Genomic DNA, 71,558 nt, shown 5'->3' with positions numbered 1-71,558 from the left:
TATAAATTTTTTTAGATTTAGAAATAAGGCGAAAAGCACATTTTAGTCCCTACATTTTCAGGCGATTCTCATTTTAGTCCCTACATTTTATTTTTACCACTTTTAGTCCCTATCCTGAAAAATGCTTCCCGTTTTGGTCCTTGTTGTTACATTAGAGACGGAAAATGCACACGTGGCAAACGGCAGAATTAAAAAATATTAAAAATATTTTATTTTATTTTAAAATAAAATAAAATTTTAGTTATCAATAATTTTAAAATAAAAATATTAAAAATTTTAGTTAAAAATATTTGTTCTTCATGTTCTTCCCCAAGAACATGATTGCCCAGAAATTCAAGATTTTCTTCCCTTTTATTTCATTTTCTTAGCATCCAAACAAGCAAAAACATATACAAAACCATGATCAAACTCAGATACTCTGACACAATCAACTAACAACGATCCAAAAAAAAGAAAAGAAAAAAAAGAACAACTGATAACGCCATCAGCCAAATGCATATCAATATTGCTCAACGAAAAAAAAAAATTTAGCTTCCAAAATCCACACCATAAACTCCCAAATCACTTCACACTAAACCATAAACACAAAAAATTCCATAAACCCAATCCATTTGAATGACACAAGCCTCCTTCTATATCACCCACCCACCAAACTCAAAAACCGATCCACTTCAACCATGAACATCCAAATCCAAATGGTACTTGGGCCAAATTCAGACACAAACCCATCCCGATTCACCAAACCCACACCCAGTTCAACTATCTGTTACGTTGGCGGCCAGATCTGAAACATCACACCAAGATAGCTCGATCTGGGTTCATTCACCGATGACAGACAAAAATGAGGAGCTGCTTGTGGGTTCATTCACTGTCACAAAGCGTTTTCACCTTCGGATCTAAATCACCCTCGCCGGATCTAAAGCGGATCTGAATCGCCCTTGCCTGATCGCAAAGCGTTTTCACCTTCGCCTCCTGCAACGGCTTGCACTCCATCAGAAGCTCGATCCGACGGTCCAGATCATCCGCATGCAACGGCATCATTTCGTGTCTTTTTCAGTCACTCACTCACTCTCCCTCTCTCTGCGATCAGATCTACACCACCGAGATCGCCGATTTCTCATAATTGTGTTTTGGTGTATTTTATTGCCTTGCGCTCCATCATCACCATCGTTGCTCTAGTCCTCACCGATGTCTGTCTCAATGTCCTCATTTCGCTAACGGGTGGATAATAATATGTGGGACTGCTTAAGTGTTTTGGGTTTTGTTAGTTGATTGTGTCATAGCATCTGAGTTTGATCTGGTTTTGTATATGTTTTTGCTTGTTTGGATGCTAATAAAATGAAATAAAAGAGAAGAAAATCTTGAATTTCTGGGCAATCATGTTCTTGGGGGAAGAACAAATATTTTTAACTAAAATTTTTAATATTTTTATTTTAAAATTATTGATAACTAAAATTTTATTTTATTTTAAAATAAAATAAAATATTTTTTAATTCTGCTGTTTGCCACGTGTGCATTTTCGGTCTTTTATGTAACAGCAGGGACCAAAACGGGAAGCGTTTTTCAAGATAGGGACTAAAAGCGGTAAAAATAAAATGTAGAGACTAAAATGGGAATTGCCTGAAAATGTAGTGACTAAAATGTGTTTTTCACCTAGAAATAAATATGGAATGCATTAAATAAGGGATAATAAATGAGATCAATTAGAATATTAGCATTAATGATGGTCTTTTTTTTATGCTAATATTCTAATTGATCTCATTTATTATTGCTTATTTAATACATTCCATACTTTTTTCTAAACCCAAAAAAATTTTATACAGCTAACTCTTTCTCTCTCCACTGCATGTCTCTCTTTTTTTCTCTTTGCACGTTTCTCACTCTATCTCCTCCTCGGCTAGGTCGCCAGCAAAATTTAAAATAAAAAGTTTAAAAATAAAAAAATAAAAAAATTTAAAAAATAAAAAAAATAAAAACGGTTGGCAATGCCTAATTAGCCCATTCTAATTCCTGAGAACTCATGTTGGATGATTCAAGTAAAGGAACTATGGAAGCCCTTTGAGAAAATGAAGTTCCATGATTTTTCAAAGATAGTTTTGACAGCTAATTGGTTCTCATCTATAACAACAAAACAAGCAATAAAACGGCATAGCAAAACCATGTGTTAAGAATTAAATCGGAGGAAACATAAAAGAAATTGTGAGCCCCAGTTCAAGAAAGAAAGCCTCCTCCTTTCGTCATGAGTCATTCTTTGTTATTGTTAGCTAAAATGTATTAGATGCTTCTAAGAATCTTGCAATGACCCACCACTTCAATGTTCTCTTTATATTAATATTCTCCTCTACCAGTCCACCTAAATAAATTTCCCTCCCCTTTTTTTTCTCCATTTCTATTTTTTTCTTACATCCTTTGTCAAAACCCAAAACCATATATGTCCATTTTCATTTTGATCTTCCAGTTCTAGATCTAATCTTCATTTTCATTTTTATTGTATTGGTAGCGCCATGGGTAACTTGCTGGTTAGATTTCAAATCCACCAAACTAAGAAAAATAAATAAATAAACAGACTAAAAAAAACTAATATTAACAGTGTCCAAAATTTCAAAACCCAATATTCTGAACCTACTCGCTTCTTTGACTATACACGAATTTTAACTTGTTTTTAACAAAAATGGACACATATAAGGAGAGAGAAAAAAAAATTAAAAGGTAATACCACCGTATCGGTATGGGAGGAGTGGGGAAGATGATTGATTAGCCTGAGGCATTAAATGTGAGGAATTTAAGTAGCTAATTTGGGAAATTAATGCTCTACATGAATGACATGAGAGGATGTTTTTCTCAACCTTAGATTTAGTAAGAATCTACGGTGTATAAAAGGTGTAATTCTTGTGGAATTACACCAGGTGTAACTTGAACCTACCTCTCTCTCTCTCTCTCTCTCTCTCTCTCTCTCTCTCTCTCTCTCTCTCTCTCTATATATATATATATATATATGAGATAGGTCTAGAGAGTTACACATTTTTTAAACCATTGGATTTAAGTAGATCCAATGGTCAAAAAAATATCCTCATTAATGCTAATATTCTAATTGATCTCATTTATTATCCTTTATTTAATACATTCCATACTTATTTCTAAACCCAAAAAAAAAAAAAAAAAAAAAACAATTGTGCCATTATGAATGTAGAAAGAACTAAAGTAATGATTATTACTGAGATTTTATTATTCTTTTCATTGTTTAATATGTTCTCCTTGAATCCCCCGTAATTGTCATAGAAAGATGGCCCTTGAATTTTTTCAAAGAACTTAACATTAGCTTATAAAATAAAATAAAAAACTATTAATCACATCAAAGTTATTACAGTCTATAACTATAAAAGTTAGACCCTTTTATAATTGTACTCTGGTTATGTAATATATTATAAACTCGGTTTAAAACACTATTATTACTATTTTCGTATATGTTCTAATAAGTATTACTGTTTACTCAAAAAAAAAAAAAGTTATTGCAGTCTCCAAATGAAAATTTTGTTACATTTCTCATATATAAGATTCAGGACAATTGAGTTCAAAATCAACACACACCCGTTCATCAAAAAAAAAAAAACAGCACATAACCTATGGTTTGTGCGATTAAAGTGTGAACCCATCTCATATGAGATTACCCCAGATGAGATTAAAGCGTAGTTAAGATTAAAGAGTAGTCGAGTTTAATTTACATATATTAAAAAAAATCACACAACTAGATGAGATTAAAGCAACTAATACTTGTTTGTAGTGGGTTCTTGTTGAAAAACAACCTTCATGATCATGAGACAAGATCTGGAGTGTTCATGTTGATGAGGCAAGGAGCATGGTGGTGAGATTGGAATTTTGAGGCTGGATGGTTATATGTATGTGGATTGTTCTTGTGTCAAAGTAGGTTATCATGTTCTCATGACAATGTAACCTCTTTAAAGCTTGCAGTCATGCTCTGAAAGCTTGCAGTCATGCTCTGAATTGACTTCATATTATTCTAGAGACATGTCAGAAAGTTTCTTATGACATTTTTTTTTTTTTTTTGGTAAGAGACCTGTCACTATTTAAGACTGGTTTAAATAGCTGGTTAACATAGAATTTTTTTTTCCTTATTTAACATAAATTTTACAATAATAGATGATCAATTAAGATTGGGTAGGTATGTTAAATACAAAAAAGAAGTGTGTAACGTAAAATGATCCATGTAACTGATACTTGTATTGTACTTGATAAACTATGGTATACACTTCAATATATATATATATATATATATATATAAAAGTAGAGATCTCATGTAAAAGTGCATGAACTCCTGTCATATGGTGCTCTAATATTGTATGTAGCCTTTTTAACCTCTTTTCATTAAGTTGTTTTTACCATTACCCAAAAAATCACATTAACTACTTTTTACTTTTATCTAAAAGATGAGTTGTTGTTGAAAATTAAACCAAACCTTATGAAAAACCCAAACTCACTTATTCCTTACATATTATGACATAAGCATGATCCTTTCCCATGTGTAGATGAAAGGCCAGACCCTAACCCACTTACAAACTCTCTTTCTCCTCCCCATGTGTAGATGAAAACTTGAAAGCTAAGAAGCTAACTCACTTAGAAGCTCTCTTCCTCTGTACAAGCTTCCCTTCAGACTACATTCACTCTTCAACTTCTTTACAAACAATGATTTGTAGTTCGGATTCACTAATCCTATCTGACCAAACCAACGTTCCTACTCATTTTTCAAGTCTTAATTCAACCTTTCTATGTAAACAAATGGATATGTATGGTCATGGAAGATATACAGTCACTCTAAAAAATAAAAAAATAAAAAAGGAAATCTACAATCTAATCTCAACAATCCCACCACTCTATTCTCTCTCTCTCTCTCTCTCTCTCTCTCTCTCTCTCTCTCTCTCTCTCTCTCTCTCTTACCACTACACATTGGAAAGATTGTCTACTAAGATAACAAGTACTTCTCTTGCTGTGTTACAAGAGTAATTCTTAGATACTCCCAGAGCATGCTAAATAATGCTCTCTTATCTCATATTTATGGCAGGGTCTACTCATTAAATTCATGGTGGGGTCCATTATGAATGTGAGAGAAGAGAGTATCATTTTGCTATACTCTGAGAGTACCTAAGAATTTTCCGTGTTAAAGAAAAAGCCAAATGCTATGTGATATGACATAGTCACCAATAGTCATATTGCATTCAACTATATTCATATTAAATTTTGAGTCATCTATGATGCTATGGTACCAATTTGTTAACGACTTTTGACATGCTCCTACAACCGATTAAGAAATTCATAACAAGTTGGATCAAACTATTTGTGTTCCTTCGAATTATAGGGTTTTTTTTCCCCCCCTTTTACACAAATGCATGAAAGTGGTAGGTCCATCATAAGCATAAAGATGATCATAAGTACAAATATTAACAAACAATTGAGATACTGTGGTAATAGATTCTAATAGCATTTGTCCTTTTTGAAAATCTAAACAATTTATAGGATTCTAGCCACAAATATTTGGCATAAAATCTATGATGCAAAAATAATTTTGGTATTCCATACTAGAAACTAGAGATGACAACAGAAACTTTTAGTTAGATGCACACCAAGTTTTTTTTTTAAGTCTTCTTGTAGTATTTATTGTTTCAGTTTGAGACCAATATAATTTAATTATACTTTTTATGCAAAGCTTGAATCTAACATACTTTTAGGTAAAGTTTTCCTGTGTATCGCACGGGTTTTTGACTAGTTTTTTTTTTAAATGTAAAAGGACAATCATGAATAGTGTGTAACTTAGATTACATAACTCATTTGTACTAAGGTTTTATCAGGAATACTCTCAAAAGAATTTACACTCAATTCTTTCTTGGCTTCATATTGAGATCATTTCAGAATCTGTTGAAGCTTCTCTATTGATCAATGCAAGTTTCTGCTTTCTATTTGCATTTACTTGCTTTCTTTCTCTTTTAGTTTCATGTATTTTTCCCTTAAATTTAATTGTCTTTACCTAAAGATGTGTTGTATTGGTTAATACAGCCACATGATTGAACATAGTTGCGACTTGGGAAACCTTATGATACAATACCCAAGGAATTGTTCCCAAGTTTTTGCCTATATTTTCTGATGTTGAAATTCATCTGGCTATAATTACGCACATACATTTGCAAGTTTTTCTATTTGTACCATTGTTTTTATGATATCATTATTGACATAAACTCTACTTGAAGTGCTTGTGGGCTTTATTTGGTTCCCCATGTTTGCTTCCAGTTCTAGAAACGATTTTTTTTTTTTTTATATACAAGATAGAAATTCTACTCTAGAATAATCTAAGTGTATGTATGTGTGAAGCTCCCTCCTAGAGACTTGAACCCCGAACCTTACCCTCCACACTCCACAAGCACTTATACTTATGGAAAGATCATCGCACCAAGGGTGTGCGGTGGTGTTCCAAAAAGCAATTGATTGGAGCAATTTATGGAAATATATCAATAATAATCCTTATATAACGGCAAATTTTATATAGGAATGAGAGAGGCCAAAAAAAAGAAAATCAATAAAGATTGTTAAATAGGGATATTTTATTCTTACTATATATAGTATGTTTACCTTTTTTTTTTTTTTTTTTGCTAAACATATAGTATGTCTACCTAAATTCCAAAAACTGTTACCAATTGGTTGATGTAATAATTAGGGATAGGTAAAAAAAAAAAATTAATATAAAAAATGCATTTATATTCTTTTTTTATATAGGTAAAATAAAATTAAGAAAAAAATATACTATTAATCCCTAAATTTTACATGTTCAATACAATTAATCCCTCAAATTTCAAGCAACTATTGGTCCTCAATTTTAAAAATGAGTGCAATAAGTCTATACATTAACTAATATAATGGCAATGCCTATGTGTGTAACAGAGCATGAAGTGATTTGCAATGTAGCCATTTACCACAGAGCAGAAGGGGAAAAAAACCAAAAACTAAAAACAAAAACAAAATAGTAATGTGGCCATTTTTTATTAAAAAATTACAAAACACATCTAACACGTCAGAAACCCATGGGAAAGGATCACCTCCAATTTTAATACCTCCAATTTTCTCCCATTTTAAAATAAATGAGTGACACATGTATGTAAAATGATCCAACGGTTTGGAAAGAAAAACCCAACAGTTTCTCATCTTTCTCTTACCTCTCTTTTCACCATCTCTAGAGCCAAACTAATCTACCAAACATACCACCGTTCAACTCAAGACTATTGCTACCTTCACCACCTCCACAAGGCCTCTTCCCCATTGCATCGCTGCTATTAAAAGCCACAGTCGTCACACCATCAATTCGAGCCTCCCTTGAGATCTGTTAGTTTTTCTCCATCCTTTCGCAAAACCGACATTGCAAATCTCTTCTTTGGCCTCCGATTTGCAAATCCCAAGAGTTCAATCTCCATTATCGGAGAGACACGCTGCCACACGCAGTGGCCGTTAACCCATGCGCCATCATAGATTCCTCGTCAACTGGTGGTTCACAAAACCAACACCACAGATCTCTTCTTTAGCCTCCGATGTGTAAAACCCAAGAAGTCGGCGTCCATCTTCAACCTCACACGCCTCCATGTGCGGCCTGAAGTTTTGCCGTCAACCCAAATGCTATTGAAGACCGCCATTAACTGTGTTGCTCCAATTCCAAAGAACCCATGCCTTCTTCCTGCACTTTTATCTCAAAAAAAGGTTTGCTTTTGCTTCTATTTTTGAAAACACAAATTTTTAAGTTCCTAACCATTGGTTCATTCTTTTTACACATGTCATTCATCTACTTTAAAATGGGAGGAAACTGGAGGTGATCCTTTCCCGAAACTCATCAACTCGTTTACTTGACCCACTCTGTTTAATTGGTAAATTCCTTTTGTCTGGATTCCAATCCTACCTATAAAAAATACTAAGAGCATTCACATCAAGAATGTTAAAATTTTTAGCATTTAATGACTCAAAACACTACTTTATCTATTTTAACACCTTGTTTTAAAACACACTCAACATCAAAAGTTTTATTTTTTTACCACTCTATTAAAATATTTATTATTTATTATTTATTATTTTTAATTATCTTTTATTCTTAGCACCCACTCAACGTCACCACCTAAGCCACCACAAACCCACAACCAACGCCTCAACCCACCGGCACAACTATTAGAAACAAAGTAAAAGAGAGAGATTGAAAAACTGAAGTTACTCTTTGATTGAAGAAAATGAAAGTGATTACAAAATAATTATCACCTATGCTTTATATACACGAAAACAGGGGCTAACAGAGGCTAACAAATTTTCCCTCCAAAAATAACTAACTAACTAATTATCGATACATCCAATTACAATTTGACATCTGTCACTTCTATTTGCTTCTTCTTGTTTCTCTGACACATGGACTCCACTATAGTCTTTCCTTCTTTCTTCTTGACTCTGCTTGTTCCACCGTGTTGACCTTCTTCAATTTTAATACTCCCCCTCAAGTTCTGAACTGGAAGATCATGGACTTGAAGATGAGTTTCAGTCTGTAACTCCTTTGGCAACTGCTTTGGCATGAAAATATCTTGCAAACCCAACTTCTGTGTCAATCTTGTGAAAGAATTGAAGCCTAAAGCTTTGGTAAACACATTAGCTACCTGAGCATTTGAATTCACATGAAAAGTTTTAATCATTCCCTCCAGAATTTTGTCTCAAACCAGATGACAATCTACCTCAATATGCTTAGTCCTCCCATGGAAGACTGGATTAGCAGCTATATACAAGGTTGCTTGATTATCACAGAAGAGCATAGCTGGTTTGGGGTGCTCAATTTTTAAATCCTTAAGTAATTGAAGTACCCAGGTTATTTCACATGCTACACTGGCCATTGCCCTATACTCAGCCTCTGCTGATAATCTTGAAACTACTCCTTGTTTCTTTGATCTCCATGCTATCAAACACTCTCCTAAATACACTGCATACCCTGTCAGTGACCTCCTTGTATCAGGGCATCCAGCCCAATCAGCATCGCAGAAGGACTTAATGTGTAAATCAGAGGTGCTTGAGAAGAAAAGTCCCATACTTGGGGATCCTTTAATATATTGAAGGATTCTATGAGCAGCAAGTAAGTGAGGCTCTCTAGGTTTTAAGACAAACTGACTCAACTTATGCACAACATAAGTAATTTCAGGCCGTGTCAAAGTTAAGTATAGTAGTCTCCCAATTAACCTTCTATACATTCCAGGGTCTGCTAACAACCTCCTTTCATATTTTGAAAGCCTTAGATTCTGCTCCATAGGAAATCTAACTGGCTTTGATCCAAGAAAACCAATATCCTTCAAAATTTCAAGTGCATACTTTCTTTATGTCAAGCTGATGCCTGCATTAGTCCTTGCCACCTCAAGACCTAAAAAATACCTCAAAGAACCAAGGTCTTTTAAGCCAAATCTATCATCTAGTAACTTCTTCAAACTGTTGACACAATTAGGATTGTTTCCAGTAAGCAAAATGTCATCAACATACTCCAAAAGCATTGTAAAAGAAGTCTCTTGGGTGTGAGTAATTAGATTTGGATTGAACAAATCCCATTTGAAGAATGGTTTTGGAAAATTTGTCAAACCATTGTCTTGAAGCCTGTTTAAAACCATAAAGACTCTTGTTTAATTTGCATACAACATTCTCCCCCTTGCTGTGAAAACCAAGTGGCAAACACATGTACACATCTTCATTCAAATCACCATGCAAGAATGCATTGTTAACATCCATTTGGTGTAGAAACCACCCTTTCACAACAGCCAAAGTGAGTACAATCCTAACTGACACAGACTTAGCCACTGGTGAAAAAGTCTCAAAATAGTCCAAGCCAAACTTTTGTGTAAAACCCTTAGCAACCAACCTAGCCTTATATCTTTCAATGGAGCCATCAGGGAGATGTTTAACCCTATAAACCCATTTACAACCTATAGGGATCTTACCAGGAGGCAAAGGCACCAAACTCCAAGTTTTAGTGACCTCTAAAGTCTCTATTCCCTTATCCATGGCAGCCTTCCATTCAGGATATTGTACTGCCTGATGGAAAGAGGCAGGTTCTGAAGGAGTGGAATTAACTGCCATAACAAAAGATTTGAAGGTAGGGCCAAGGTGAGAATAGTCCAAATAGGTTGAAACATCATATGGTAGACTAGAGTGAGGCTTAGTGCTGACAGACTTACAAGCATACTGAGATAGGTAAGGAGTTGGTTTATGTAATCTAATGGACCTTCTGAGAGTAGGATTGGAAGTTGAAGGTGAGGTAAGTGGTGAAATAGTAGGTAAGGTACTAGGATTAGAAGTCAATGAAGGAATGGCAACAAGGTCAGGTTCTGCAAAATCAGGTGCTACACCAAATGCTACAGCAGGCAGGATGCTAGGTGCAGCAAGTGCTGCATCAAATGTTGCAGCAGGTAGGATGCTAGGATCCACATCAGAGGTGGAAGGAATGTCAATTGAAATAGAGGAAGGAAGATGAATAGTATCAACAGATTGAGATGATTCTGAAATACAATGAGGAAAAATGAAATCATCTAAATAAGAAAGGGAAGGTTGTGAGGAAAGAGCATAAGGGAAAATACTCACATAGAAAATAATGTTTCTAGATACGTGAACAGAATTGGAAGTGAGATCAAGTACCTTATTGCCCTTAATGCCTTGGGAATAGCCTAAAAACACACACTTCCTAGCTCTAGGTGCAAATTTGTCTCTATTATAAGGTAAAGTTGAAATGAAACATAAGCAACCAAAACATTTGAGATGATTATAAGATGGTGTTGATTTACAAAGAAGCTCATATGGACTTTTTTTACCTAAAGACTTGGAAGGAAGTCTATTAATAAGGTAAACAGCGGTTAGAATACAATCTCCCTAAAAACATAAAGGAAGTTGTGATTGGAACCTTAAAGCTCTTGAAACATTGAGAATGTGTTGGTGTTTTCTCTCAACAACAGCATTTTGTTGAGGGGTATTAACACAAGTTAACTGATGCAAAATGCCATTTGATTGAAAGAAATCCTTAAGATAGAATTCAGTTCCATTATCACTCCTTATAGTTTTGACTTTGCAATTAAACTGAGTAGACACCATAGAAGCAAATTGTGGAAGATACATTTGTGTTTTAGACTTATGTTTGAGCAAATATACCCAAGTGCATCTAGTAAAGCATCCACAATTGTTAAGAAAAATCTAAAACCATCAACAGTGTTTGTAGCAAATGGACCCCAAAGATCACAATGAAGTAAATCAAAAGGGTGAGTTGAAACATGAGTGCTAGTTGTAAACGGAAGTTTCTTCTCTTTTGAAAAATGACAAATATCACAACAAGAAGCAGTTTTATTGATATTAACATCATGTACAAGTTGCTTCAACAGTTGAAGTTTAGAATGAGAAGGGCGTCCTAATCTACTACGCCATAAATCTGATTAAGAACCAGAAGTAACAGCAACAGCAAGTACAAATGCAGAAGATCTACAACCTAAATCTTGCAGTAGAAATAGGTCATTGTGTGCTTTACCTAAACCAATCATGCTCCATTGAGCAAGGTCTTGAATAAAACAACATTCACCAAGAAAAATGAGGCAACAGCTGAGTGATTTTGTGAGTTTGCTAACAAAAATCAAGTTGAATGTAAAAAAGGGCACACACAAGACATCAGTTAAAATTAAAGTGGAAGAAATATGCACTATGCCTATGTGTGTGACTAAGGCTTGTTCCCCATTAGGAAAATAGACATAAGTATGGACTATTGACGTAATTGAAGTCAATTGAGCAACAGAATGAACCATGTGGTCTGTTGCTCCTGTATCAATGATCCAAGTATTGGATTTATACGCTTGCCTATCAACTACTTGAGCAGCAAAGATAGAATGGGAAAGATTAGGTGGAATCCAGAAGGAATTAGCTGAAAATTTTGATGAAGTAGAAGGAGAGGATGATGTGGAAGGTAAAGTATGTGGAATGGAAGGGTAAGAAGTCATAACAGAAGCAGCTTGGTGACCAGTCTAAGCATCATTGCTTGATCCGGCAACCATATGGCACTTCAGAAAATTCAGAAATTGCTCACATTGAGCCTGTGACAATGATAACTGTGGACTAGCTTGCACAAAAGAACCTCTACCAAAGTGACCAACATGGTTCTATGAAGCCAAATTTGATTGAACACCAGCACCTTGCAAAGCTCCTCCAGGCAAAAAACCAGAATGCATACCACCAAACAGTAAACCAGAATGCACACTTGGATCAAATCCACAGCTTCCTGTGGTTTGCATTAAAGCAACCTGATTTGTCATGGCCTTGTTACCTCCTTTTGGCTTGTAACCAGGAGCGTAACCATGGAGCTTATAGCATTTATCAGCTATGTGTCCAGTGAAGCCAAAATAAGTGCATATAGGCCTATCTTTCTTGCCATTACCCCCTTTACCTCCATTCTTTTGTCTTTGATGACCAAGAAAAACTCTACTATTATTCACATACATAGCAGCAACATCACTTGATTGAATCATGTTGAAACTTTGACCAATGTTTCTCCTCTTCTATTCTTGCAAGATCAGAGAACACAATTTGCTAAGAGAGGGCAAAGGTTTAATTAGTAAAATCTGACTTATAACATGGCCATAACCATCATTCAGTCCCATCAAAAACTTAAAAACATGCTCCTTACGATGAGCATCAAGTTGAGAAAACTTAGAACCACAAGTACAAGCACATGTACAGATTGGAAAAGGCTAGTAATTAGCATACTCATACCACAAGGTCTTGAATTTCGCAAAGTAAGAACTTACTGAAAGTGATCCTTGTGCAAGATGTGCAATTTCCTTCCGAAGCTCAAACAACCTTGGAGTGCTACCCTGAGACCTATCTTTGAGATCAATCCACAAATATTTGGCATTGTTGTTGTACATAACACTAGCCTTCAAATCCAGAATAAGTGAATTCATTAACCAAGAAAGTACTGTGGTATTCCATCTACTCTAAGAAATATACAATGAAGAAGATGAATCAGGCTCAGCAATCAATCCATCCACAAAACCAAACTTGTTTCTGGAACTTAGAGCCAAGAATACAGATCACACCCAACTCATGTAATTTTTTGGACCAGTGAGTGGTTGCAATGTGAGCATGAGACCGGGATTTTCATTCGCGGGAAGAAAGAAAGGATTATTTGCATATTCATCTGCTATCGTTGCACTTCAAGTAGGTACTAAATGCGTAGTTTGAGATTGAGTGTTGGTTGTGGAATCGAAAGCCATAGATGAGAAAAGAAAAGCAAAACAAGCACTAAATTCTGTTTGGGAACTAAGAAAATGGAACAGGACTCGAAAAACTTGCTCTAATACCATATTAGAAACAGAGTAAAAGAGAGAGATTGAAAAACTGAATTTACTCTTTGATTGATGAAAATGAAAGTGATTACAAAATAATTATCACCTATGCTTTATATACACGAAAACAGGGGCTAACAGAGGCTAACAAATTTTCCCTCCAAAAATAACTAACTAACTAATTATCAATACATCCAATTACAATTTGAAATCTGTCACTTCTATTTGCTTCTTCTTGTTTCTCTAACACGTGGACTCCCCTTTAGTCTTTCCTTCTTTCTTCTTGACTCTGCTTGTTCCACCATGTTAACCTTCTTCAATTTTAATAACAACCAACCTCAACCCATGGCACAACCACTCACCGGCCTCATCCTATAGCACAACTACCCACCAACACAACCATCGTTTTCTCCTACTCATCCTCTCTCAGCCTCAACCCATGGCACACCAACCACTAAACCCACCATCGTTACCCAACAACCCAATGAGACAAAGTCGCAGCCAAGACACCAGCGAGACCCATCAATGAACCCAGGAAATTGCCATTGAGAAACACCACCACCGAGATGAGAAAGAACTGGCACCACTGAGACAGGCCCACTAGCCACCAAGACCCACCAAATTAGACCCACAAAACCCATCAAATCAGACGACAAACTACCTTGCCTCATGACCTCAGAGGGAGAAGAGATGGTGTTGGGTTTTTGGGTGGGTTCAATCAGAGGGAGAAGGGATGAGTTTGGTTTTATGACAGCGTGGGTTGACAAGGGAGAACCATAAAAGAAAATGGAGAGGCAGTGTTTGATGAGAAAGAGCCCGCATGTGGGATTTAAAAAAAAAAAAAAAAATTAAACACACAGTTAGAGCATTCGCACTGGACATGCTAAATGGCATATGTAAGAAAGTTTTACCATTTTCACACAAAAACCAAACTTCATCCGAATTTCTAAAAATCAACTATTGCAATTTTTTTTGCAATAGTGCTACAGTGCAATTCTACCTCTAGAATTGCACTGTAGCACAATTCTAAAACAAAATATTAGTTTTTTATTCCATCTGTCTTTTTCTCTCTCTTTATTTTTTGTGTTTTTTAGTCCTCTCTCCCTCATTCCCAATCTATCTCTTTGTCTCCCACTCCCTGTTTCTCTTGGTGTGCAGTGATGGCCTATTTGTGGTGGATCTCGACATGGCAAGGTCACAGTGGTGGTGTTTTTTTCTGTAAAGTCATGGCATGGTTAGATCATACCTTTGGTTCAAGGAGATTGGGTTTGAGTTCGGGGGGTACAAGAAGATCAAGTGTTTGATTTTGGAGTGGGATCAATGGCAACAGTGTGGATTTGGGTCAGTGTTCAATGGCAACGCCGTGGGTCTAGGTCGGTGGTCAATGGTGGCGTGGGTTTGGGTCGGTGGTTTTGGGGTGGTCTATGATGGTGGGTTAATCTGGGTTAGCTTGGTCTAGGTTAATCTGGGTTGTGGGGTGATTTGTAATGGGGTCCGATGGTGTGGGTGTGGGGTTTTGATTTGTGGGAGTGGGTTTTGGGTCATGGTGGTGCAATGGCGACATGGGGCCATGGTTGTGGCTGTGTATTGATCTTGCGTAAGGCCGTGTTTATGGAGACAACGCCAGTGGAGGCGTGGAGACCAGCTTCCGATAGGTTTTGATGGGGGTTTTGAATGGATTTTTCTTTGATTATTTGTGGGTTTCTTTGCATGGTGGTGGTGGGTGTGTTGTTGCCAGGGTGGTGTCTCTGGTTGTGGTGGCAAAGGTGGGTTTCATGGTGGTAGATGTGGGTTTCATTTGTTTGTATTTTTGCCGTGGGGTGGTGGCGTGGCCATGGGTTTCGATTTGGGTATGTTCTTCATGGTGGTGGTGGTAGCAGGTGATTTGGGTTTTTGTTTTTATTTGGGTTTTGGGATATATTATTTTATTATGTAGAAATATTTTTTTTAATGTGTTTTATTGTAAAATAAAAGTTAGGATGCTGGGAGTATTGTAAAATTATATTGTATAATTGATAAAGTGACTTTTTGGGATGGTAAAATAAGATGTGGTAGAATTTCCGAATGCGAATGCTCTTACAGTGAGCTGTTAGAGATGGCAACTCATTGTAGCCGAGTGTCAAAATGTGTAGCATTTGACATGTTTGATGTAGTGTTTTTTTTTTTTTGTGTGTTGGTTGTTATTAATAGCATTTTTAGCATTATAGCATTCTTGATGTGAATGCTCTAGTTAGTTTATTGACTTAATTATAAAAAGTATCTTTATGAAGCACATATCATAACTTTCTTAATCGTCCAAGTTGTTTCTTTTTATTTTGCTTATTTTGTTGAAGAATCTGAGAATTTAACCTTTATCACTTGATAACTTGATAAATGGAAATCCAAGAACGATTTTCATCTATATTTTGTTACTAGAAAGAGACATGTTAGTGTTATTGATGGGTAAAAATGTAATATCAACGGTAGATTCAAATTAAAACCAATAACAACTTACTATCTAGAATTTATTATAAAAATGTTATAAATGTAACACTACTCATACGGGCATCTGACTACGTGAGTGGTGTGCACGTCATTAACCAATACTTCATGTTCTACTGGGACCCAAGTTGAAGTAATCATGAAGTGAAAATTGACCCACAGCTTAGATTAAGAACTATGAGATTCATGGATTGGATGGATTCCCATCCAAAAAAAAAAAAGAGATTCATGGATTTGCTGGCACTTGCGGTCCAAGCACTCCACTTTTTAGAAGAGACATTGGCGACTTATTTAGGGTATCATTTACCCAAAGTAATCATGATCAGTTGTAATTCCTAATCTTATTTAAAGAGCAATACATTGATCCATTCCTAATCTTATTTTATAATGGTAAGATACCAAGTTGTGATTAGATTAATATTATTTTTACATTTGATCCATTACTACTTAGTGCTGGCTCAATACAACTTAAAGTCTAAGGTGATAATTTTAAATGGAGTCTTTCATATTTAATTATTAATTTTACATCTGAATACTGTATTTAACTGATTCCTGCTTCCTTAGATACAAAATTATTAAATAAGTTTTTGTACTTAAATATTGTTAACATCTTCTTTTCAATTAATAATATGACTAATTTAATAGATCTAAAATATTTTTTTAATATAAAAAATAATATATTTCTGTCAAATACAAATATCGGGATTGGGGCCTTCTTATTGGGTTTTTTTTTTTTTTTTTGGAAATCGATTACTAATTTACAAGATGGGGGCTTTTTTATTGGAGCCTTGAGCTACCACTATTACTAATTTCATTTTTATTATATATCTTTTTTTTTATGGGATTTTTATTATATATCAATAGCAATATATCATAAATCTCAACAAAAAAAAAAATAGCAATATATCATGATAACTGATATGGAATAAAATGGACAGACTGTCTATATGGTCATCTAACCTTACATAGCACCGTCCACAATATATATGTCATCTAGACATCATGCTCATCCATGAGAAAGGAATTCAATACTTACGCTCTGTTTGTTTCAGCAATGATGTTTTCTAGAAAATGAGTCATTTTTCAAAAATGATTTTCTATAAAACTATCTCATCTTCCAATGTTTGGTAACAATTTTAAATGAGTTGAAAAACAGTTTCCTAACTTCCCTTATTTAGCTTTCTATAAAATAAAGTTGTTTTCCAAAAAAATTTAATGAAAAACAATGTCTAAAAATAAGCCATATTTTTTATGTTGACCAAAGATAGTTTTCTTGTGACTCATCTTTTTTTATACTACAAAATACTGGAAAACACGAAAAACTATCTTTACACAAAACTTTCTATCGAAACAAATCGAAGCGTTAGAGAAATTTAGCCAAACTTGACTGAAACGGAATTTATCACATAAGCCCACTACTTCCAAACGTGGAAGCAGTTTTTCCGAAATTCATTCCCATTATCTTTACTAAACTAACTTATCTCCCATGATGATAGTGGCATAAAACAAGGAAATCCACTCAAGATCCCCTCTATAAAAGCCAGTCCTCACCAAATTTGAGGTCCGTGAAAAATTCAAAATCTTAAACACTAACAGTTTTTGGGAGATCTTTAAAAAAACTCTAACTTAACTATTGGAGCGTCCTTTGTTGGCACTACATTGGTTATATTTCTTACATCTATTCATGTCTTCCATCGCATCTTGTTTTGAACAATCAACCCACTGATTTCTTGCATCATCAATAACAACTGTGAATATATATATTTTGTGTGATTAAACTTATTGTTTATTTAAATCAAATTTCTCATTTTGTGGAACTTCCTTGATGTTTATGCATTTTAATATTTTCCTGTGATTCAATCTGAACGCGTGAACTTTTAATGCCACTAGGCCCACTACTAGAAGCCTTGGAGATTTTCCTGAAAAGAACTATCATGATTCCATCCCGTGTTGAAAAATTCGACTTCTAGACCCATATTATTAATGCATATGTCATAATTAACTAGCACATGGACTTTGAACGTGGAGTCGTGGACTAATATAAAAATTCAAGCCAAAGCGACCTTTACCTAAGTTTCTACATAGCTACAAAACTAAGGTCTTCCTCCCTCTTAAAACAATCCTCCTCCATTGAGCCAATTGATTCATCTCCTCCTTTTCATAACTTGTTTTCTCTTGATTCATAGTCTTAGCAATCATGAGTGTCACCAAAATTTCTCAGTCATTTGCAACTCAGGTAACTCCAGACAGGATGTTCAAGGCCTTGATCCTTGACTCTCATAACATTTGTCCCAAGCTCATGTTTTCATCAATAAAGAGTATCGAATTCATTCAAGGCAGCGGAGAAGTTGGAAGCATCAAACAGATTAATTTCACTGAAGGTTAGGATACAAAACTCTTATGTTTGTATTACTTAGTTGAAAGTTTTACATAAGAAATTAACATGCTTTTGTTTGTTTCACTGTATATGCAGAAAGTCCTTTCAAATATGTGAAGCACAGGATTGATGCACTTGATAAAGAGAAGTTCATGTGCAAGCACACTTTGATTGAAGGTGATGCTTTAATGGACAAGCTTGAATATATTACTTATGAGGTTAAGTTTGAGGGATATGGCAGAGGAGGATGTATGTGTAAGATGACCAGTGAGTACAAAGTAAAGGAAGGTGTAGAGATCAAAGAACAGGACATCGAGCATGGAAAGGACAGGGCCATAGGGATGTATGAAGTTGTGGAGGCCTACCTCTTGGCACACCCTCATGCCTATGAGTAATGCTAGGGACACTTGAAAAGGTTATTATGTGATGATTTTCATGATTGTGTTTTGTTTGGGAAGTCTTAACACACTGTATTTCTATGTTTCTTTATAAAAATTTCTTCCTGTTCGATGAGATTTTGCAATTTGTTAACGTGTGAATTGAGGTTTACCAGAAACGGGTTAGCCTTGTCTTTGGATTGTAATTTTTTGTGGTTCAGAAAGATTGAAACATCTAAATTCATGACACTAAAACCCAAATAATCAGCAGCATCCTAAACAGTATTTTTCAGTTCATCCCTTGATTTTATTTTATTTTTTTAAGGCAGTGTTAATTAGTTTGAAATCATGTCTTCAACTCACGATTTCAGTTCAAATTAACCTGTGTATACTGACGCATGTGCAAAATGATTTGTGTTACAAGTTTTACCAGTTTGATCAATGCGAAATCCTTGCTTCAAGGTAGTTTTAAAACTAAATCTCACGCTTGGCTCGAGGTGACTTCAACTTCAAGTAAGCTATTTGACTCGTAGTTGAAGATTTTAACATACATGACTTTGGATGAGGCGTAATAAAGTTAAAATGATTAAGTTAATTGTGATTTATTGCAAAATTTAAATCAGGGGAATCAAGTCTAAATTAATATAGTGTACTTTGTTTCGACATAAAAACAAAACGACAGAGGAAGAATGCCATAAACTATAATGCTGAAGTGCTGGAAAAATAACATCATAAGGAAACTTACTTCCATTGATGTAACCAAACAACTACAATCATGGCTAAATTTAATACTTGAAGAAAATATCAAAGATAAGCAAAATATCAAAATTCTCTCTTTAAAATATAGGTGTCCAACACCTTGGACTCCTATATTTTGCTCGTTTACCCTTATATTTCTCTTAAAGTATTAAACTTAGGCATGATTGTAGTTGTTTGGTTATTGGCAGTTATCGCAAGCCATATGTTGCTTATTCTTTGACCCCTTATGAGTTATGACACCTAGCTCCAATGGCAGAGTCAGGATTTTAGTCTAGGGGGCAAGATTTAAAAGTAAGATTGAAAGATAAAAATAACTTAAAAAATATTTATCAATATTAATAACAAAATAAACAAAGAATTGTTAATTAAAATAAATAACAATCAAAGTAATCAATTCTTTATTTCATATCATTAAAATAAATGAAAGAAAATAATCAATTCATTGTTAATAACAATAAAAGTAAGAGACTAACCTAAATACATAAAATTTAAATATCTAATATAGTTCCTTTAAATAAATCAATGAACAAGTGTTAAGAGTATAGTACTATATTTTGTATTCATGTCTCACCACCTTGATTGCTTTCGAAAAAAGAAAGTTTTTTTCTTTCTTTCTACTGTATAAGGACATAAGTGGTTTTGGTAATTATTATTATTATTATTATTATTTTAGGTAAATTATAGGACCCACTAATTTAAGCCTTGAAGTTGAAATGCAGTGAGAAAGTTTAAAAAATAAAAAATGTGATTAGCTACAAAAAGTGCTGTGAGCTGAGTGATGATAAGGGTAAATTTGAGATAAGGCAAAAAAACATGGGACATGAATAACATGATTGACATAATATAGACTTTGCAATATATGGAACAAATTTTTTCCTTCTTTTTTGTATTTGGTTTCATTGTTCTCAAGTCAAGTGTGGAGTTTTTTGTTTTATTTTTTCTACCGGAGTGGGTAGAGTGCTTAACAATTAACATATAAAAGTCATAATTGAAATTTTTGGTGGACCCGGTGGTAGTTGCCCCTGCCTAGCTCGACACCTTTATTATTCCATCCTTAATTTTTTACAGTCAAGTTCTAAGTTCCACCCAATCTCCTTGCAAGTGTCATCCTAGCCAATGCTTGGTTGCCACATATAGTTTGCACAAGTTATAAATATGCCAATTTGGCACCACATGTCTCTCAAAGATTGGCCAATATTTATATATATATAAACAAACATATGAAAGAAAACGAAAAGTACGAAAAAAAATGAAGGAAACGGAAGGAAAAGAATGTTGGAGCATTTTGAAATTAAAAAATAATTTAAATGATAAGTTGGTAAGTTAAATGAGAAGAAGTGGGAATTTCATGTGATTAATAAGTTTTAACTTTTAAGTGAGGAATTAGTGTTTTAATAAAAAATTGAATCTCACACATTGCTAAGGAAAGAGAGTCCTTACTAATTTATATGTTTAAAGTTATCGGTCTTTAAGTGTCTAATGTAAGATTAATCTGTTTAATCCACTCTTTCTATAAAATTATTATAAAAAAATATCTGTTTAATCCACGTACATGAAGAAGGTGATATCCATGGCTACTCTCTTTGTAGGAAAGACCCAAAACTAACGCATTTGCTCTTTGCAAATGATAGTCTTATCTTTTGCAAGGCTACAATGGAGGAGTGTGACAAGGTGATGGACACACTAAACAAGTATGAGGAAGCCTCAGGACAAAAAGTAAACAGAAGTAAAACCTCTGTGTTCTTTAGCAAATCTATACCAGAAGAAGTCAAGCATAGAATAAAGGTGACTTTAGGAGTTCCAGAAATCATGCAATATGAGAAGTACCTTGGGCTGCCCTCTTTAGTTGGTAAAGGAAAAAAAGCGAGTTTTAATTACATTAAGGAGAATGTATGGAGGAAACTTCAAGGGTGAGAAGCAAAGTTACTCTCCCAAGCTGGAAGGGAAGTGCTCTTAAAAGCGATGATTCAAGCCATCCCTACTTACACTATGGGATGTTTTAAATTGACAGTAAGTTTGTGCAATGAGATTGAGTCCCTTATAAAGAAGTTTTGGTGGGGACAAAGAGGTGACCGTAGGAAATACATTGGGTTAAATGGGAGGAAATGACAAAATCTAAAACCATTGATGGTATGGGCTTCTGAGATCTTGCCATGTTCAATGACTCTTTTAGCCAAGCAAGCATGGTGGCTCTTGCATAATAAGACCTCACTCTTCTATAAGGTATTTAAAGCTCATTTCTTCCCAAATTCTTCACTTATAGAGGTTGCTGATTCAAGGCTGGGATCTTATGCTTGGAAAAGTATTCTTAGAGGGAGAGACAGCATTCAAAGGGGGGCAATATGGAGGGTTGGAAGTGGGGAAAAAATTAATATATGGCAGCAACACTGGCTACCAAGGAAACACCCTCCAAGGCAACCAAGTTGTCCAATAGAGAGCTTTGAAAATCGTATAGTGGATTCGCTTATTGATCCAATCACAAGAAAATGGAATGAAGAGTTGATTGATGGTATATTTGTGGAAGAGGACGCTGAATTGATTAAGAGAATTCCTCTCAGCCAAATAGCAAAAGAGGATTCCTTGTATTGGCCTTACTCCACATCAAGTCACTACACATGCAAGTCCAGTTACAATTTTCTTAAACAGGAGTCGAAGATGCAAGACAGCCCACAAGCCTCCCCAATCCATGATAAACAAGTCTGGAAGGAGATCTAGCAATTAAAAGTTCCACCAAAAATTAAAAACTTCCTTTGGCAAGCTTGTCGTAATGCTCTCCCAACTAAACAAGCGCTGATGAAGAGAAAAATTGCAGCTAACTCAATCTATGAGAGGTGCAAATCTACTGTGGAGGAAGCCAAGCATGCACTATGGTCATGTCTAGAGTTGGAAGTGGTTTGGGCAAACCGTGAAGTATGGTGTTTCAGGTCTGAGGTGGGGTTTTCTGATGTGAAAGAGCTAGTGTTAATAGAGGATGTTAAGATGTTTGCAAATAATTATGTAAGATTGTTGTATTCTCACATTAAGAGAAACGGCAATAGGGTAGCTCATAGTTTGGCAAAAACTGCATTACGCATACCAGATTTCCAAGTATGGATAGAAGATGTCTCATCGCATATTGTTTCAATTTTACAATTGGATGTAGTTGATTTACATTAATAAAATCAATCAGTTTCCTTCTCAAAAAAAAAAAAAAAAAAAAAAAAAAATCATCTAATCATTGAATTTTGGCACATAGCTTAACTATTGAAATAATATTTTCACTTCAAGAATACAAAAAAGACTATGTGACAAGTGTAAATTTTCCGCAAAATAAACAAGACTAAGCACATTTATTGTATAGCTTAAAATTCTTTAGTAATAAAAATTAAACTCTTTTTCTTAATCATTAGAAAATTAAAGGCAAAATGAGAAATAAGAAACTAAGGTCCTTCACTATTTTTCTTTCTATTCTAAAATAATTTCTTACTCTTATGTGTGTATGCACTCATGCATTTTTTTTTTTTTATATCAATATATTTTATTTTATTTCTTTTTCCTCAAAATTTTTGTTGAGATGGTAGTAGATTCAAAGAATGCATATTTTTAATAATTTGTCATCATTTCTCTCTCTTTTTTTTTCTTTTTCTTTTTTTTTGTGTTGAGAAAGTTATCATTTCTTTCTTTTCTTTTCTTTTTTCTTTTTTTTTTCTTTTTTTAAGGGGAAACATCGAAATTTTTATTAAAAAGCGCCTCTTAAATCGGCTTGAACTACAGAATAAAGATGTGGTGGAACATCCTCTATCCACACTAGGAAATCTGGTATGCCAATGGCATGTCTAGTCATCATTTCTTTCTTAATTGTGCCAAATGGTTGGTAAAAAACATTAAAAGATCAATAACTTACCAAATTTTTAAGTAAAATTTAAAGGATGTAAATTGTCTTTTAACCTTAAAAATAAAATTTAAAAAATTGGCTACAGTATAACTTTGCTTGATAGCTGAACTTAAAACTCGGGCCATATGCGCGAGTTCGAAAGGCCATTCAACCTAGTATGCGCCGCCCATATGTTTGAACATTGAAACATAAGCAGTCCAAGAGCCACAAAGATTGAAAAGCCTTTTTAAGTTTGAAAGTCTTAACTTTCTTTGGCTGCATATCTAACTTCCCATTTTTCTCAATGAGACTTGTTACCAAACACCACGCCATCTAATAATCTATATATAGCTCTATCCTCTATGTGACTTTCATTACCATATATCATCTTATTTATCCCCTCTTCTCACTAAAATCTATAAGCCATGGGGATCACCAGCTTTACACAAGAGTTCACATGTCCAATTGCCCCATCAAGAATGTACAAGGCATTGATCCTAGAGTCTAACCAATTGATTCCAAAGCTCTTACCTAAATTCATAAAAAGTGTTGAGGTTATTCAAGGAGATGGAGGAGCTGGAAGCATTGAACAAGTCAACTTCACTGAAGGTTAGTAATCTAACTGGAAAATTATTAGGTATATCATGAATACAGTTAACATGGTACTTCAAACCAATAGAAAAACGAACTAATTAATATCCAAAAAATTGACTTTATTACTTTAATTTGAGTTTTTGTTATTTAAGAGCACTATCTATTACACATGTGATTTTAAACTGAAATCACAATTTCAGTTTAAAATCACTTGTGTGTAAGTTGTGTGTGTTAGTGTGTATGCAATGACTATTTCCCATTATTTTATTAGGTGACTTGTTTTTATTGGTATTGAGTACCACATCAGCTATATTCAGAGAGTACCTAAGAGCATCCACATTGGGCTTGCCATATGCCAAATGTAAGGAACATTTGGCATGCAAGCCCAAAAAACGCCAGCAACGGGAAGGTCATATGCCAAAAGGCTAAATTTTTTTTGACATATACCTACAGTACCATCTTAAATGTAAGATGGTACTGTAGCTGAATTGTATAAAAAATAATAATTTTTTAATACTTTTAACCCGGGAATTTCTCTCTCCTCTCTCCTTATTTCTTTTCTTTTCTCTCTCTTCCTTCTCTCTTTCTCATTTGCTCTCTGCTTTCTTCAGACCCAAGCTCTCTCCGATAAGTTACATATGGTTTGATAGGGTCGTGTTTGAGTTTTGAATTGAATAATGGAGAAAGATCGGAGAGAGCTTGAGCGAATTTATTGGAGGAAAGGGCGAACCGGGCCCACTCCGGGAGCCATTCGATTGGGAAGACGTATTTGACGAGGGAGGCGATCGACGGCGGAGATTGAGTGGAAGAGGATGCTGCAAGGGGAGAGGAGGGAGAAGACTGCGTTGGCGGAATCTGGATCGTTGGATGAGAGGACGGAGTCGATCCAGCCGTTGGATGGGTTGGGTTTGGAAGAGGAGGATGACATGGTGGCAGAGGAGTCGGTGAGGCCCATTTAACTTTTCACTCCATCTCATGCTCAGCCTCTCTCACGCAGCAACAAGGGTGCCACAAGGTTGAGATCAGTGTGTGGTTTTGATGTTTGGGCTTGATTTGTGATTTGATCGGCGTGGGTTTGATTTGTGATTTGTTGTTGTGGGTTTTTTTTGTGGTGTTCTGTGGGTTTGTTTTATGGTGGCTGTGGGTTTGTTGGTGGTGGCTCTGCTGTGTTGGTGGTGGCTCTGCTGTGTTGGCGTTGGATTGTGTTTTCTTTTTTGGTTCAGCTACTGGGGTTTGTGGTTGTGGCTGGTGGGCTGACAGTGGGGTGGGTGTTTGTGGCTCCGTCGGAGTGGGTTTTGGGTCAGTGGGTGGTGGCGTGGGTTTGCTGATTGGGTTTTTTTTTTTTTTTTTTTTTTTTTTTGGTGTTGACGGTAGATTATGGGGTGGTGGTGGTGTCAGGTGTGTGTAGTGCGGCAGCAGTGGTGATTGTGGTTGATGAACAAAAATAAAGTGAGAGAAAGAATAAATAATGTATGGAATTGTAAATGATGGTAATTGTGAGATATATTATTTTATTGTGTAGAAATATTATTTTAATGTGTAAAAATATTATTTTAATGAGTAGAATAGGAAAATAAAAGTTGGGATGTTGGGTGTATTGTAAAATGGTATGGTATAATTGATAAAGTAGCTTTTTGGAATGGTAAAATGGGATGAGATATAAAATCCGGATGTGGATGCTCTAATCAAACTAGCTATCAAAACTTATTTCAATTGTGGCAGTGTTTTTCATACAATGACTTTAATGTTTGTTTTGTTTGTTTATCATGTAGCTAGCCACTTTAAATATGTGAAACATCGACTTGATGAGCTTGATAAGGACAATTTTGTGTGCAAGTACACTATGATTGAGGGGGATGCTTTGGGTGACAAGCTTGAATCTATTGCTTACGAGGTCAAGTTTGAGGCAGCTAGTGATGGGGGTTGCATCTGCAAGATGATAAGCAAATACAACACTATTGGTGATTTTGAAATCAAAGAAGAAGAAATTAAGGCAGGCAAGGACAGTGCTATTGGGATCTACAAAGTTGTGGAAGCCTACCTCTTGGAGAACCCTCAAGTCTATGCTTAGATGGGGACCTAAATATAAATTTACACCCAATTCTCAAATATTAATTTTAATTCCATACATGATATTTGGTTCCTTGCTTGTTTTTTATTATATGCCCCATTAAGAGTGAAAAGGGTGTGTATACACATTGAGAGTCAGGTAGAGCTCTTGGTCCTTTTAAGTTTTTGAGTGTGTAGTTTGTAACTCCTTACGATTTTTTTTTTTTTTTTTTTTTGAGTCTCCTTAAGATGTTATTGATACTTTACAGAGTGGCACTTGATTGATTGAGATAGAAAGTTATTGTATTGTGAGAGATTAAAAATTCACCATGCCATCACCATTTCTTCACACTAGCAATAAAACAGTAGCATCAAATCTTCTTGCCAAAGGAACCTATTTCAGACAATAAAATGTTTATGCTGTTCAGTACAAAATACAATACATAGTCATTGGAGCCTATTTAAGCACATTTTGTTTATTGGTAAAATTTTATGCATAAGCATCCGGATTTGCCAGAAGGTACCCCTCGGTGGCCTTCATAATTGCCAAATTCCCATCTTTTATGCGTGTAATTTCTTCTTCGGACAGTAAGCTGTCTTCCAATGATTCGTACTCAATTTTCATCTTGGCCAAGCAGCCTCCTTCTCTACTAGAATTGAGGGTAATCTCAGCCACAAAAGACTTCAATTTAAGACCAACAAGACCACCTTCAATGACAGAGTACTTAAATATATGGTTCTTATGGTCTATTACTTCAATTCGATCCTTAACATCACCAAATTGCTCATTAGCTGCACATGATCATGTCAAGAAAAGAAAAATAACACAGTTAGCATAATCAAAATACTTAGTTTACATGATTGGCATAATAAGGCTTTCATTATGTAGCATACTAACCTTTTATAAATTTATATTGTTGAATGGTGCCAACTCCACCATCTCCTCCAAGAAATTCAATGCTTGTTAAAACCTGGGGAAGCAGCTTAGGCATGAGGTTCTTGAAATCACAAATGCCTGCCCTCCATAGCCTTTCAACAGAAATGGGAGACGAGTACTCATCAACAATGGTCTCAGACATCTTACGTATCAGATTTATTTATATAGAATTCCAAGGGACAAACTTGTGTTCGTGCACCCCACTATTCCATTTCCTCATGTTGTGGAGGTCTTATAAGACTGGTTGTTTATGCTTTTTTTCTCAAACAATGTTCAGTGATAATGAAGTTTAGACTTTAAAAGTATTTCAGGTTAATATAGACATTATCTAAAACAATTTCATCCCAGTGGACATTGAAAATTTTTTTGTATTTCTCATGCTAAACAACAGTGGAAGAATGAAAGTGAAAGAAACAGAAGGAAGAAAGCTAGAGAATTCTGAGTAAAACTTGTATATCATTTATAATAAATCCAATACACACTGTTTTTATATTTATACAACTCTTAATCACTCACTAACAATATTCCACAACTAACTTGACTAATCACGGAGTTCAAGCGTGATTTATGGATCTATAACTGACAGCTTATACTAACCAATACTCAGTAACTACCACTGACAAAATTTCGTATCTAATTGGAGGGAAAAGCTATCGAATCTTCTAGAGTTCTCAAAGTAACTCCCCTATAGAGTTCCTAAAGGCATCTCTATTTATTATAAAACTAGTCGTTAGACCTGCGCAATGCGGTAAAAAAATTTGGCATTTTTTTTTTTGGGTTAAGTTAAAAATGAAAATAGTACAAGAAACTTGTAAGTGTTAGTACGAAACCCTTTTTTTTTTCTTTTTTGATAGAAAGAGTAGAATTTCATTGAATAGAACGAAAAGAAATTACATCATTTGAGAGAGCATGTTCTAAGAAATAAGGACTCTCCTCAATCCAAGTAACATAATACTTAACACCTAGAGCATATTTTGCTAACAAATGGGCTGGTTCATTACCATTCCTATGAATATGAGAGACCTCAAATCCACGAAACTCATGTGACGGATAAGTAATTCCATGAATAACAAATGATGGAGGAGGGAACTTCCTGCGATAGCATTAACATCCACTCTTCAAGCACAAACTCTCGGATTCCAATATTCTTAGCAAAAAGAATTCCTTCCTCAAAAGCTTTAGCTTCAATCTCCAATGAACCCAGCAGTTAATATTTTTGCAAAGAACAACTATAACCAACCCCTAATCATCACAAATAATAACCCCAACCTGATGTGATGAAAAGATAGCACCATCAATATTTACCCTTCTTAAAGTGATGGGATTATTTTCTAAGAAAGTATAGTTGATATGATATATTAGATTTTCTAAATTAAGTTATTTATTTTTTATTTGAAAGTATTTTAAATTTAGTATTTTTTTTTTTAGGAAACATAGTACATTTTACATTCACTTATTATATAAAGTGAGATATTTTGTAAATAATGTAATGTGCGGTTGGAATTTTTTTTCTAGTGCTCCTTACAAACGGTTCATTCTCTATACGTCTTAAATAACCTAAAGATGATGCATATATAAGTAAATATGTCTCTCATATTAGGAAAATAAAATAAAATACTTTAATAACATATGAAAATTGTAATTTTCAATACTTTAAAAACCTACTAACATTATGCTGAGAATGTGACATAATTGTCAAGAAAGTGGCTCCTCTTTCTCTACACAAACCTCTCATCTCAAAGCATCACCGAACGGGACCGAAATGGACTAGAGTAGATCGGAATGAATTTAAGTGGACTGGAATGGACAGAACTGGACAAAATGGACCAAAAATGACCAAAGTGGACCATATGCACTGAAGTGAACTGAACTAGACCGAAGTGCTATATTAATGTAGCTCAACAGAAGCAAAGTAATAATAAATACTATACTTCTACTTTTAGGTATTATGCTCCTTACAAACAATTCATTCTATATACATCTTAAAGAGGAAGCGTATATAAATTAATTCATCACTTATATTTGAAAAAAAAAATACAAGACTTTAATAACATATGAAAAAGGCAATTTTATCAAAAACCTACCAACATTATGCTTATATTGTGACATAATTGTCAATAAAGTGGCTCTTCTTTCTACACAAACATCTCCTCTCAAAGCATCACTATGGTAGACTAAATAAACTGAACTAGACCAAATAGACCAAAATGCTACACTAATGTAGCTCAACAGGATTATATCAACAACAAACACTACACTTCAATTTTTACATATTATGCTCCTTACAAACGGTCCATTCTCTATACATCTTAATTAGCCTAAAGAGAAAGCAAATATATATAAATTCATCACTTATATTAGAAAAAAAAATACAAGACTTTAACAACATATAAAAAATGTAATTTTATCAAGAATCTACTAACGTTGTGTTGAGAAAGTGACATAATTTTCAAGGAAGCAGCTCCTCTTTCTACATCAACCTCTCCTCTCAAAGCATCACCGAAGTGGACCGAATTGACTGAACTAGACCAAAATAGACAAAATAAACCAAACTTGACCGAAATAGACTAAATAGACCAAAATGTTATGTTGATGGGCTCAACAAAAGCGTAATAATAATAAATGCTATACTTTCGCTTTTAAATATTATATAGATGTGTGAGTTGGATTTTAATACGTTATCAAATTTTAAATAAATATTGAATTAATTTAAATTATTGACAATGTAGCAAAATCCATTCAACTCATTTCAAAATGAATAGATAGAATTTTAGTAAATATGGATAAAGTTCCCTAGCTAAGAACTGCAAAAGATTTAATTCTCTTGCAACCCACATAATCTTGTGGCTAAGCTCCTGACTGAGGTCATGTTGAGCAATCACATCCTTGAAGGTGATGAAGATGTTGACACAGTCAAGAACTTTTTGCCCTCAACATAATGAATCCTATTCAAAATTTGATTATTATGTCTTAGTCATGAACAAAGGCTAACCATGCTAACAAGATACTTATTACTTGTTCCTTGACATAGAATAGTCTAGTTGCTAAAGAATTTGGCCAAGTTAAGGATCACACAGAAGCGATGGACCATGGGCACCATATATTCGATTTCTCTGTCAGTGAATAGGTCTTGAATGTGTCATACCATAACTTAGAAGGCAGACCATCATTAATAAGTTGTACATCAGCATTTATCTTGGTTAAAACTCATGGAATAGCTAGGTACAAGTCAAATGTTATATTGGGATATACTCAGAGAGTGCTTGCTTTCATTTTCAGTGTTTTTCTTGAGATGCCTTTTGTCCATAACAAAACAAGGATGACAATTGCATAGCCAGCCTGTATATATTCCCCATAATCAACATACATCCAACAAAATTGAAAGCCAGTCAGTTTTCTTTACTCTTTACAAATGGACCATATTTATAAAGCACACTTGCTCCAACCCATCTAAATTTTCGCTTCAATCATAGAGCTCTCTATCCTACACATGAAGACCAGAAACCCACCTCAACATAGGATATGAGGTGATTTTGTTTTCCCACTTGGCTATAATATTCTTTTGACTCTGAGATAAAAAGAGAGTTTATCACTTTGGCTAATAACCAATGAGAAGGCAGGCAAACGTAGTTGTCATAAATAGCAAATATTCCTTTCCCAATACCACAAGAAATTATCACGGAAAAGTATGATGTCATAAGATTGGTGACAACAGTATTTGCAAAGTTTTCATTTGTGTAGCCAAAACCTAGATTTAGAAGGAAAGAAAACTAGATTCTAGTACCGTATGCTATAGTTCTAGTTTTTCAAATATAACATTCTTTAACAAAATTCAAGTTCAAAACTAGACTAGATATAAGAACTCTATGTATACATCATTTTTACAAGCATATAGGGTTCATGCGAGCGAGTAAATGTCACATACATGAGGGTAACGTTGCAAACGATAATTTTTATTTCGAAGGGAAGGCAAACTTCTTCTAATGCACTTAGACCAGTGTCTTTTATCGAGCCTAAAATGTTGCAAAATTGGATAAGGATCATCTCCATTTTTCATTTGAAATGAAAAGAGTAAATTTCATAGTATAAAATAAATTTAAAAATCCAAAGACATATGTTGTGCTATGTCATTCAGAATTTTAATTGATGTGATACTGATAGCACATTCACTATTAGATGAAAAAACGAAATATCCTATTTCGTACGTTAGGCCAGCACCAGCAGCATAAGTGCTGCTTTGTATTCTGTTTGTAGTGGGTATGTGGGATCTGTGTGTACATTTGTTTGGTCTGGCCTTTTTAGGGCTAGACGTTTGCAGCATCAATGCTATTCTTTTTTTCTTTTTTCTTTTTTTTTTTGTAGTGAAATCTGATTGTACATTTGTTTCTTTTATTCTTGTAGAAATGACATAAATTCAGTCATCCACAAAAAAACCTCATTCTCTTTCAAATTAAAGTTTACCTACCCCTAACATTAAAGCCTAAAAGCCAAAAAGAATGAGACTATAACAGGCAAAAAACGTCATCAATATTTTTCATAATTATATTTTAACAAAATTTCCCATCGCATAGAACCAAAATCAGAGCCTAACCTTCTGTGCCACAACAGAACTTTTCACCTAACCATGGTGGCATCATTGTTTAACTAATATCAGTAATATGTATTGCCCCCAGTTTCAAAAAAAAAAAAAAAAAAAGAAGAAGAAGAAGAAGAGAAGAAAATCTATAAAGTAGGACCACTAATAGAATTAATTGAGGTACCTCTCAAAAAGCCAAGCTCAAACCAGTTTGGATTGAATCTTTGAACTGCAAGCGATATCAAAAACAATACCCAACTTTTGAGGTGCTCAAAAGCCAAACTTCGACGCTTCACACCAAAACTGAATACAATTTAAACATGTACTCTTGTTGGCAAATTAGCTTTTTGGTCAATCAGGTGCTTAGAATTTAGAAAAGCTAGCCACTAATCTAAATGAAAGTATAACAATTGACTTGGTACTGCAATTTCTAGCAGACATCTGGTAGGCACCACGTGGTCAGGCCTCACTGTCTATCACTTGCATCAAGCTCATGCACTATGTTCACAATGTCAAAAAAAACTGGGCTAGCATCAAAACTCATGAGCATCAAGTAATTGTATGAAGGAATCTCCTACTCATGATGTGATTAGAGAAAGTATTCTATAGACCCGTTGCATTATTCTTCTCCCCTCTTATATAAGGGTAGGTTCTATATACAGGATTTACAAGTAAGATTTATCTTAGGAGGGTGTGATACGCTCTAGTGCACTTAATAATTGTTTACAATAATCACTAAAATGGGTTTGACTTGTTTAGGCATAACTTCTCTAATATGCAATAAAATTAGGTACAACAACACGATGCCATACTAGGATCCTCTCCATTTAAAATGGATTGATTTTATAGTTGAGAGAAAATATTACAAATCTAAAGATGTATCCAGTATCATATCATTTATATTTTATCGTTTTAAATGACGTAACACTTTGTAAACTATCATTTTCACGATAAAATACTCTCAAAATGGTGGGATTGATTCTCCAAAAAATAAATAGAGAGGATCTTGTTCCCACTGTGCCAAAGTGCCATTAAATATAAATTCAAAAGTAGATCTAAAAGTCTCTATAAAGATACAATAAATACAAAAAGGCCCTAACAAATTACCCAACAAAATACTATTCTACTCAATGATTTCAAACTCAAAACCAAATCCATGGTGCCACTTGAGGTTACACAAAAACAAAGACAGGAGTCCATATATTAGCACAAGAATATATTCAGGCGTTAAACTCATACAATCAAGCCAATCTTTTTGTTAACACTATTACATATAATCAAAGATAAATAACAATTAATGTTGACTGAACAGCTTTTGTATATCAACCTCAAATAAAAACAATTCACAATTTATCAGTAAAGCTAACAAAGATTGAGGCCCCGTTTGGTACGTAAGTTTAAACACATGTTTTCAGTTTTTAAATAACATTACATATATTTTCACATACTTTTTCACCCATATATATATTTTTAAAAAAACTGAAAACTGTTGTTTAAATACATGTATCAAACGGGCCATGATTCATCCAAAAAAAAACTAAAGATTGTCGAGTCATTTACTTCATAACGACTCTAAGGGAATTTGTTCTCCAATCTCCATCAACCTTTATGACAAAAATGAAAGAAGGTTTGTGCCTTCCAACCTATTAAAAGTAACATTAGAAATATAGAAGTACATTTTTTTTGCCATTTTTTTTACAATGGTTTCTTGTGAATAAAGGATTCCTTGATAGTGGATATCCTCGAAAGCTTAAAAAGCTGCCATGATTTTGTTGACCAATGAACCATATACACAAAGATTTATCATCTGCTCTCGCTTTAAATTTCTCTTTTTTTAAAATTTTTTACAAGGTCGGTTTTGGATATCCCAGCCTCACTCACAGACGTCCCACAATTATAGATGTGCCATCCATCATAAAGCAAATTCCCTTTGGTTCATTTCAAGGTCCATATAAAACACCGACCCCTTTCTTAAACCCACTCTCTTCGGCCCCTTTAAGATTTGACAATGACTTATTGAGGCTAACCATGCAATACCCGTCTCTTTTTGCTTAACTCTATCTCTCTCCAAGAAAGAGATTCCTTGCATGTCCCACACCTTTATTAACCTTTCAAGTATTCCTGCCCTCTGTACAAATAAATGGCAACCTATTGATTCTTCATTCACTCAGGACAATCTCCATCCCATACAATACAAAGCTTACTCCTCTGGATTTCTCTCTTCCCTTTCCACTGCCTCATGGTTCCAGAGTTAGAGGTATAATATTAATACCTCCAAACCAACATCACCTATATCATTTTATATAAAGGGTTATCTTCATTTTTCATACATCACAAGGCACTTTTTCTAACCAATCAAGTTTTTTTGTCAAATGCAGAAACCTCGGGTCACAGAGATACAGGTCCGTATGGACTGTAACGGGTGTGTACAGAAGATTAAGAAAGCACTAAATGGCATTAATGGTAAGCAATTGATTTTGACGAGTGCTTAATTTTTTTGTTTTTTCTTCCAATGAAACTATATGGTAACATGTTGAGTTAATTTTTATGCTCCACAGGTATATATGATCTCAATATTGACTTCCCTCAACAAAAACTGACAATAATAGGGTGGGCAGATCCAGAAAAGATTGTCAAAGCAATTAAGAAGACAAGGAAAATTGCCACCATATGTTCTCACACCGAACCGACAGAGCCACCTGCTCCACCAACAGAACAAACACCTGAAGGTGCTGGACCGCCCACTGATGCAGCAAAGCCTCCACCACCAGATGCTCCAACATGCGGACCATCAGAACCACCAAAAGAGCCACCACCGCCACCTGAAAATCCACAGCCAGACACTCCACCACCACCACCACCACCCCCCATGGCTCCAGAAAGTAGCACAGGCCAGCCATCACAGAACCCTTCAGTACTAAAAGATGTAGGACAGGTTCATGTCATACACCACCATCAACCTGACTATGGCTATGGCTACCGATATGGTTATGATCACAGTTATGGTGGCCATTGGCAAAAGTACCATAATGGACAAGGATCACCACATGAACCACCACCACCACCACCCGTCCAAGGATTGCCACAAGAACCCCCACCACCACCCGTCTATGTCACACACAGCTACAACACATACAAGCCATCACCTTATGTCACTGAATATGAGTATGTCCGGTCACCACCACAACAATTACATTACAGTAGGATGGACTACAGTGAGGACTATCACAACAGCAATAATGGCAATGGAAATATCACATCAATGTTTAGTGATGAAAATCCAAATGCTTGTAGGATAATGTAGAAGACATAAAGGCCTGTATGAAAGGGAGGCTCTTTCTTTTGCCTCCAAGAGAGACTTTGGCAAGAAAGTTAATGGGAATTATTAGTAAAATAATTAAATTTGGTGGAACAGTAATATTTTCTAATAAGCATGTGAGAATATTAGGAAAGAATGAGATTCTAAGCTTGTAAGTGCAGGAAGCATCATTCCTGGATTCCCCTTATGAGAAGGTTAGTACATACTGCCTCGTAATCGCAAATTTTCAACGAATCTGGTAAAGCTATCATCTTTTAGAAGTATAATTCTCAGCCTTCCATTTTTGAAAAATCACTATTATTTTCTGTAGTTTATATTATCTCTGCAAAATTTGCACATGAAAAATTATGGATCAAGAGTAATATGATTTCTAATGACCTTACCAAAAAAAAAAACCCAAGCTGAGTTTCTCTTCAAGCAATCAACTATATATATAAAATCAACTCTGCCAATGAATATAAAGAAGTCTCACTTTAAACTTCTGAACCATTCTTTCCAATCTCAACTTAACAAAGAAGTGAATGCAACTGCTATGACATTTATAATCACAACAAAGTCCAAACCTACAAGATACATGATGTGGGAGCGGGGGAAAACCATCACACGGGCCTAAAATGCAGAAATTCCCATCTATCTCGTATGGACATGGTTAAATTTAGAACTAATATTGATCTAAACAACTGCAGGTCTGCAACAATTCTTACAGTTCCCTGCCATCTCAAATATTCCAATTACCATCACAATGCTTCTGATCTACATGAACATTCCCATAATTCCCTTACCAAAAAAAGAACTTGAATCTAGGTATTAATTTTATGTTCATGCACATTATACACTAACAGTTTGCATCATCTAGAGTCCTAGACCATAATGGTACAAGTATGCAACTAATTAACTACAGCAAACCCCACGCAGGCGGCTAGCTTCCTTCAATCAACATCCATGGGCTTGCTAGATTCTAAAACTGTAAGAATGTCAAGAATCATGAATTAGTCCCGTGAACCCCACAAATGAAGATTCAAAAAAGGTAATTGTCCATGTCAAATTGAAGGGGAAAAAAGCTCTAGATTTAAGTGTCCCACAAGAACATGATGCAGATACTGATTAGCTAAAATTAGCATTCCCCTAACTCAAATAATAGAATGTTCATTCCAACAATGGATAAATACTACAGATTCTAGAATCAGACATGGGAAGTGATAAAATTATAAATTAGCACTAGTGGAGACAGCATTAGTTTAGATACTAGCGCCAAGAAAAATTAGATGAAATAAAACAACCATTAATTGGACTTTTGTAGAAAATAATGTGAAGTGTCAAAATCTGACACATCTAATGCTGATCTTTAACTCTTCAAGAAGTTCCCATACTGCAATCCTAATCTATTGGCTTTCATAGATGCACTTAATACATTAAAAGAGAAAAAAGGCAGCCACAGAATATAGGGGTAAAGCATAAGAAGCACATGTTCTTTACAAAATTGCTTAGCCCTTCATAAACTATAATAAATATATGCTTACAAAACCGTGCCAAATTACAGGCAAAAAATAATAAAGAAGAGGAAGAATTAATTGACATGTCTGAACAAAACCTAATTTGGTTCCCATGAGAGAGGAGGAAAGCTGGATTGCAACAAAATTGTAGGCAAAAGACAGTATAAGACACTGCACTGACCAAAGAAAGGTTGAAGTCGTAGGTACCAGATTTATATTGCAGCACCATCAGTAAACAGCCCAGTGCAAATTGAAGTACACCATGCTAAGCCTTCTGTTTTGATTCTCTTGAAACTGCTAGAAAGGCAGATCCCACAGGATGAAAAAGTTTCTCATCATAGATTTTGGTCATCCTACCAGCAATAGAATATAAAATATTTACTCCAAACATGAGTAGAAACCTTAAACTCTAAATGCCTTAAAATAAATGTCAATCAAACCACACAATATAGAAGGAGGTTCACAAAATATTCTCATCCAACCACGCTTACCTTCTAAATATTTAAACTTCTAGAACAAGTAATTCATAGAGCAAAAGTTTATTGTTCTTACAAAAATATTTACCTCTTATGGTAGATTGCACCTAGTTATTTTCATCACTGCTTAATTCAGATTCATCATCTTCTTCTCCAAAGAGAATTTCATTGACATCTTCATCCTCATCTTCACTTTCATCAATTTCGTTATCATGTGCCAAAATTTGAATTTTTTTTTGTGAAGCCTTGTCAATCTGTTTAAAGAACATGAACAGTTAAGCACTAACAAATTCACAAGCTAATTCTGCACTCATAAGAGGATGTAAAGTAAAACCTGTGCCATCACAAGTTGCAAACGACCAGATAATTGCAATACAGATTGGATTGCAGCACCTCTGCATTTGGTAATCTGAAAGAAGAAAAATATGAGTTAAGTTTGTCATATCTGGGCTTTTTCTTGAAAGATATTTAATGTCTTTCATAATGGACCCCACAAACCGTGGATAGTCTGATCCAGAGAGCATGGTCACCTATAAACTTTGAACTCAAATTCATATATTCATTACCATTCAGGGAAGCCAGAAAATGGAAAATTTACAAATCTCATGGCATATGAAATTTCCCATTTGCTGAATGCCTCCACTACTAAGCAGGCCACCTAGGCTCCTTAAATCAATTATTAATTGCAAGGGGAAAAAAGCTTATTGTTTTGGCCTTTTTGACACCTTACAGTCCTCCCCTTCACTTATCAAAAAATAAAAAATCCTCCCCTTTCATAAAAATTTCATCAATTTCAACTTTTACAACTTCTACATATCTAGTTATATAATTAAATACCTATAATATAGTACAAAGCAAAATGTTGGTATTAGAGGCAATGACTGCTCCAAGTTTTCATATTTATAATGTAAAATATAACTAAGAACAATAAGGTAAAAAATTCAAAACATTTCACCTTGCATAAGGAGTTAAGCATCTGGGAAGCAGGCTCCTGAGACATGACATGATGACCATGATTCACCAAAATATGATATATCCATGGTAGAACATACTTTCCACTGCATGTCCTGTTCAAGACAACCAAAATTTTCCAGTCATTTTGAGTATATAACTACTGTACAAGTTTAGATTCTAAGCTCTTTATCATAAATAATATTTACATATCAATGACAGTAAATAAAACCCTCGTGCATACAAAAAATAAAACAGCCTTCACAGTTGCCTGAAGCTTGAGCCTTGATATAGACCATTCAACTTCTTATCATGTTTAGTTTTTAAGCTTACAATTGTATACATGAAACCAAATACAGTTTCATTCCTCCAACACAACTATATTGTGTGTGAAAAACTGGTAACTAATGCAATATTAGAGGATAAAGAACGAACCTCGATTGCCACTTGGCCACCAGGACTTGCAAGAGCATGTATGCATCACTAGATACCATAGATAAAACAGCTTCCCTTATCTGATACAGGAAATACAGAGTCAAACGGCCTGATGATTTTCTGTTTTTTTTTTTTTTTTTTTTGGGGGGGGGGGGGGGGGGTAGATTGAGTTCCCAACCTTAAACCAAACAAATTAAAATAGAAATCAAACAAACCTTCCTTTGTGGCATATCAGCTTCAAGATCAATACCCTTGAATGTTGCTGAATTATTTGTGAAGTCTGATGCAAGATCATCTGCATTGCTCAGTAGCCCCAGTGATCTCAGCCGGTCCTCCATGCAAAGTGCTTCAGTGTCAACTTCTGCCATGTCATCTGCACAGACCAGCAGACATATAGAAACAAGGAGGACCACCATTTAAAAACCTTCCATGGTGTTTACTCTTCAAACAAGATAAGTTGATAAGCACAAGCATGTTATGACCAAAGGCCAGAGAAAATATAAGAAAGACAATAGTATTTTCTTATGTAATAAGCATAGCCATTTTTCTGGAAGCAAAAGTCAATGTGATGTGACTTAAAACATAGAAAAGAATCCAAAAAAATAGTATGCAGTAGAACAGAGCCGCTTGGCCTGGCCATTGGCAGAAGTTAATTCTGTGAATATAGTAAATCCTTTATCAACAAATACAGTAGATTATGTTCCAACATAGAGGGAAATCCAGCTTTAAAACAAAGTTTGCCACCATGGTTTACGTTGTTATCTGTGAAGAATATATAAAATTCCAATTTTCCAACTCTAAGGAAGACCCTGGTAGACAGAAAGGAGGGGGTGGGGAAGGCATTTAAACTCCGACCAACCACCCCAGCTAGTGATGGAGATCCATCATAATTTTGCAAGTTTACCCTCTTGTCTGCATAACTCCCTTCCTCCACTTAATCTTTAAGGTGTGAGTATTTTGCTGCGCATAGGGACTTTGGAGTATATATTTTAACCAGAGTATATTATTCACAAACCAATTCCTATATTCCAACTAGCCTCAAGGTATACCATATTGAGAGAATTAGAAGAACAAGTAACCCTCACATAGTTGTGAAATTAATATTTCTGCCCAATGTATACAATTACCAAAATACAATTTCACATAAAACCGTATAAGAGTACCTGTACAAGGCAAGTATAAAATACAGCAAGATTCGTGGAAGAGCAGTAGGCATACCATTACTCAACTCAGCGTGACTCTTGTTGTCACCCAAATCAGCCATTACCTCATCAACATCAATACTCAATTTTTTATGCGTTCTCTTTTTTTCATGAGAATCAAGAATCTTGGGAATTGGAAGTAAGGCATCCTCCGCATTTGCACGGTCTAATGCAGTAACTGTTTAAACATCAAACAAGTAATTAGAGACAAATACAAGATTAAGAATGCAACTAAGAAAAATTATAATTAAAATATACCAACAAAGGGATCATAAGCATCTAACTCAAGCAGATGTGCTATTAAACTTACAAGGATTGGGAAAATGCCCTTCACATGTAATTATGGAAAAATAAAAGATAAGAGGGAGAGACCCCCGAAAAAGTGTCAGTTAAGAGTACTTTCCAACTGGAGATATCAAAGCAAGGAAAAAACCACTCCAGAGACCTACTTTATCCATTATATATCAAAATTAATTTTTCTTTTCCCAACACACGTTTCCACCACATAAGTATGCATGCTAAATTTTAAAAAGGAGGTTTCAGAACATTCATCAACGAAATATGGCTTTTCATAACATTTGAAAGGTTCCTAATGCATGTTACTCTCTCTCCTTTTCTTTTCTTTTCTTTTTTTTTTTTTTTTAAAGAGGGTGGGAGGGGTGTTGAATGCATCATATTCCCATAATATTAGACACCAAATGGAATGAGCAGGGAGCAAATGATTCTTCATTGTGAACTCTTACCTCCATATTGTAAATCCAGTCCTTTCTTAGATTTGACACGAGATTGACTCATTGGTAGAAGAACGCCATCATAGGAGATATTTAACTTCACATCTGTGCCAGAATGCACTAAAATTTTCTGAAATGATGGCTTAACTAATAACCCAGATGCAACAAACACCTGCCCAGACATATGCTTGGTAATGCCTTGTAATTTCGCAGCAAATATAGTAGGTAAAGCACCCTTGTGCTTTATGGAGGGAACGTCCTCAAAAGCTAATGAGACTTTTGTGGGCTTGGTATTGCGTAATTCCTCAATATTCTGAGCAAACCAGAGATAACAAACACCAATTTCTGAAATAGCCAAAACATATAGACCTGCATCATCTACTTCCCCACTTTCAATGCACCTACAATCGAGGAAGACAGCAGGGTGCTCCATTGCAAGAACACAGCTTGCTGACTGCTTTTTGCCACCACCTATCCTCCATAGTGCTATATATCTTTCACCAACAGCAGAGGAGAGGATGTACTTCCCATCTTCAGTAAAAATCATACATCGAACAGCTCCCTATTAATAATTAAGACACTATTATTTCACTAAGAACAGAAAGTCAAAGATAGCCAGATAGACTTTTTTTTGGGATAGGTAAGAATAATTTTTTTGAAAAGAGACTACTTCATGGAGAAAAACATGAAGTAGACTAAATATTCGCTCATGTATAGAGAAAGATGAAAAATGGTATTGATACAAAAAGAACATGGAACTGCATAAAACTCACAGGATGCCCAGAAAACTTCTGTATCTTTTTGTGATCAGAACAGCCAAAAATCTTCAACTGTGCAGCTGCAGTTGCTAATATCTTCCCATCTGACATGGAGGAATAACATCCAAGGTGGCACTATCAGCAAATTAATAAGTATATTCCACATGCAAAGTCTATTCCACTAATGTTTTTAGCAGTTCATAACTCTTTTCTATTCTTTTTGTTCCTTTTTTTTTTCTTTTTGAGAAGCAAGGGGGGGGGGGGGGGGTGTTCGGATTATCTTGCCAGATTAGATGTTTGACATTATACATGTGATCCCATCTAAACATGGCTGAACCACAAGGGAATGAGCTATTGATCAAACAGCATCTCCCCCTCTCATAAGAGCATACCTGGAGGATGTACTTCTGGATCAAGACCCACCAGGTGCATGTAAACTTTCCAATTAAAATTAAAAAGTGGCCAAACAACTATAATTTTTTAAGTAATGGGAATTAATGCTTCATGATTGAAAAAAATCTGACTGGATCCTCTTGATAATATCATCCCTAACTATCCATATTTGATGGTCAAAATCACCAGTCATCTCTAGAAATTTTTCCATTGGAACTCATGCTACTATTATGAGAACCAAGTAACAAAATCCTTTTTATTTCTTCTGGGGACTTATGGCATTTGGTTTTTCTCAAGTAATAATCACCACAGCAAAGAAGTAAAAATTGAGATATAATTGCTCAATCTAAATAACTCATGCTACTATTATGAGAGAACCAAGTAACAAAAACCTTTTTATTTCTTCTGGGGACTTATGGTATTTGGTTTTTCTCAAGTAATAATCACCACAGCAAAGAAGTAAAAATTGAGATATAATTGCTCAATCTAAATATCTAGTATCTTCTTGACCACAGGACCACATTATTTCCGATTGACGTCTTCTGTAAGATAATTAACTTATCTAGAAAACCAACATCATTGTTCTGCAGAACAATGTGTTCATTCACTACCACTATGAGGCAAGAGTACCAAAAATGATGAAAGGACATTTACCTGACGAAACAGAAATACAAGATATTGCCTTCGTAGAAGCTTTGAACTTCTGCAACAAGTTTCCTGACAGAGAATCAATTTCGCATATCATACCATCAGCACCCGCTGTGTAAACACATGAAACATGTGTAGAGGATGAAATGGAACTGACACCCCTGCACCACAGAGAGAGAAAGAGAGAACTGGATTAGGTCACCCAGCTATAGATTTCAATATTGCAAACATACAAATACATCATTAGTTTGTGCATTAATATAGTTATTGCCACGATAGATAAAATAGTTCCTAGCACATATTCAAGATATTTTCCTGGTGCTCCTATGAGATTCCCAGTCTTTCAAGGTAAGAATTTGATTATTCATAGTCAACATCATGTCTCTTGCAGCGCTTGAATTCTAATCTCTTGTCTATCAAGAGACTTCAGAGTCTAGACCCTACTAAAAGCACCACAATTTTTTTTATTAAGTTTTGGCCCTAAGGGGAGGAGGAAGGAGAGATTCAATCTTCACGAGGCATGGTTCCCAACTGATTGTGATATCCCTTGGGGTTATTAAAAGAACCACAAATATCAAGAGCATGTTCCAAAACATAGGATATCCGGCTTGTCTTTTCTAGTTGTGTCCATAGAGTACTGTTGTCAACAACTCAGTCTGACTACATCAGAAATAGTTACAGCTTATGATGCATTTTAGGCAGGACATATAACACAAGCACTAGAATATGAAATCATTTTACCTAACTATGATTAAGATAGCAACAACACCTCTTTTCACACTGATATCAATACAACTAATCATCTCAGAATGCCACACATTGATTATTACAAGTAATGTCAACAATGACTAATGAAATAGAAGAAGTACTCATCAAAATGAAGTTTCAAATCCTATTTACAAATGACAATGCCCTATACATGTTTATGCTCTCTAGAGACATGTAGCTACTCCAATCAGAAAATTCACTGGGACAGCAGTACTGCAAACTGATGTAACTATTTACAAGACCATAATGCAACTATTTACAAGACAATAAACTCACCCAGGATGGCAGTCACTAACCCTCCATTTCAATTGACCAGCAGAGACGTCGAGTGCTAAAACATCACCGCTACCTGTTCCTAAGACTAACAATGAGCACCCAAGCTTCCTTTTTCTCTTTTTGTCCAAAGATAACCACTTCATGCATGTATAATCAACTGAGAGGTGCCCTCTTTTCTGCCCTATGGTAAATATATTTGCCTCGTCAGTTGATGTGATATCCGCAAATTCAGTCTGGATCTGTCCCTTCAAAGTGTCCCAAATCTTAATTCGACCATCTCCAGAGCTTATAGCAAAGAAATCCAAAGATGGACTAAATGAAGTCAACAGATCTCTGATATTTGATGAGCCCATAATCCTGAAACACAATTTTTTTTTTTAAATAAGTATCAAGTTAATTAAGTAAATGCAATTCCATCAAAATTCATAAAAAAAATGCACCCAAAAAATTGGAAACTGATAACAGATTAAACTAAGAACACAATTAAAAAATTATACCATAAGAAGTCTTTGAAGATTTAAAGCAGATAATTCCTAGGTCCTTTTTGCCCCTTTTTGGTTGCTTTTTTTTTAAGTAAACAGAATTTTGCCAAATAAATAAAAACAGTATAAAATAGAAAATTTAGTAACATTAATGAAATACTTCAAAGCTGTGATCTTCAGGTTAACAAAAAGAATAAAAGATTGCACTCAATGTTTGCTCTCTTGGGGAAGGCGGGGTTCAATTTTCAAACATGGGAGACAAAGTGCAAGGAAACGAAACCAAAACATTGTTGAACAGATACCTCAAATCAAAACAAAAACATACACTAAAAAGACAACAACTTCAATTACATTGTTAACTGATAAATAAAGGGAATGTTCTAGAGGGACAATCCTCTGCTTATACAGTAAACATACAGTCACAAACTACACTTAGAATGTTCAAAGCTGTTCTAGAGGGGCAATCCTATGTTGACTCACGCTAAAACCATTTTCAAAGCTTAAACCCTCTTAAAACCCAATAGCCCTCATATGCACAGAGTACATTATTGACAAGCTTAGAAAATAAAATAAAGAGGTTGTTACAAGGTTGAATTTTGAAACATGGGTGTGTTCTATAATCGCATATAGGTGAGGAAAATCGAAATGGGCATCTCTAAAAAAAGCTGCTATTGAATTAAACCAAACAAATAATTTATAAACCCAAAAAAAAAAAAAGTGAAAACTTATTGACAGTTACATGGTATTATAAATTCAAGCTTACCTGAAAAGTTGAAGTCCACCTCTAAGTATGTGTGTGTGTGTGTGTGTGATAGAGAGAAAGAGAGAGGGTGGCGGTTTTGTTTAGGGCGTGTGTGTTGCGGAAGGCGCTGAGATAGAGAGGTTGAAGAAGCTTTTGAGTTGTGCTGTGTGGCTGTGGGCTTGGGTTTTATTGGTGTGGGCTTTAGCTGAAGGAAAGGCCTGTCCTTGAAGAGAGTCTAGTTTTTATATATGTTGGGTTTTGGCTCTTAACTCTCAACTCTAAACCAATTGGTTTTTAATTTTGATTAGTAAAGGTGAAGAGAAAAAAGCCAACGGTTTTCTGATTTGATTCTCTAGTGTGTTTGATTCGATTATCATGAACTCCTTGAAGCAACTCCATTCTCCAGATTCAGTCTACCCTTTCTTTTTCTGTTTTTTCTTCTTCTTTTTTTTGTGTTATTTAACGTTGATCTAAAAAAATATGTTAGGGACTAAAAAGTAATTTACTTTTGCCAACCATAGTTTTTTATACTGTCAAATTTTCTATACAACCTTCATAATAATAATCAACATTTTTTTTACCTTTTTTTTTTTTTACCTAAATGTACTGTGGATTGAAATGGACCGAATAATCTGAACCTAATAGATTGGACTGGACCAAAATATATTAAATAGACTAGATTTCGGTCCAAATGGACTGGATTGGACCAAACAATAGGTATATATAATTTTTAATATTTTTATATTTAAATAAATAAATAAAAACACTCTCTCATTCTCTCTGTCTCTCACTCTCTCACTCTTTTTGTCTATCTCACTGTCCCTTCCCAACTCTGACATAACTCTAAGCTATATCACAACACCAATGATTTTTTTTATTGGATTCAAACTTTAACAAATCCATTGATGGATTTAGTTTTTTTTTTCTTATACTCCACATGCTTGCAAATTTTTTAAAATGATATGAAAATAATAATTATGTCCTTAATCAAATGTTTAAATGTCAAACTTTTGTATATTAAAATTGTGCATAAAAGATGGGTTTCTTGATCAAATTGAGAACAAAAAATCTAACGGTGAGATTTTTTAAAATATTAACCCAATAATAAGTTATTAAGTGGTATAATATTACTTAATGGTATATTTGGTTGGAGGTGAAATGATAGATAATGAAAGAAAATATGAGAGAAAATGTGAGAAGAGGGTGTTTGGTTGGGGGAGCAAAAAATGGGGGTGGGGGAGTTCTACCCTGGCGGGCCTGGCCTGGCCTAACATTTAAGAAGAAAAAGTTTTCTCTCTAATTTGGAGAGAAAAGTGGGGAGGGATTGGGTTTGATGTGAAATTACCCATCTATCTTCTCTTTTATTTATTAATGTTGCTTCTTCTTTTTCTTTTTCTTTTTTTGGGAAATGTTCATGCCTACTGCTGCGGCCTCTTTCTTTTTCTTTTTCTTTTTTCCTTCTTCTTGTTTTGCCTTTTTACCGTACTACGCTGGTTGGCTCTCTTTTTCTTTCTTTTTCTTTTCATATCAATCGTAACTTTTTATTATTATTAGTTTTTTTTTTTTTTTTTGCTAGACGTTTTATTAGCTGTGTTAGTTTGTAATTTTGTAGTAATTAAAAAAATTAATTTTTATAAACTATTAAAAAAGTTGTTTTTTATGTATTAGAGACGTGAGAATAAATTTATACAAACTAGATTTTATATCCTCCCACTTTTCTACTCAACCAAACAAAAAGTTTTTGTATGGGTTCTTTTTTTTGGAAAGTACCGAAGTCCATTGATGACAAGGGATCTTGGGCCGTTATATGAATCGGTTTGTGCGCAAGTCACATAAAGCCCCTCAAAGCAAAAATGCGATTCCTCCTAAGTAATAAAATATCATTATAAGTGTTTTAGTGTCATAAAATGACCATTTACTCTTACGAAATAAATAAAATAATTATTCATAATATTCACAATGAGAATGAGATCAAAATAGAATATTTAAGGCTTATCTTTTATTGTGTGAATATTTAAAAGAGTTCCTTCACTTGGTTCCCCGAGCGTGATGTCGTGGTACCCCGAGTATGGCGCCGTGGTACCCCAAATAGGATGTCATGGTTCCCAGGGGTACTACGCCTATAATCCATAGAACCCAGAATGTTGATTCTTTGAACTATAAGATCTTTCTCCATGCTTATTATGCAATAGAGTTTTACCCTTTCCCTTTACCTCTACAGGTCCTACATAAGAACACACTATACAATACACATATCTTCAAATAATTGTTAGTTTTCTTAGATTAGGATATACATTTTAATACACCAAGGATTATCTGTAAATGAATCTCATGATTCAGCCACGAGGATCCTGGCCCCAATTCTCACAGACTTAGTGCTTTTGCACAAGATTTGTGGGATTTGGAACTCAAGTCCAAATAGCTCTACTTGGGGATTGCCTTCCAAGATAGTTAGGTGAGGAGGATTTTGTGGGAGAGAGTGATATTTGATGTGTGCATGTTTTGGCATATGTTTCTTTGGAGGTTAAGTGATATTTTGAATGATCTCAAGGATATGGAAAGTTTATTGGGCTCTTAAAACTCTAAGAATTATATTTTTAAACCTCTGAACTCTCCCCTTTTTCTTCCATCTGAATCTCCCCCCCCCCTCCTTTTGCTATGTCTTAGTGTTCTTTTTATAGTGGACATGCTCTAGTACCTCGGACAAGGACGTCCCTGGTCTGCTGGGTAAAACCACGTCCTCTGAAACCTGAAAAAATGCATTGGGCTGAGATTTAGCTTAATTAGGCAATTATAACTCAAAAGGGGCATTTGGCTTTAGTTACAAATGGAAGATTCCTTCTTGGAAAGTCAAAGGAGTGGGTGGGTTACTCAATGCAATGGATGACAGCTTTGGTTGAAAGTGACAATTGAGAGAAAATTGTGGAGAGGTGTCATGCACATAGGGGAACTGGGTTTTCCATTAGTTCATGCATTCCAGACAAATATATGAACCAAGAGAAACATTCGAGATCCTCCTTTCACTAGAAATCACTCCCCTACCGACCAAACCACTTCTCCCTTACTATCCATTAGGGGGTCCCACGGGCTTGGACCATGGGTTACAAAGATAATACCTAGTTTTGCTGGTTTTTTTATAGTTTTTGCTGGAAATCTGAACATACACCTTGGCTTTCCCATATGTCAGCTAAGGTCCTCTTCTCAAGGTTTCAAAAAGACACATCAAGATCCTAGGACCTTAATGTTGATTCTTCTTGCTGCATATCCTCTGGCCCGACCGGGATCCTTCTTCTTGCTACACGTCCTCTGGCCTGACCGAGATCCTCTTCTTTTTTCTTTATTATTATTATTATTATTATTATTTCTTTTTCCTTCTTTTTGAGACTCTGGGCCTTCATGGTCCTTCTTAACTTCATGAAATGGGCCTTCTTTTGTTAAAGCCCAGGGTCTTTCCTTACTTTTCATGGAATAGGCTATCATATAAAATTTTGGTCCTCAATAGTTTTCTATCAATCCACTTTTCCACTCCCTCAATCAAACACATGGTGAAAAAACTAAAATTTTTCTATCCACCCACTTTTCCACTCCTCACCATTTTCTATCCTCCAACTTTTCCATCCTCTCAATCAAACAGACCCTAAAGTTACACCAAATATAACTTGAGAATAACATTTAAAAGCACATTGAGAATCCAATCCATTCCAAGTATAACACCCCAGCATATGCAGGGATTATAAGCTAGTATTATATTAAAGTAGAAGCAATTAAGAATTCAAATCCATTCCAATTTAGCTTCTAATTGTGGGAACTTCTAAATGTAAAATATTTTTTTTAATAAAAAATTTATTTATTATATTGCTAATGTACCCCATTCATATTTATTGACACACTAATTTGTAAATCTCTTGTTTCAATTGTTGTTAAAGAATTTGAGGAAGAATGTCATATTCTATATTAATTGTCTCTTGTATAAATTAAAAAAAAAAAAAAAAAACATATAAAGGGTAAATTAATACATGAAAATAAATTATGTACCGTGTAATACTATTTTAATTATATAACTCAAATGTTTTTCAAAAAAAAAAATGATATAACTCAAATTAGGCTACTATAGTGTTGTTTTCACACATATATAAGGATGGAAGGCCTAGGAATGTATATTGGGCTGTGAGCCTTGTCCGAAGATATTTAGTAGTCCGAGGACAGTTAGTCATTAGATAAAACATACAAATTAGTAGGATATGGAAGGATTTTGGCCATAAAGGTTTGGCAAGGTTGTCTGAGGAGAAATGCCTTTTTGGCTTAGCTAAACAGAGGTTAGAAGGTTTGGTCTACCATCAGAAGCTACGCTTCGGACGATTCTACTAGTAAGGATAAACATCAAGAGGGAATAGGACAGGGGGAAGCTAAGAGATATCTAAGAGAAAGCTACTACCATTGCATTAACAGTTTTGCAGCTAACTCTTTGACTGCATTAATGTGGAGGTGATACCTGAACAGTGATATTTAGCCTTACAGCTATCCCCAAAGACTTTAAAAAGGTGATGATGGGACAAGGATAAAGGCCAGCAACTTGATCTACACGTGGAGGGTTGAGATGAAGTAAAACAGGGTAATATAAAGAAGAAAAACCCCAATTACAAGAGGATCATTTGAAAATTCGTAGAAAAAAATATTGTAGCACTAAGAACTGTAATTGTAATCAAGTCAAAGAGAAATATTTTCTCCGTCTCAATTTGTTTGTCCTGTTTGAAAAGTCAAACTTTTTAAGGGAACATCATTTATTATCTTGTCTGTCTTTTAAAAATGTATAAGTTTACAAAATTACCCTTAAATAAATTTATTAACTTTTTTTTTAAAAGAGTTATTCTTAATGAGGCAACTAAAAAGGTGCCCCAATTAGATTGATTTTTTAAATATTTGTTAGTTTTCTTTTCAAATAGTTTTGAAAATAAGGTAGGAGTATAATAGAAACATTAGTAAATTAATGACTTTATTTTTAGAAACAGAACTATATTTTGAGACATCCAAAAATGAAATAGAGGACAAACAAACTGGGATGGAGGGAGTATATTCAAGAATTACTCTCCTCGGACTTTGTCGAGGAAGGATTTCTTTGAAAAAAACCTGTTTTTCTTTGTTTTATTTCCATCTTTAATCCATTGTGAGCGTTGTCCAATTCATTGAAACCTAGTTTTTAGCCCACTCTCTACAAATTATTTGTATTGGGCTCTTTGAGCATTAATATTTTACCTTTTGGGTTTAGGATCCAAAAATTGCCCTTATAGAAGTATAAATATATTTTCCCAAAATTTGGAAAATTTGCAATTTTTTAATTATTTCAACTAATTTAAACGCACATTTTTCTTATATTATTGATTGCATGTGTGGCTAAATTTTCTTTTGCCTTTTGATTTTTTTTTTTTTTAAATTTCAATTGTTGCCAAAAACAACTTTATTTATTTATTTTTAAAATCATTGCCAAAACAACTAAGTAGGAAGAATAATGTCATATTCCAAATTAAGTGTTTCTTATATTAATGTTATAAAAATATCCATATATTTTTTATTATAATAAAAATATAAATTCAATATAAATAATTATTGCACCATTATAGATAATAAATGCATTCATTCCATAACACAAGAAAATTAATTACTAGTAATATTTTGACATAAATACAAGCTTTGGTGAAGGAAAAGGGTAAATGAAGAGATTTCGTTCTCCTTCTCAAATGAAGAAATATCATTTTTATCTTTTTTTATAAATCAATTGTTAGGGAGATGTGGATTTTTTTTTTTTTTTGGAGAAACTAGAGCAGTGGATTTGAACCTAAATGTCTCATTTGGAATCCTAAATGTCAAAACCTTAGACAACATAATTAAGGTTCCTGCTTATATACGTTTGGGTACAGGATATTAATCAATGGGATTCTAAAAAACAAAAACAAAAAGGTATTAGTCAATGGTGTTTTTATTTTAAATAAATGTTCTTTCTTAGAATTTTCCAATATAACTTCAATAGTAATTTTAGGGGTAAATTGCAAATTGCACTCCTAAAGTTTGGGAGTGTAAGGACTCGTTTTGCAACCCAAGCCCAAGATGTATGGGATCTTGGCCCAATGAGCCTAGTATAATAAATTTGTAGAGAGTAGGTTGAAGAACTAAGTCCTAATGAATTTGACAACAGCTAATATGGATTTAAAAGATGATCAAGCAAGAACAAAGAAAATAAAGTTGAATGAATTCACTGTCCGAGGAGGTATTTTTCCATACAAATCAATAACAGTTGGGTACAAGTATAATTTTGATTGCTACAATATTCTTTCTTTATTTTTCCGATCCCCTCCTCATGGAGGGTCTCTTACATTATATAACTCCCTTTAGACCATCTTGACCCTACACTTGTCGATCATTTAAGACCTTTACTTGGGTGCCTGTCCCATCAGACACTTTCTTTGGTTTTCTGTGAGTTGTGGTTGCCAAAGTAGCACTGTTCAAGAGTCTTCTCCACATAAATACGGCCAAAAAAGTAGCTGCAGTGCATTCAATGTAGTGGTAACAGTTTTTCCTTAGATATTTCTGAGTTCCTATCACCCTTATACGTGTATGATGCACGTCCTTATCGCTAGAGCTTCCTGGAAGGTCACCTTAATTGTTGGAATACAAATTTGGGCTGTATTATCATGTCCGAGGAGATATTCCTCCTCGGATCACCCTCTTATTCGTATTTTGCTCATTAAGTCCTGGGTTTGAACCATTCATTACCATTCGTTCCTCATCGGACTACTGATGCTCTTGGCTAAAGCCCAAGGCCCAATATATGATTTGGGCCCTTAACCTTACAATAGCCCCTCAAAACTTCAGTTTTTTCTTCTCATCCGAGGAGAAAACTGGGGTTTTGAATTTTTAAGAGTCAATTCCATCTGATCCTTTGACTTACACGTATGGGAGTGTCGTTTTACGCACCCCATAATTGCGACTGACGCTTTGAAGTACGTGAAGTGCCATTAATTGCTCCAGGCAACGCTTTGTTCCTTAGATCTAACAGTAAGGCGTAGATCCAACGGTTGATTTTTTCCTGGAATTTTAAGCGGGATAACTCCCACTCATTTTTCACCCTCTATATAAAGCCTTGAGGGAAATCATTTTCCCTTTACTTTACAAATCTTCAAGTTCTCCAGAGATTTCAAGCACTCCAACACTCAAAGCTCCCTACACTCCTAAGTCTCCCTAATTCATTTCCTTAAGAAACTTTCCAAGAGACTTTTCTAAAGGTTCAGGGTTAAATATACTCACTTTCACAAACTTTGCTTTCCTCCTCGGCCAATCTCCTCTGCCTTCTTCCTTTTTAGAAAACCTCCTTCGTGTTATCTACATTTGCTTAAATGGATAGATTCAAGCACTTAGTGGACTCTCCGGCCGGTATGGAGGGTTTTAGGGCCAAATACCATATCCTACAGGGAGTGGTTTTAGAATATTGTACCCCAGACCGAATACTTACAGACAGAAGAATGGGTGAAGTCATCATTCCCATGATTGTTTTCATAGAGAGAGGAATAACGCTTTACATAGGTAGGATAACCAAGGATTATCTGATTAACCACAAATTGTGCCCCTATCAGTGCGCCCCCAACATGTTTAGAGTCTTAGGGAGCATAAATGCTCTGAACGACCAGATGAACTTAGGGCTCACGTGGCACAACGTTGTTCACATGTACGAGTGTCATTCCCTCGCCAATGTGGGATATTACCTTAAGTCCCAGTTTGAAGTGGTTAGATTGATATCCTGCCTTTCTAAGTCCAACAAGGGCTTGGAGGACGATTATCTAGTCGTCTCCGGGGAATGGCATGACGGTCTTCACTGCCCAGTTCGAGCGGGAACACCAAGTGGGGTACCATAGGATTAGGTCCCTTGGCAAGGACTTTAGTCTTCTAAGTTTTCCTTATAATCGTGCTTAGCACTTCCTCTCCTCAAATAGTACTTTTTACTGATCTAACCAACATTTTCTTCTCGGATGTTTTTGCAGATAAAAACCATACCACTTCGAGACTCAATTTTATCAACGCACCGAGTCTCAATAAACTGCTGCAATCTGAAATATTCATAAGCGAGGACGGGTAACTCCGAGCTGCCCACCTGATATTAGAGTATGAGCCTATCTCACGCATATATTAGGATGCGGGTCAAGCAATAAGGGCTGGTGACTCTAGGCTAGCTCGGATAGACGTCTCTAAGCAGGGATTTTTGGCTTAGAGAGATCTTCCTCCTGTTGAGTTGCCTCTTCAATGAGTTCCTCCACAGGTAGTTGCTTTGAGAGAGGAGTTAACCTCTTCTTGTCATACTTTCGATGCCAAGATCGATCAATTCTGCTTTAAAGAGGTAGAAGGAGCGCCAGAAAAGCCTATGGAGCTCTCGGATTCTGAACATGAGTCCAACAGATTTTCTACAGCTCATTCTCCGAAGCTAATTGTTGCTCAGATTGATACTAGCTTAGAAGGCAAAGAAGAAGGCATGGACTTGAAGCCAAGGACCAGCTTAAAGGGGCTGCTGGCGAACAGGAACAAGGGGTCAACTTCAAAAGAAATTCCTAAGACCCAAGTTCCTGCCAGTCTTCCTTCTCCTCCCCAGAGACATGGAGGGCCTCAGACGTACTAGGAAACCTGACCTTTTCATGTCATTGAAAAGGGACTTCGCAATGGTAAATCAGTCAACATCCTTTTTCGTCACACACTAAGACGTACATTTATTAATATATGTGTGTATATATATATATATATATATATATATTTTATGACCCTTTTGCTACTTATACGCAAATTACCCAACAACTTTATGTAGTCGAGGAGTGGGTCAAGAATGCTCATGACGAGATTAAGGCTGAGGCCCACTCCCATTTTGAGGTCGAGAAGGCTCGCGAAGCCCTTAAGGAAGAGCACACACAGCTATCCAAGAAGTTGAAGGAATCGAACAAGGCTTGACTAAGCGCCGAGGCGGGTCTAAAGACCACGAAGAGGCAAATCGAGGATCAGTGCCAAAAATTGCACATAATTGAGATAAACTTGGCCACCGAAAAACAAATTGTTTTGGATCTTAAAGCGAGGCTACAGAAAACCAAGGACGCAGCTCAGGTGGCCAAAGAAGTCACTGAGGCTGCGATGAAGGCATCCTACGAATGTAGGGTGCTAGACACGGAGACCCAGCTAGCAGAGGAGGTGGCCGTAGTGTGCAGGGACTACTGCATCGAGTCATAGGGAGTAGCGATGGATCGGGCAGGAATCCCTGTAGACTCCGAGCTGAGGAGGGCCAAGAATATCTTCTTCCTAGAGGATATTTAAGAAATTCCGGGTATGGTTTCTCCTCCCGAGAAACTCCCTACCACTCAAGCTCCTTCTCTTGATGCTAAAGTTTCTAAAGGGGCTGGAGTGGGTGAAAAGGCTCAGCCTTCGATGAAGGCCAAGCCCTTTAAGGATGCTCTTACAATCAGCGATGTGGTCTCCCAGGCCAAGGATGCAGAGCTTAAGTCTCAGGCCGGGGATTCTTAATCTGAGAAGGCTGATCCTAAGAAGGACCCTCCACCAATGAAGGCCTAAGTATAGGATTTTCTTTTGCAGCTTTCTAGGTGTACATTTTCTTTTTTTCTTTTCTTTTTTTGTAATGGCATTCTGCCACCATTTATAATGCATCTTCCTTTGATTAATGAATAGACTTTTCTCTCTACCTCTTGTGTCTTTATTTTATATATTTCCAAGCTCACTATTATTGCAAATAAAGTAAAACTGTTGCCACTCTAACTTTAATAAAAACTGAAAACAATGTCCTGCTGGTAGTTTAACTAATTTGATTAAGTATCAACAACAAAGAGATTTACCCCATACTTGTACTATGAAATGATCCTTTTACAATGAAGGCTGAATCTAATAGAGATAAGTAACGGACTTTGAAAGGAAAATGGAAGGGGGAGATATTCTTAATTTTGCCTAACACTTGTATAAATAATCAAGGTCCTTGACTTATTCAAGGCCACCAGTTTGAGGAGTTGGTTATAATCTTGGATCTGCTTTGACACTTAGTGAAAAACAGATAGATATCAGAGAATGTTAACTTCCCCAAAGCATCTGGTCCAAGGACATAGGCATGACTAAGGTTCTGTTTAAACACTTATAAAGATGTCATAGAGTGTTAATTTCCCCAAAGTATTTGGTCTGAGGACCAAGGCATGACTAAGGTTCTGTTTAAACACTTATAAAGATGTCATAAAATGTTAATTTCCCCAAAGTATCTGGTCCAAGGACCAAGACATGACTAAGGTTCTATTTAAACACTTATAAAGATGTCATATAATGTTAATTTCACCAAAGCATCTAGTCCGAGGACCAAGGCATGACTAAGGTTCTGTTTAAACACTTATAAAGATGTCATAGAGTGTTAATTTCCCCAAAATATCTGGCCCGAGGACCAAGGCATGACTAAGGTTCTATTTAAACACTTATAACGAATGGATACAGGGAAGTACAATGCCTTTATATAACAAATGAACATATTGACAAAGGAAACTTTTATTAATAATAATACATTTTCAGGTTGTTTACATTCCAAGGGTGCAGTATTACATGCTCATCTAAGTCTTCTAGAAAATATGCTCCTATACCAGCCACCAAGGTGATGCGATATGGTCCTTCTCAATTGGGCCCTAGCTTTCCCCACGTTGAGTTCTTTGCAATACCCATAACTTTTCTCAATACCAAGTCACCAGGCACTAATGGCCTTAGTTTTACATTGGCATCATAACCTTACTTGAGTTTGTGTTGGTAGTATGCCAATTGAACCATTGCACTTTTTCTTCTTTCTTCAATAAAATGTAAGCTCTTTTCTATCAACTCATTATTACTGCTCGAACTGAATGAGCTGGTCTTTAGCGTTGGGAAGCTAGTTTCTAAAGGAATAACAGTCTCGACTCCATAAGTCATTGAAAAGGGAGTCTCCCTCGTTGACCTGTGAGGTGTGGTTCGATACGTCCACAGGACATGTGGCAGCTCTTCCACCCATTTTCCCTTCGCATCATCCAACCTCTTCTTAAGTCCATTCACTATGACCTTGTTAACAGCCTCGGCTTGTCCATTCCCTTGAAGATAAGCTGGTGTAGAATATCTATTTGTAATTCCCAAATCACAGTAATATCTTCTGAAAGATTTGCTATCAAACTGAAGGCCGTTATCCGAGATGAGGGTGCAAGAGACCCCGAACTGGGTGACAATGTTTTTCCAAAAAAATTTCTTGGCGTCCATATCTTTGATATTCGCCAAGGGCTTAGGTTCAACCCATTTAGTAAAGTAGTCTGTGCCGACCAATAAATACCTCTTGTTCCTTGCGGCCTTGGGAAAGGGCCAACGATATCTAAGCCCCATTGAGCAAATGGCCAAGGGCTGGATAGGGGGTTAAGGACTTCTCCTAGTTGATGTATATTTGGTGCAAATCTTTGGCATTGATTACACTTCCTCACATATTCTTGCACTTCTTTCTGCATATTTGGCCACCAATAGCCCTGAGTGATGGCTCTGTGAGATAAAGATCTGCCTCCTGTATGGTTTCTACAAATCCTTTCATGTAATTCCTCAAGGAGTAGCTCTGATGCCTCAGGGTGAATGCAGAGTAGATATAGCCCAGAAAAATAGCGCTTGTATAATTTTTGGTCCTCGGATAGCCAGAAACAAGGTGCCTTTCTTTATATTTTGTCAGCTTCTGATTTATCCTCCGGTAAGATGTCCTCTCTCAGGAATAGTACTATGAGATCCATCCAACTAGGCCCTACTCTGACTTGGTGAACATGAACCACCTTTCCCTTTACCTCCATGGGTTTACACAAGTCTTCTATAAGGATAACCTAAGGTAAGCTTTACGCCGAAGAGGTTGCAAGTGTGGCTAGGGAGTCAGCGTATGTGTTTCCACTCCTAGGGACGTGCAGCAGGCTGAATGATTCAAACCTTGATTGCAAATGCCTAACTTGACTTAAGTAACCTTGCATTCTCTCATCCCTTTCTTCTAACTTGCCCTTCACTTGGCCAACAACCAATCTTGAGTCTGAGAACATCTTTACTGTTTTTCCCCCCATTCTTTGAACCATGGACATTCCCTCCAACAAAGCTTCATATTCAGCCTCATTATTTGTGACCGAGAAGCCCAATCTTAATGATTTCTCGATGGTGAGCTTCTCAGGTGAGATCAGAATTAGCCCCACTTCGGATCCCCTTTGGTTTGCTACTCCATCAACATACACCTTCCAGTATAAAGGTTCTTGCGGGGTAATTGAGGCAACCGATTTTCCATCCATGCGTTGCACTTCTATCTTATTCTCAAACGGGGCTTCAGCGAACTCGGCCACCAAATCCGTGAGGACTTGGCCCTTAACAGAGGTACGGGGCATGTATTTGATGTCAAAAGCCCCTAGGATTGTACCCCATTTGGCAATCCTTCCTATGTAATCAGCACTTCGGAGTAGAGCTCTAAGCGGAAACTAAGTTAGGACAACAACTGTATGTGCTTGGAAATAATGGGGGAGTTTACGTGTAGCGTGTACTACCACCAAAACGGCCTTCACCAATGATAGATAATGGATCTTGGCCTTATGCAGCGACCTGCTCACATAATAAACCGGCCTTTGTATGCCGCTATCAACTCGAATCAAGACCAAGCTCACAGCATGAGGGGCCACAGCAATATAAGCAAATAGAACTTCATCCATCTCAGAACTGGACATGATAGGTGGATGAAGGAGATATTCCTTAAGCTGCTGGAAGGCTAAAGCACACTCCTCGGTCTACTCAAATCTCTTCCATTTATTCATCAATAGGAAGAAGGGTCTACATCTATCCACTGACCGAGAGATAAATCGGTTCAAGGCAACAGTCATTCCGGTTAGCTTCTGAACTTCTTTGGGATTCCAAGGTGGTTGTAGACTGTTTATCGCCTTAATCTAGTCAGGATTAACCACGATTCACTGGTGAGTCACCATATAGCCCAGAAACTTGCCTAATCCCACACTAAAAGAGCACTTGGAAGCGTTAAGGCGTAGCTTGTGTTTCCTCAGAATTTTAAAAATGTTTCCGAGATCTTCCACATGCTCAGACACCACCTTGCTCTTCACCAACATGTCGTCTATATAAACCTCAATACTCTTGCCCAACTGTGGTTCAAACATCTTAGTCATTATCGTTTGATAGGTGGATCCCGCATTTTTCAAGCCAAAGTGCATCACTTTGTAATAGAAATTTCCAGTGGGAGTGATAAAAGCTATCTTCTCCTGATCATCCAGAGTTAGTGGTATTTGATGGTATCCTTGAAAGGCATCTAAGAAGCACATTCAAGGATGGCCTACAGTGGCATCTATCAGTTGGTCTATTCAAGGCATAGGGAAGGGATCTTTTAGGCAAGCCTTGTTTAAATCCGTGAAATCCACACATACTCGCCATTTCCCATTCTTTTTCTTCACTACCACAGTATTGGCCAGCCACTCAGGGTAGAAAACTTCCTTGATAGCCCCTGCCTGCTTAAATTTCGTCACCTCATCTTTCATAGCATCAGAATGGTCTCTAGATGAACGCCAAGGAGGTTGTTTTTTGGGGGTAACAGATGGATTGACATTCAAATGGTGGCAAATGAAGTTTGGGTCCACCCCCGAAACTTCATAAGCACTCCACGTGAATACATCAACAATTTTTCTAAGGAACTTAATTAGCCCTTCCCTCTCTTGGGAAGGCAGCTGGGAACCGACCTGAAAGAACTTCTCTGGATCATCACCAACAATAACCTTTTCTAGATCTTCGCATTTTGCTTCCTCGGTTGATTCAGTATCGGGCAACACTGGAGTTTTTGATTGCTATAAGCCCTTTTCAGCAGAGGCCGATGACTCAGCTTCGGGCCGATGTAAGATGGCAACCACCATGCATTGCCTAGCCATGGACTGACTCCCCATAATCTCTTTAACCTGACCCTCCGACGGATATTTCACCTTTTGGTGCAGGGTAGATGAGATGGCTCCTAAGGTATGAAGCCAAGGTTTGGCCACAATAGCTGTGTAGGGTGAATAAGCGTCCACCACAATGAAATCCATCTCCACCACTTCTGAACCAGTCTATATGGGTAGTTTAATATGACCTTTTGGAATAACAGTCTTCCCCTCGAAACTTACCAGAGGGGAATCGTAGGCCGTTAGGTTTTCAGGTTTCAAATTCAGCCTTTTGTACAGGTCGGGGTACATAATCTCGATAGCACTGCCCTGGTCTACCAACACTCTCTTCACATCATACCCTCTATCCTGAGTGTGACCATTAAAGCATCGTCATGGGGTTGGATGGTTCCAATTTTATCCTCGTCCGAGAAGCCTAGAACCGGTTAGATTTCTATTCTGGCTCTTTTTGGCTCTGAATTATTGTCTCGGTGGACAGCCGAGCCACAAACATCATTTTGGAGGGACAAGAACCGATCCTACCGGGAGCAGCAAAGATGACATTGATCTTTCCTAGAAGAGGTCTTGAAGAAGCATCTCTCCGAGGATCTGAACCTATCTGCTCCACCTGGCCACTAGAATGGTGTAATAGCTACTTCAACTTTCCTTCTCAGACAAACTGGTCCAAATGGTCCCACAAATTCCTGCAATCCTCCGTAGTGTGTCCCTGGTCCTGATGGTATTGGCAATAAAGGTTCTGATTACGCCTCATGGGGTTTTCAACCATCTTGTTCGGCCATTTGAAGAACGGCTCGTTCTTAATCTTCTCTAGAACCTAATGCACCGGTTCTCGGAACACTGCATTAACCGCCTGGGTACTGGCAGACCCTGACTGTCCAGCGAAATCTCTCTGAGGTCGATTATTATTGAATCGGTCCAACCTAAAATCCCTCCTCTCCTGAAGGATAACCTTTGCTTTACCTTTCCCTTGCTGTTGGTCTTCCTCAACCCTCTTGTATTTATCAATCCGGTCCATGAGTTGGCACACACTAGAAACAGATTTGCCATTCAAAGACTTCCTTAAACCGTGCTCGGTAAGGAAGCCGACCTTAAAAGTACTGATGGCCACGTCTTCAAAGTCACCATCTATCTCATTGTACATCTCCCAGTATCTGTTCGAGTACATTTTCAAGGTCTCTCCCTCTCGCATGGATAAGGACAGTAGTGAGTCCAAGGGCCGATAAAACGAGAGCCAAAGGCCTGGGTGAGCTCCTTAAAGGAATCTATGGAATTGGCCCTCAGACCATTGAACCATCTCATTGCCACAGGTTCCAAACTGGAGGGAAATACTTTGCACATCAAAGCCTCGTCCTTAGAGTGGACAGCCATCCTCTAGTTGAACTAGTTCACATGTTCTACAAGGTCCGTTTGGCCATTGTAAATGGTGAACATGGGCTGACGGAATCACTGAGGAAGTTTTGCTCCCTCTATCTTACGCGTGAAAGGTGATTTAGAGATTTGTTTCAACGCCTTGCTCATAGCATCATTTCCCAAGCCTTTACGAGGCAGGCTCTTGTATCTTCGCTTGTGGTGGTACTCTTCATCGTGGGAGAAAGACTCGCTTGGTGGAGTTCTTAACCTTTACCTGTAACTATCATCCTCTTCATCATTGGAGGAGACGTCAGAACTGGAAGGAGTTCGTTTCTGTTGTGTATGGCGCAACTTCTTCTTTAAATTGTCAATCTCCCTTTGCATGGCTCTATTGTTCTGCTCCTGAGAGACATGACTCCCAACTCGAAAATGACTTTTACTAGTATGTGTGGTGTACATGCTACCTTCTCGATCTCATTTGCGTTCAAGTTTAAGGAAGTCATCTTGTCGCTTGGAACCCATGGATTCTTCTTGATGGGGACCTAATCCTACCATAGTTAAATGTTGAACTCACTATTGCACAAGTTCTCCCCACAGATGGCACCAATTGTAATGACCCGTTTTGCAGCCCAAGCTCAAGATGCATAGGATATTGACTCAATGAGCCCAGTACAATAAATTTGTAGAGAGTGGATCAAAAAATTAAGTCCTAATGAATTGGACAACGGCTAGTATGGATTTGAAAGATGATTAAGCAAGAACAAAGAAAATAAAGTTGAATGAATTCACTGTCCGATGAGGTATTTTTCCATATAAATCAATAATAGTTGGGTACAAGTACAACTTTGATTGCTACAGTATTCTTTCTCTATTTTTCTGATCCCCTCCTCATGGAGGGTCTCTTACATTATATAGCTCCCTTTAGACCATCTTGACCCTACACTTGTCAATCATGTAAGACCTTTACTTGAGTGTCTGTCCCATTAGACACTTTCTTTAGTTTTTAGTGAGTTATGGTTGCCAAGGCAGCACTGTTCAGGGGTTTTCTCCACATAAATGCGACCAGAAAAGTAGCTGCAGTGCATTCAATGCGGTGGTAGCAACTTTTCCTTAGATATTTTTGAGTTCCCATCACCCTTATACGTGTATGATGCACATCCTTAACGCTGGAGTTTCCTGGAAGGTCACCTTGATTGTTGAAATACATATTTGAGTTGTATTATCATGTCCGAGGATATATTCCTCCTCAGACTACCCTTCCATTCGTATTTTGCTCATTAAGTCCTAGGTCTAAGCCATTCATTACCATTCGTTTGTCCTCAGACTACTGATGCTCTCGACTAAGGCCGAAGGCCTAATATATGATCTGGGCCCTTAACCCTACAGGGAGTATTTATATTTTACATCCTAAAATTTCAAATTTTGGATTTTACCCCTTGAAATTTGAAGTGTTTGGATTTTACACTTTAAAATTTCAAACTTTAGATTTTACCTCCTAAAATTCAAAAGTATTTGGATTCTACACTCCAAAATTTTGAAACTTTGAGGTATAAAATTCAAACACTTTCAAATTTTAGGGAGTAAAATCCAATCACTCCTAAAATATAGGGGGTAAAATCTAAATTCTGAAAAATATCGGGGTGTAAAATCCAAACATTCCCAAACGCTAGGGGGTAAAATTCAAATTCTAAAACTTTAGGGTATAAAATCCAATCACCCCCAAAGTCTCCATATCATTTGTTTGGACGCAGTCTTTGTGGTAAAGAGCTTGGCAATCTCTCATTATCTAAATAAATATCTTCAATGATTTTTCCTTACATCAAACTCCATATCATTTCTTCCTAAAAAAAAAAACTCCATATCATTTGTTTGGACGCAGTCTTTATCTTCCCTATTTTGGCATATATCTTTACTTTTGATCTATGTTCATACTCAATTCCCCAAAAAACCTTTCTAAAAAATATTCCCAAGAAACAGAAGAAAATATTTTTTGCTTGTAACAGTCGTATATTAAGTTGTTCATGTAATAATTCAATGAGTGAATGAAATTTTTGTGCTCCTTTTGTTATCAAAGTTGTTCCCATCAACCTTCTACATGGTACTCAATTATTGGATTGTTACATTAGTGACTTAGTATGACAGCTACAATAAATATTTTCTCAAAAACCAAACATTGATTTCTATTTTCCGGCCTGATTTTAAAACACACTGACTACTGGTAACAATATCACATCAAACATATTTTGTCCCAAAAAAAAAAAATATATATATATATATATATATTTATATACATACACACATTTTATGAGTTAAAGAAAAGAAGAAGATATTCCCAAAAAAATAAAAATCAGGGGAAAAATAGACAGATAAAAGTTAAAAGAGTAACCAACCCATCCATTCTATCTTTACTTTGATGTCCAAAAACCCTTTATTCCAATCACATAACCCCTCTAGAAATATCCTTTCATATCTACCATCTTATCTGATATGTCACTCCACATCAAATAAACATTTTACAATGGAATTATAATGCAATACTAACGACATCCTGACTCCTGAGTACCTCTGCACCATCACTACCAAAAATTTCCTTACACATGAATAAAGAAATGAAGCTGTACAAATAAGCTGTAGACCGCAACATGCAAGAATGCAAATATAAGGGATGAAGAAACAAATATTGTAGACATGTGTCTTATTGGAAAGAATGTGACCTAATTTGAAATGGTAATTGATAGAAATGTTCAACTGGCTGAAAAGTATGATTGTGGCAAGGAGGAATGGTATCATAAGGCTGCAGCTTTTCCATTTAAATGCAGGAAGGAAAAGCAATCTGATGATGAATTTGAATAGCTCTCAAGGTCGGGGCAAGGTTCCGGGAACACAGACTCCGTAAAGCCAAAGACATTGGAACATACCCAAGAAGTGGGAGATCCAGAATTAATAGATAAGGAGACATTGGATAGACAGATAGAAGTGAAAGGAGATTCTTGTATTCCTGTGAACTGTCCAGCAATTGTGATGTTTGTGCCAATCACATCCCGCAAGGTGATGTGGTCCAAAATTGGTAGAGCACTAGGATCATACTTGTCATCTGGATGGGACCCACACTGGCCAGTGGCGGCCAATGCCAAGTAGATGTTTTCCATTTTAACATCTGATATAATGATCTTTTCGATGTAACCACCTCTTCCCTTTGTAGTTCTAAACTCAATGCCACTAAATGAATGGTATAGGTGGATATGCTCAACAAGCACATTTGAAATGCCACCAGACATCTCACTACCAAAAGCAAGAGAAGACCCTGAAGATGACTGCAGGTGGACTCTTCTGATGTGTACATCTGTGGTAGGTCTTCCATAAGAAATTCCATACTCATCCCAACCACTCTTGAGGGCAATGGCATCATATCCCATCTTAATGATGCAATCCTCAATGCACACATTATCAGAAGAATCTGAAAGAACAACATATAATAAACATGTATAAACAAAATTCTTCTCATGTAATCATTTCAAAACACAAATGAGTATAACCAGAAATGCATATGAGAGAGAGAGAGTTGCAAGTCATCAATAGGAGGTGGTAGATTTAACTTTTAACTACGGCTGAATGAAGTCTGCTCATTTCCATAGAATGAACTACTGCCACCCATCCAATGCTTGTTGTTCAGATTTCAAAGCATTATCATACCAAAAAGAGCTCAGAAAATTTACAAAATAATGTTCAGATGTTGAAGAAAAATTTTAAATGTGTTCAGATCTTTTACTTTAAGACCACTTGAAATGCAGTCTTCTCCTGATTGTTGTTTGCCAAAGGGCTACAAGCAAGCGTTGTGGTTTGTGAAAACCGCTGGACTATAGTTCAAACAAGAACCAGTTACTCTCACTAATCACAATAGAATAACCATAATATCAAGTATCTATGATTTTCTTGATAACATGCTTTATTATCTTATAGTAAACAATTTCTATTACAACTTGGCATGTTCAACACAAGGCCCTGAAATTTTTGAAGCAACCTGGTCAGAAATTAAGATGAGATAATATCATGTTTCTATTTTAGCAACATCAGAATCGTTCTGGGACTTTTTGCACAACTATATTTAATAAAAAGCTCTAAGTAATTGTTTTCTATAATCATACAAAATAGAGATAACCAGATGGGCCAGATATAGATTTATGAAGAAGAGGCACTTGATGACCAAAAAGTGGGAACTAAACAGTAAACACTGACCTGGGACTATACCCACGGTGTGAGGGGATTCAGGAGGAGCAGAGACAGAGACATTCTGAACATGAACATTACTGCATTGAATCCAATAAAATGTAAATTCAAATCCCTCCAATCATTAGGAAATTGAGTTAAATTTTAAATTTTAGGAACATACCTGCAATAGACTGGATGTATGTTATATGCAGGGGCATTCAAGAAAGTAAGATTTGAAACTACTACATAATCAGATGCTACAAACTCCACCAGATGAGGGCGGCTATAGTTCAAAGAATGAGAACTGTACCAATCCCACCAAACCGATCCCTGCCCATCAATGGTTCCATTATCACCTAGTGCAATAAACAAGGGTGTTAAAATGTGACAAAGCCACAGAAAAAACACTTGTTAAAATAAACAACAGAATGTTAAGAGTTTCATATACCTGTAATCACCACATCATGTAACATATATCCATTTATCAAGCTTCGATATCTTCCTCCAGGAAGTTCAGTCCCTCTACCATATGAGGGTAAAGGTTCAACAACTTCCCAATGAGATGGGTCCTTAACAAAGGAAAGTGTGTGTGAAAACCGAAGGCTAACAAAAATCACTCACATTGTTTAAATTATTTCATGCAGTATATCTTCACAATGGTGCAGAAACCAAAATAATAGGAAAACTTTGTCCATAAATTAAAAGAAAAACTTAGATACAATTCCTTAGGTGTTGTACCTTAAGTTCCTCAATTATATTCAACCATGTGGCTGCATTAGCTAATGAGTCACATAGTTAAATTTAATTATCAATGGGGCAAGATAACATCTTTTATGCTGCATTGGTCAATACTCAATACAGCCATATTGTTGAAATTAAAAAACTTAAGGTACAAACAACACTTAAGTTTTGCACTAAATAAAAATTTGGAGAAAAAGCGAGGAGTAGAAGACTACCTGAGATCCAAGAATGACAGCACCTTTTTCCAAGAAGAGTGTAAGGTGGCTGGTAAGGTTGATGCTTCCTGTAAGCCACCTTCCCGGAGGCACATAAAGCTGAGCACCTCCCTTATCAGCAAAGGACTTGAGATAAAAAATGGCATTCTGGAAGGCAATGGTATTCAACGTTTTACCATCTCCCACAGCACCAAACTCGGATATGGTCACACTATGGGGTCTTGGTTCCAATGTCAGCTTATAATCACACTGTCCATCCTCTTCACCATTAATTTTGACAGCATTGCTCAATGTCAGTAGCAAGAGCAGCGCCACCTGCATGGCGGAAAAATAAAATAAAATGGAAAGCCACTGGTTTCAGAACATTTTCAACAAATACAAATTTCGAAAGGGAATCAGAAAATAAGAGTAACTAAAATGAAGAATTTCAAGACCAAAAGACTCATGCCATTAATGAATTTCAAAGAACATATAAATCTGCTATGTAAAACCGTATCAATGCAAAATTCCAAAGTGAATTAAAAAATTTCACAAACCTATATATAAAACAAACACTCACACGCACTTAGTATGTGCAACTAGAATATGTGCCCATTGAATTGTCATGATGGCAAACAAATGTAATGTACATTTCTAAACTGAAAAAAAAAAAACTTATAAAATGGACAACTTTGGAACAAGTTGATACTTTGAGAAATTCAATAATCAGGCAAATGAGCAAATTTCCACTTCGACTAAAAAAAAAAAAAAAAAACTAATATATAAGTCTGCAAGTCCATGACCAATTTGATTACATCATGTAATCAGTATATAAAATATAATCATTCTCAAATATCAATATTAGAGCAAAACCAAAGACATTAATACGCATAGAAAGAATACAAAAGTGATTAGCACTGAATCCCACCACCCCTCTCAAACCATCGATGATAGCAAATATCTGCAACACCCACCAACCAAAAGATAAACTTGAACAAAAAAAAAAAAAACAAAAAAAAAACAGCAATTAAAATCAAACACAAACAATCAAGTTCTGAAATTCCAGATTTGGAAAAAAGACAACAATTTTAAATTTAAAAAAAAAAGGGCAAAAATATGACAAAACCAGAAAAATAAAAAGAAAAAAGAAACGTACTTACTAGCATCTTCATGGGACAAAAGCCTCAGAAGCAGTGACCAAAGAGACAAGAACAAGTTCTGAAGTCCAAACTGCAGCAGAGAAACAGTAGAGAAACGAAATAGAAGAAGAAGAGGAAGCACCCACAAAAACAGGGGAGCTCTCTGTAAGAATAGGTGGGTGCTTATTATAAGCATTAATTATGTAAAAGACACTAAAAATCAATGCTTTATATATGGCAAGGAAAACAATAGTAGTAGATAAAAATGACAGCTTTCCATGCATACAAGCAAAAATCAAGCTCAGCAAAGTGCAAATGGAATATAATAATATTTATTGCCACTAATTGGTAATTACCCTCTGCTTCAATATGATTAATAACGTCTCTAGCCGACAATATTGTTTGAAACGGCCCTCAATTAGTGAGAGTGAAAAAAAAAAAAAAAGTGACTCAAAATTCCAGTGACACTGTTGGAATAGTGTACTTGTTTTCTTACATATGTTGAGAATTTCATCTGTACAAGGACAAAAATGAGAGGATGCATTTGATGCACTCACCTCTAATTGCACAAACTTTTGTATCCTACTTGTAAACATTGCACTATTTTTTTTCCTTCAAATGTAGAAATGTTGCTCTAATCATAATTTATGTTTAATAAGTTGTGAAAAAAATTAGTAAAAATTAGTATAAATTGATATGTAAAACTCAAAAGTTAGCTACATTATTAGTCAAAAACAATTCTATAACAAAAACACTTTACGGTGTCCCGTTAACAAGACCCTTGTATTGTTGTTACATGAGTGAATCATATAATGTTGGTGACACTTGTCAGGCAGTGATGGTTTGTGTTTAGTTTAGGTGCATACCCATTTGGACACGTAGGCAGAATGGTGAGGTGGTATGAAAGAGTGTGTGAAGCTGTAGGTGATGGGGGAGGAAAGGGAATAAAAATAAGTGGAGTGCATGGGGCATTGAGACAGCATGTGGGATGACAGAACAGATGGGAGGGGGTGGGACCCACCTTCAATCATGGCAAATGTGCTAGCCTGGCCTCAATCACTTGACAGAACATAACACAATACACATATATACACACACAGCAACCCCAAAAAAAAAAAAAATTATTTATTTATTTTAAAATAGTCCAAGTACTGTGTGACAAGTCAAGTGCTTTTTTTTTTTTTTTTCCCCTCATCAAAAAGAAAGTTTTTAATTTTTTATTCTATGCATTGGACTTTTGGGGTTTATGTTGTGCAATTTTCTTTGCAGGGTTGGACCAATCAACGGCTAGATTCACTGAATAAAAGTGGGGAAAGCGTGAAAGACCCGTGATGAAATCTCAATTATACACTTTTTTTTTTTTTTTTTTTAAGAAGAAAGACTGTAATTTTATAAGGGAGAAGAAAGATTAAAAATTTCTCTTCTCCATGTAATTACTGCTCATTTAATGCTGTTTCTGAGAATTTTAATATTTCCACTTATAAGGCCTATGAAGAAAAGGAAAATAATCTTCTACTTTTTGCTTATATATTCAAATAATTACATGCTTAATTAATGGATGTTTTTGGAGTATTTGTTAATAAATTATTGTATAAAAAGTTTAATATCATTTTTATAAGAAAAACAAAAAATATGTCAAAAAAAATCAATTCCTTTTTTTCTTTACCCTAAAAAGTTTTTAAAATGTTTTCTAAACCAATATTCTTAGAGCAATTTTTAACCAAAAAAAAAAAGCATTTTTTAACTTTTCTTAATAATTAATTTATTAAATTACGTATTTTTTTTATAAGTAAAATGCCTTTTTTTTTTAGTGGGGTCAAGGTATTCTGTGTTGAGACTTTGTTTTTTGAAGACATTCTATGTTGAGACTTGAGACTAAATGGTAGCAACTATTTTTATTTTTATTTTTGAAAAAAATTCTCTAAATTAAGTTTCTAAGATCATTTATATGTATTAAATCGCATATCGAATCACATGACTATTTAATAAGGCATGTGACTCTCAATTGGTGAAGTTTTTTGTCGTTGAATAAGGACCTGAGTTTGAATCCCACCTATATTAAAAATCAATTAGTATCTTTAGTCTAATGGTAAAAATGAAATAATTATAAAACAGAAACCATATATTGAAATCGATTGTATTTATTAAAAATAATGGAGGATTCATGTGACTAAAAAGTCCACCTATTGAGTTGCCATGTAGAGTGTGTTTGGAGCAAAATTATGTCATTTTCTTTTTATGTAAATGAAAATTTTAATTAAGGTAAAATTTAAGTACAAAACATTTTAGGGTAAGTAACACCACAGGCATGGCTTAAAGTGGTATGCAATTAATAATAATATAAATAATTTGAACTTATATACCATAGTTGCCTCAAGATCTGTTTTCTATAAAATAGAAATAAACAATTTTAAAATTCCTATATTTGATTTTTTTTTTTTTTAAGAAACATCCTATAATTTGAACTTGAATGTCACAAACATTAATAGCTTACAACCACCCATAATATAATAAGAAAAATATTAAGGTTTAAGTGATAGCTTAACGGTAATAACATCATTTGTGATGTCCTAAATTTGTGATTCAAACCTTATCTCCTTCATTTTACCATCTTCTTATAAAAATAAATAAATAATATTTGATATTAAGGGAAATTATTTTCATAAATGAAGGTTGTGAAGAAGAGAGCCTTGAATTTGCTACTTGGAAATATCTATATATACCACCTTTTTGTACTACCCCACCATAGATAAAATGTAATATGAAGCACCTTTTGGAAGCACAAAGTTTTACCAAATTTTCTCCAAAAAAAAAAAAGTTTTACCAAATTTTTATGAATTATTTGATTATATTTTAGTTCGCAGTGATTATAAAAATAAATAAATAAAAACAATTAAAAGCGTCGAAGTTTCTAACTTTCCACATCTGAATTTTATATAACCCGTTCACTGATTCAGTCCCTTTTTCTGAATCACCAAAAGCTGAAAACAATGTTTGTACATGCATGGCAGAAAAGGCAGTGCTTAAGACATTGGTTTGAATGTCATTGTCACCTCGGTGTGAACGGCTTTAGCACATAATTAACCAGCCCCCAAACCAAACCTACCTTAAGAAGGATAATCTTGACTTGAGCTTTTGAATGCAACGGCAAATTATCAAAGGTTCTATGGAAAAGCCATAGCAAAAGCTAGACGTAAACAATGTAAACATGAGCTGTCTCATTATCCTTTCCTTCGTGTATTCGTCTAGTTTTATGACTTGATGTTTAAGTGATCCAACGTTTAGGTCAAAATCAAGTTCATCAACAACATGTTCATTGATTCCAGTTAGCTGAATTAGAATAAGTACTTTATACTTTTAATGTATTGACTTAATGATAAAAAACGAATATCAAATAACATACATTTTATAAGTTTCAAACCCTACAGTACTTTTAGGAAAAAATGTGTACCAACATGAATACCACTATCATTGTCTCATTCTTGACATAGATGACTTTGAAAGGAATTGAATGAGAGACACTTCTAACCAAATTAGAGTACATAAAAACAATGCACATTTCCTTCTTCTTTTTTTTGCATAAAAATTAAGGATTTATATAAATACGTATCATCTGCTTAGTCCAACACATAAACATACAATGTTGCAGATCTAGGAATCTAGTAGATAACATGGTGTGGGAAAGATAAATTAAGAGGGTCATTTCTACAGTAAAAGAATATATATATATATACGCGTCCTATATATATATAAGTTGCACCAAATATCTCATATACCTACATAGCATTTGACTATTGACTTAAATAGGATAGGCATGTGCAAGACATTGATGAAGCAAAAACCAAGAAATCAGCCCTGCAATCCAGCTTTTGTTTGTGTTATCGTTTTCCTTAGCCAAGACCACATGCTATCTCCTAATTGTTAGGCATTATCAAACTTTGAAGGACCCCACTACCCAAACGTTTCCTAATGAAGTTAAAGACCTACATCCCCAACATGTGGATACCTTCTGTTTTCTTCAATAGTCACAATTCATGGAACTGGAAAAGCAGTTCCGGGTGAAGATTGAAAGAATGGACATTGATAAGGAAAGGATTTGTTCTACTTCACCCAAATAATTGGGTTTGGCATTACTTTAATTGATCACAAGGTACTATTCATTTTGCAATTTACTTTAACAAAACAGTGTACAGGTTAGAAGGTACTGGCTTTTACCAGCCCATGCTTCGGCCAAATAGAACATTGTTGACCAACCTAAAACTGAACTCGTCCAAAATATTACCATATTTGGACTCTTGGATTGCATCCACGTTATGTATATGTTTTTTTTTTCTTGTCCAATTACTTTTCAACAAATCAAGAAAGAAGAAACACAAGATTTTTTCTCAACTTTTTTTTTCACAAACGCTGATATAGTTTGTTGTGATTGATAGAGGTAATGTGCAAAACAGCAATGCAAAAGAATTATATATAGTTAATTAGGCAACGTTTGAAACAATAAAGGAAAGTAGCATCTCGAGTTATAGAAACTCGAGATCCATATTATAAAAAGGCTCCATAGATCTCGAGTCTTTAAGACTCGAGTTTCATGCGAAAAAAATTTCACCTATAGTGGCGTTTTTAAGCCTTTCAGTGACATTTTAAAGCCCTATAGCGGTGTTTTCCTGGAATTTTTTTTTTTAAGTACAGATTTATGGAGTCCTATAGTGGCGTTTTTAAGCCCTATAGTGACGTTTTATAGACCTATAGTGGCGTTTTTATTCAATTTATGTAAATCGAGTCTTTAAAACTCGATTTTCAGCTTAATTTTTTTCCACTTTAGACTAATCCACATACAAATCGAGACTTAAAAACTCGATTTATATCTTGGAACTCGAGTTTTAGACACTCGAGATACTAGTTTTCAATATTGTTTTGAAACGTGACAATTAACTAAATTTTTTAATATTTATTGTTATTTAGAAAAAAAATTCGTGATTGATACATAATAAAAATGATGTCAATAATAGACTAAATAAAAAAATGTCACTCCAATCACAACAAGCGATGTCAATAATTATAAGAAAAGACTAAGAAAAACGTTGCATAGGATTTGTTTGGATACCACTTATTTTACTAAAATTGAAAATTTATTGCTGAAAGTACTATAAATAAAGGTAAGAATGACCTAAAATAATACCGTGCGACTTATGAATAATAACAAAAAGTACAATAAAACCCATAAATAATAATAGAAATAAAATAAATAGTGAAATAATTTTTAATTTACATTTGTATTCAAATTTCAAACGGAGGCATAGTTAACTTTATTCCTTTCATCCAAGTCATTTTCATTTTCACTGCAAAACCATCATTATTTATATATTTTTTTTCTATGTTGGATGTGAGGATAGCGAACTTGTGTACCCTCTTCACACAATAAGATCCATATAGGTGTAGCCATAGGTGTCAGCAAAAAGAAGTAGAAACTAGAAAGATACTGTTTATGACATCTACAGTGTGGAGCTGTTGTTTGGTCGGACTCTCAGACAAATTGTCCTTTTAACTGCATGCTTTTTACACCTTTTTCTTGGGCACACAAGAAAATGCTATAATTACAGCTCATATTGGATTCGAAGAAAAGTTTATGACAACTGCAGTAGATATTGTTCTTTAGAATATAACCATTCTATGCATGGAATAAATTTAGGTAGCATTAACCACTCTAACCGAAAAAGAAATGCTTTCAACAATCTTAACCGAAAAAAGAAATGCTTTAACCTCTCACCACACAGTCCTTTTACAGCAAACTAGCTAGTAACTCCATTCTGGGTTCACATAAGACTTGAATCCTAAATACCATTACCATTCCAACTTAGCTGCCCTCCAATCTTAACTTCTTTCACCAATCCTGAGATCATAT

General features: G+C 35.5%; 6 protein-coding genes across 11 annotated transcripts; 3 read left to right on the top strand and 3 right to left on the bottom strand.

The window, feature by feature from the left end:
• The first annotated feature begins 17,873 nt into the window (after positions 1 to 17,873).
• Positions 17,874 to 18,820, top strand: LOC115995242 (major allergen Pru ar 1-like). Its single transcript, XM_031119732.1, has 2 exons — positions 17,874 to 18,241; positions 18,334 to 18,820. The coding sequence occupies exons 1-2, from the start codon at positions 18,058 to 18,060 to the stop codon at positions 18,630 to 18,632; spliced, it is 483 nt and encodes a 160-aa protein (XP_030975592.1). The 5' UTR covers positions 17,874 to 18,057; the 3' UTR covers positions 18,633 to 18,820.
• Positions 18,821 to 23,607: 4,787 nt separating this feature from the next.
• Positions 23,608 to 26,085, top strand: LOC115951014 (major allergen Pru ar 1-like). Its single transcript, XM_031068321.1, has 2 exons — positions 23,608 to 23,835; positions 25,593 to 26,085. Exons 1-2 carry the CDS (start codon positions 23,652 to 23,654, stop codon positions 25,889 to 25,891), a joined length of 483 nt encoding a protein of 160 aa, XP_030924181.1. The 5' UTR covers positions 23,608 to 23,651; the 3' UTR covers positions 25,892 to 26,085.
• Positions 26,086 to 26,268: 183 nt separating this feature from the next.
• Positions 26,269 to 27,124, bottom strand: LOC115993991 (major strawberry allergen Fra a 1-2-like). The gene is made up of 2 exons (XM_031117994.1): positions 26,768 to 27,124; positions 26,269 to 26,661 (listed from the first exon to the last, which is right to left on the bottom strand). The coding sequence occupies exons 1-2, from the start codon at positions 26,946 to 26,948 to the stop codon at positions 26,360 to 26,362; spliced, it is 483 nt and encodes a 160-aa protein (XP_030973854.1). The 5' UTR covers positions 26,949 to 27,124; the 3' UTR covers positions 26,269 to 26,359.
• A 6,390-nt stretch (positions 27,125 to 33,514) lies between these two features.
• On the top strand, positions 33,515 to 34,940 carry LOC115949641 (protein PYRICULARIA ORYZAE RESISTANCE 21-like). The gene is made up of 3 exons (XM_031066924.1): positions 33,515 to 33,639; positions 33,761 to 33,845; positions 33,941 to 34,940. Exons 1-3 carry the CDS (start codon positions 33,622 to 33,624, stop codon positions 34,684 to 34,686), a joined length of 849 nt encoding a protein of 282 aa, XP_030922784.1. The 5' UTR covers positions 33,515 to 33,621; the 3' UTR covers positions 34,687 to 34,940.
• Positions 34,941 to 35,347: 407 nt separating this feature from the next.
• Positions 35,348 to 44,226, bottom strand: LOC115994994 (WD repeat-containing protein 43). 5 transcript variants are annotated; one of them, XR_004093294.1, is made up of 13 exons: positions 44,078 to 44,225; positions 42,833 to 43,189; positions 41,795 to 41,949; positions 40,763 to 40,851; positions 40,002 to 40,551; positions 39,275 to 39,436; positions 38,272 to 38,429; positions 38,057 to 38,136; positions 37,626 to 37,737; positions 37,005 to 37,079; positions 36,759 to 36,924; positions 36,376 to 36,547; positions 35,348 to 35,665 (listed from the first exon to the last, which is right to left on the bottom strand). XR_004093294.1 is itself a non-coding variant. In XM_031119378.1 (12 exons), the coding sequence occupies exons 2-11, from the start codon at positions 43,183 to 43,185 to the stop codon at positions 36,778 to 36,780; spliced, it is 1,881 nt and encodes a 626-aa protein (XP_030975238.1). In that variant the 5' UTR covers positions 43,186 to 43,189; positions 44,078 to 44,226; the 3' UTR covers positions 35,348 to 35,665; positions 36,759 to 36,777. The 5 variants fall into 5 exon arrangements, 3 of the variants coding, with proteins under 3 accessions (XP_030975238.1, XP_030975236.1, XP_030975237.1); XR_004093293.1 differs by having other exon boundaries at positions 36,402 to 36,547; XM_031119378.1 differs by lacking the exon at positions 36,376 to 36,547 and having other exon boundaries at positions 44,078 to 44,226.
• A 17,518-nt stretch (positions 44,227 to 61,744) lies between these two features.
• On the bottom strand, positions 61,745 to 66,086 carry LOC115950868 (probable polygalacturonase). Of its 2 annotated transcripts, none has more exons than XM_031068138.1 (6): positions 65,678 to 66,086; positions 64,539 to 64,853; positions 64,031 to 64,151; positions 63,764 to 63,938; positions 63,610 to 63,680; positions 61,745 to 62,830 (listed from the first exon to the last, which is right to left on the bottom strand). In XM_031068138.1, exons 1-6 carry the CDS (start codon positions 65,687 to 65,689, stop codon positions 62,160 to 62,162), a joined length of 1,365 nt encoding a protein of 454 aa, XP_030923998.1. In that variant the 5' UTR covers positions 65,690 to 66,086; the 3' UTR covers positions 61,745 to 62,159. The 2 variants fall into 2 exon arrangements, with proteins under 2 accessions (XP_030923998.1, XP_030923999.1); XM_031068139.1 differs by lacking the exon at positions 65,678 to 66,086 and adding an exon at positions 64,987 to 65,138.
• Positions 66,087 to 71,558: the final 5,472 nt, after the last annotated feature.

The sequence above is a fragment of the Quercus lobata genome, chromosome 6 (genome assembly GCF_001633185.2).
Source record: "Quercus lobata isolate SW786 chromosome 6, ValleyOak3.0 Primary Assembly, whole genome shotgun sequence".
Lineage (NCBI taxonomy): Eukaryota > Viridiplantae > Streptophyta > Magnoliopsida > Fagales > Fagaceae > Quercus > Quercus lobata.
The sequence above is the reverse complement of the archived record's forward strand: the minus strand, read 5'-3'. Positions and strand labels throughout refer to the sequence as shown.

What these genes read in the sequence shown, in the direction of transcription:
- LOC115950868 (XM_031068138.1), bottom strand. An exon ending in ATACATCCAGTCTATTGCAG is followed by an intron (nt 63,681 to 63,763) that starts GTATGTTCCTAA and finishes GATTCAATGCAG; the next exon opens with TAATGTTCATGTTCAGAATG. An exon ending in CACCGTGGGTATAGTCCCAG is followed by an intron (nt 62,831 to 63,609) that starts GTCAGTGTTTAC and finishes TTGTTCTTTCAG; the next exon opens with ATTCTTCTGATAATGTGTGC.
- LOC115949641 (XM_031066924.1), top strand. An exon ending in AGCACTAAATGGCATTAATG is followed by an intron (nt 33,846 to 33,940) that starts GTAAGCAATTGA and finishes TATGCTCCACAG; the next exon opens with GTATATATGATCTCAATATT.
- LOC115994994 (XM_031119378.1), bottom strand. Translation starts at nt 43,185, where the DNA reads ATGGGCTCATCAAATATCAGAGATCTGTTGACTTCATTTAGTCCATCT. An exon ending in TCACGCTGAGTTGAGTAATG is followed by an intron (nt 38,430 to 39,274) that starts GTATGCCTACTG and finishes TGGTCTGTGCAG; the next exon opens with ATGACATGGCAGAAGTTGAC. An exon ending in GTGGCCAAGTGGCAATCGAG is followed by an intron (nt 37,738 to 38,056) that starts GTTCGTTCTTTA and finishes TGTCTTGAACAG; the next exon opens with GACATGCAGTGGAAAGTATG.
- LOC115995242 (XM_031119732.1), top strand. Translation starts at nt 18,058, where the DNA reads ATGAGTGTCACCAAAATTTCTCAGTCATTTGCAACTCAGGTAACTCCA. An exon ending in ACAGATTAATTTCACTGAAG is followed by an intron (nt 18,242 to 18,333) that starts GTTAGGATACAA and finishes CTGTATATGCAG; the next exon opens with AAAGTCCTTTCAAATATGTG.
- LOC115993991 (XM_031117994.1), bottom strand. Translation starts at nt 26,948, where the DNA reads ATGTCTGAGACCATTGTTGATGAGTACTCGTCTCCCATTTCTGTTGAA. An exon ending in ACAATATAAATTTATAAAAG is followed by an intron (nt 26,662 to 26,767) that starts GTTAGTATGCTA and finishes GATCATGTGCAG; the next exon opens with CTAATGAGCAATTTGGTGAT.
- LOC115951014 (XM_031068321.1), top strand. Translation starts at nt 23,652, where the DNA reads ATGGGGATCACCAGCTTTACACAAGAGTTCACATGTCCAATTGCCCCA. An exon ending in ACAAGTCAACTTCACTGAAG is followed by an intron (nt 23,836 to 25,592) that starts GTTAGTAATCTA and finishes TTTATCATGTAG; the next exon opens with CTAGCCACTTTAAATATGTG.